This window comes from Syzygium oleosum, unplaced genomic scaffold, assembly GCF_021117445.2.
Source record: "Syzygium oleosum isolate NSW1041296 unplaced genomic scaffold, Sole_v2.1 Sole_v2.01, whole genome shotgun sequence".
In the NCBI taxonomy this organism is placed as follows: domain Eukaryota; kingdom Viridiplantae; phylum Streptophyta; class Magnoliopsida; order Myrtales; family Myrtaceae; genus Syzygium; species Syzygium oleosum.
This window is the reverse complement of record NW_026607485.1, coordinates 34430744-34487625: the sequence shown is the minus strand read 5'-3', so window position 1 is coordinate 34487625 and position 56882 is coordinate 34430744. Positions and strand designations below refer to the sequence as shown.

Below are 56882 nucleotides of genomic sequence, written 5' to 3'. Positions count from 1 at the left end.
ACAACTAGGTTGAGTGATGTGTCTGGCTAATGTTAAAGGAACGGAGAGGGAATGCAATGTCTTCCCTGTACAGACCTTTTAATCTTTGACACAATTGATGGACACTTCCCAAAAGATGAAGATCATATTAGATTGATCGAAACTCACTGTCTCAGAATTTCGAGCATGAAGAATTGGCATCATTGATTGGATAAAGAGAGGTGACAGAGGTCTATGTCATGAGTTTAACAGAGCAGCTTGGAAGACCATGGTCATTCAACAAGCATCCACTTAATTTCTGTAATCAATGCACTCCGCATCACAAATCATAAAAGAAAGGGAGGGAAAAAGAAAGCTCCTCAACGTGTGGGTGGCATGATGGTGCAACCTGTATTTCATAATGATTTTGAACTTGAATTGAAGGAGCAGACATTCGAGAACATCCGGTAGAGACAGGAAAAAAAGGGAAAAGCAAAAGGCATTGGGATCAGGATGACCCAGTTTTTATTCATTTTTTTCGTCTGTAGGATGACCCCAAGAATAGCTTCCTCCACAAGTTGCGACTTCGACAGGCATTTTTTTCGACAGAACAAGAAGTTTTTGATGCAATTTTGAACATCGATTCTTCGTAAAATTCATCATTTGTTTCGCTTGAACTTTCTTCTTCCTTGGTGTCTATCCAATTGTCTTCTTCTGAGTCTCTTTCCTCCAAAGAACGGTTTGTTTCTATCGGCTGATGGTGTTGGAGCACGGTCCTCAGATCATTCTCCTGTTGCTCGCATATTAGACGGAATCCACACTTCTTCAATCTTCCTTTTGGTTCTTTGAGGCAAACTTGGAAATGGCTCCAATCGTCTCGCAGAAGCTCCCTTTCTGGAGATATTCAATCCACACATGATCGGATTTCATTGAATGAAAGTGCCTTAACAGGTGAAACACGTTTTGGACATTAACAAGAATTTGGATGTGAAATAATCCTTTGACCGCTTTTCCTTTCTTCGGGCCAAGAACAAAACAAAGTGCTAGTCCTAAGAACTTGTCATACAAGTCCCTGGGAACCATGAAAGATATGGAACCGCCTTCACAGTGGGGAAACCACTCTGGCATCTCTCTTCCAATCAGGAGAATGCCAACATTTCTCTTCTTCGGGAGCTCCTGTCATACAAATAGTACGCATATCAAGCATTCAAAGTTAGTTTGTGCGTGTTAGTGCGAGAGAGAGTCTAACCTTGAGTGATAACAAATCAACCATCTTTGCCCCTTTGCGGAATAATTCACGACATGAAGACAAGTCAACCAAAAGGCAGTTGGAGGAGAGACTCTAACAAATCTGGGAATTCTTGTAGAGATTTGCAATTTTGTGCCCATAGGATATGCACATGTGGTGGAAGCTGAGGAATCTTTTGTAGCTGTTCGCATTTATCCACAAGCAAGTGTTCCACATCATGGTATTTACTGATACATGTCGGCAGATGAGTAAACTTGTTTAGGTGCGTCAATTTGGGAAAACTCGAAGAACTCTCAAGGAACTCTACTTCTGAGAGATTGTAGCCATTAAGTTCTAGGTAGTGCAAATTTGAGAATCCCGGATTGCCAATAGGATCAGTTGAATCCTCCAAATTCTTTGGAAACGTGACAAAATTGGAGCAGCCTCGAAGACTCAAATGCTCGAGATTTTGCAACTTATAAACACCTGATGGGAGCTTTGGGAGTTTTTTGCAATTTCTTAAATGCATTTTCTTCGCGGAGAAACGATTTTCAATTGATGTAGGGAGTTCTTTAATAGCCGTTCTTCCTAGATTAAGTTCTTCTAGATGTTCCATCTTTCCCCGTATATCAAGGAACTTCTTAAGTTTAGAGCAACCAAACAGATCAAGGGTTTGACCCACCAATCGGTGGCGCGTTGGTTGCGCTCGCCTTTCACGAGAGGTTACGGGTTCAAACTCGCCCATCGGTGATTTAAGTGGGGGTCGTGGCGGTGGGATGCTGCGCTAGCCCCCTCGAGGTTTGCGCTCGTTCCTTTCACGAGAGGTCCTAGGTTCAAACTTGCCCATCGGTGATTTAAGTGGGGGTCGTGGCGGTGGGATCTTGCGCTAGCCCCCTCGAGGACTAGTCGGGCATCACCGCTGGTTTGAGCCTTAGCTCGCCGGCCGCGCGACACCTCGGTTATAAAAAAAAAAAAAAGATCAAGGGTTTGAAGAGATTTTGTCGAGTGTGTTAGGAAAGATACTGAGGTTAGAGCAAAACTGTAATGATAAATTTTTTAACTTGTCCATACATGCGACGGATTGGGGAACCTCCACCAAGCTGTTGCACCCATCAATAATCAAGCTCTCCAGATTTGAAACCAATGAAAGGTCAGGAACACTAACCAGGGACTGGCATTGACTGAAATTGATGTACTTCAACTTTCTAAAATTTTGCAAAAAAAACAAAATACCTCATTAAGCTCTGTAAGTATTTATAGTTATAAAAAGGGAAAAAGCTAATCATTAGAAGCGCTAGCCTTAAATTCGGCTCCAAATTGTCTGATATGACTTTTCTGGACATCAAGTCCAATGAGCTTCTTTAGACCAAGGCCAAATTTTAGAGACGGTGCATTGGGCCATTTAAGTCATCTTAGGTTGTTAGGGAGACCGACAGGACCTTGCGAAGAGATATGCACTTCAGGCAAAATGAGCATTCTCAACATTTTCACGTTTCTGAAAGCATCAGGACTTATGGTTATCTCTTCTTGTGCAGGCAAGTCAAATACTATGACCTTGCTTCATTCGTTCCCTATCCATAACAGAGCAAATGCAGTCGTCACAAAAAAAAATTTCATTGAGATTTATATTAACCAAATCAGAGTAATATAAAAACTGAGATGTAGCAAGATTTACTTACACAACTTTTACCGTATCTTCACATAGAATGTCCAAAACATCTTCAAAAAGTCATAATCTACTGCGTTTCCTAGGTTCATCAGGACTTTTCTTATTAACAATATCATTACCCATCAACTGAACCAAATCATGCATTTGCAGGGTCCCATGCTCATTTCTTATCAAGGATCTCTTGATGAGAATTTTTATTTCTATAGTTGTGTCAAAGTCACAGCCGTCAAGGACTTCCTTGATGTATTCTATACTTTTTCCCTTAAAAAAACAAGCAATGTCAAGGAAAATCTCCCTCTCATTGTCCTCCAATCCTTCGAAGCTTGTCTTTAGAACTCCATTGATAATTTGGTCAGGACTTTTGGAGAGTTTGTGCAGTGCACTTTCCCATTCTGGTTTGTTTCTTCCACATAAGAATGAGCCCAACACTTCAAGGGCTAACGGAAGGGCGCTAGCATAATGCAGTGCTCTATCTATGAGATCCCTTCTTATTTCAACTTTCTTGCTATTTGGAAAGGCATGCCAAACAAAAAAGCATAGTGCCTCATCTTTGTTTAAAGTTTTAACTTCATACACGTTTGATGCCACGAGAAGAAGTAAGCAAATGTTTATCCCTTGATGTTACAAAGATTCTACTTCATTTGCCAAACCAATCGCCTCCTCCAGCTAAGGCATTCAGTTGATGCAACTGGTCAACATCATCAAGAACCAAGAGAACTAACTTTCTTGCAGCAAAGTCTTTCCTTTATCAAACTAATTCCTCCATCGACACTATAGACCGTGAGATGTATGTGAGATAAGATCTCAGATAAAAGTTTTTCTTGTAAAGCAACTAGACCATTGTTTTTGTTCGAAGTTTCTCTAACTCACGCCAAAAAACTAGATCCCTGAAACTCTCTCAATGGCATCATATATCGCTTTAGCAATCGTTGTCTTCCCTATGCCTCTAGGTCCCCATAGACCTATCATGAGAACATAATTACAATTTGACTCTTTTTGCAACAATGATAACACTTATTGAACTCGGGAATCTATTCCAATCGGATACTTAGCAACATGTAAGGCATGCCAAACAAAAAGGTCTAGTGCCTCATCTTTGTTTAAAGTTTTAATTTCATACACACATTTGATGCCACGAGAAGAAGTAAGCAAATGTTTATCCCTTAATGTTATAAAGATTCTACTTTCTTTGCCAAACCAATCGCCTCCTCCAACTAACGCATTCAGTTGATGCAACTGGTCAACATCATCAAAAACCAAGAGAACTAACTTCTTGCAGCAAAGTCTTTCCTTTATCAAACTAATTCCTCCATCGACACTATAGGCCGTGAGATGTCTATGAGATAAGATCTCATATTGCAAAGCAACTAAGATCATTGCTTTCGTTCGAAGTTTCTCTAACTCGTGCCAAAAAACTAGATCCCTGAAACTGTCTCTCAATAGCGTTATATATCGCTTTAGCAATCGTCGTCTTCCCTATGCCTCTAGGTCCCCATAGACCTATCATGAGAACATCATCACAATCTGACTCTTTTTGCAACAATGATAACACTTCTTGAACTCGGGAATCTATTCCGACCGGATACTTAGCAACATGTAAGGGTGTTCGCTCTAGATGAATTGGTAATTGTTTTACGATGCATTTTACGAGCTCCGCCTCACCTCTGATGAGCACTCAAAAGAAAGAGAAACATGTTTTAGCATTTCAAAGCTACGGCAGAATTCAACCTCTAACATCATAAGGAAAATAACATAAGAAGGTGAGCAAATAAGAAGATGAAAAGAAATAAACACATCTAGTGAACCTGCCCCAATGTCTGTCGAAGGAAAATTACGAAGAAATTTCGCCTGAAGACAATAATGACTAAGGACCTATTAACAACACTTCTATCGAAGACAAAAAGTTCTCATTATGCACACAGCAAGAATCGAATTCAAAGAATCTGCTAGGTGGAAGTTTTGGTTATTCGAATTTTGAGTCTGCTGTCTATTATATCTCCGCTTTGTATCTTCAAACAAAAGACCGGCTTGACAATATCAATCAGCTTTCAGTGGTAGTTTATTGCATACAGTTTGAAATATAACAAACAATCACCAGCTAACGATGGCAAAGCAGAGCTTCACATCAATTGCTTGCTTACCCATCATTAAAATCCCACCCAGACAAGCTACCTGCGTCGAGGAGAGCCTTCTTCCATCTCTTCACTGTCTCTGAAGCCTTCCCGAACTTGGACTCATGCTTAGCCATAGCTCTCCTATAACCCTCTCTCCCTCTTCTGACTTCTCTTGGTTTCACTTTGTAAAACACCGGCAACACAATCAACTCCTTCTGTGCCTTGCACTCCGTGATCTTCGCCAACTCTTCCGAACACCACCGCGAGGAAGCGTAGGCCTTGGAGAAAATGATGATCGCAACACACGATTCCTCGATCACCCTCATAAGCGCCGACGATATATGCTCTCCTTTCGCTCCTCGCTATCCACAAAAGTGTGTATCCCTTTCTGATCCAGAGCTGCATAGAGATGACCGAAGAAGTTGTTGCGGAAGTCCGTGCCTCTAAAACTCAAGAACACATGGTAATTCCTTTTGGAAGAGGCCATATATCAGGAACTTGGGGACAAAAACAACAGAGAGAGATTGAGAAGGTTGGCTCTGTTGCCTCGATTTGATTCAAGGATTACGAAATGTTATCAGTCTACCCCGTTGGATCTCACTCACGTTCATGAGGCCTAGACTGATCTTCCCTTATGGATCCCTTTATCTCGAGAATGTTGAAGCTAAAAGAAGTAAAGAGCACCGGATAAAGCGCGTGATGATGGCTTTTTGCCCAAAAAGACATTTGGAGAATACTTTTTTTTTTCGGTTGAAGTGAAGAATACTTTAGACGAGGTGGAGTTTGTGTTGATGGAAGTGGGATGGAAAGATAAAGCGGTGTCTCTAATTTTCCCTTTTAGTAAGGGAGTCTCTGTGCAGACTAGTATGAAAAAGATGGCTGAGAATCTCAAAAAGCTAAAGAGCAAGAGAAAATGAAAGGGAAAAGGAGTTCTGAGGGAAGAAGGCAGGAAGAAGATGACCCCGACCCCCTCATTAAAGGAGAATTTTGGGCTGAATTATTCGACTAAACTGTAGGACGAATTAAAGAAAGATGAAATAGGAGATGAAATGCTGGTGCTTCTACACACTTTGTTGGACCCGTTGAAACCATGGATGAGATCAAGGGCACACTTTGAGAGCTCATGGGCATGATAGAAACCGTGTTAGAGATCATGGGAAACTTCTAATGAGAGGCTCAAAGCTCTTGAAAAGGTAACTCTGGAGAACGTAGATGCTTCAGAATAGAGTAGAAGTTGGTGTTGGAACCTATCGGGGGCATTTCATCTATATCCTAAAGGGAAGCAGATGAATGACTGGAAGAGAGTTTTCAGCTCTGAATCTGTCCTTTCGAACCATCAGCTCAAGCAAAATAGTTCCAGCATTCAGAGACAACAGGAGGAATGCGTGAGGTAGAGAAGTTCCATTCAACCTTAAAGTGGTGATTGTACATGCCTTTGATCTATGTAAACTTATATGCCGTCTCTTGCGGCGTTTTGCGTTTAATTCATTCTTCATGTGACAAACAAGGGATAAATCGTGTAGTAAGTGGGGAGTTTGTTATAAAGTACTTGGATGAATTTTGCTGTTAAAAGCATGTGAAAGCATACATTCATCTTGATTCTATAGAATTCTGGTTCTGTCTTTCATGGGTTAGCAAGCTGGAAACCTGCACACGAAGAAGACTCACTTAATTATCTGTGAAGGGCACGCATGTATTTTGTTATCATAAGAAAGAGGGAAGATTGATGAAAAACATCCTTAAACTATCCTGATGATAACAAGATTTCTCACGTATCTAACATGATTGCGCGGTAGAAACTTATGTTTAAGCGTGTCATCAGATGAAAGGAAGTTATTCTGCAGAAACAAGTATCAGCCGTCAGTTCTACACCAGATTGGCAAAAGGCGTATAATAATAATGATGCGGAAGCGAAACCCTTTCTCCCTCCTTGCGTGATCAAGATTGGCAAAAAAGAAAATAAGAGAAATGTAGAGACGAAGACACACGAAAAAATCCCTCGAAAGAGAAAAACCACGAAGATCTTCCACTATAATAGTAGGATTTACAACAATATTTCTTCACCGAAAATTGGTGAATCACCCTCACCTATTGGTGGATTACAACCTAGTACAGGAGGATAACAATCTCTCTCACAGAGGATCTTTCTTATTGAAAGAGGTTGTCGAAACCTTCGACCTCATCGACTCTCGTCGAATTTGTCTTTGATGTGGAATGTACACCAGATCTCACGTCACAATCCAACATATCTTTTCATCTCCTATTTATAGAGGGCCATGAGACATCTCTTCCATGCTCTAGATTCTTCACCAATAAATAAGGTGGTCGTAAAGCATCTTTCCAAAAAGCATGGAGATTTGCAAAACTCTTCGTTTTCCAAGCGAGTTGGTTGCATTGGAACTACGTGGTCATCAATGCTTTAATTCTCCCTACTAATTAAGGAGAATCCCAACATATACAAGGAAAGATTCGCCAAGAACAGAAATTCGTATAGGCAACTTGTTGAAACAAGCGATGGAAGTAGTCGAACCGAGGCGCGCGGGGTCAACCTGGACTTTCCATAACTAGATTTCGTGACCATTGGAATTCCATATTTGAAGCCCCAGCTCATATACATGAAATAAGGACATCCAAGCATCTTGCAACAGCAAGTCGGCGACCAAAGCCATCTTGAAATCGACGGAAAAGATGTGATCCGAACTCGCCTCATACAGAAAAATCTGATCGACTGGCAAGGTTCGAGAGAGTTTACACATGCGATTTTCGTGGAATTTTCACGAGATTTTCTAAGGAAAGACAGATGGACACAACAAATAGCTCATTCGAACACGACATCAGAACTTTCACAGAAACTATTAACAAAAAATCTAGGTTTAGCGCGTTGCGTCGGCCCGCTGCTTGTACAGTCGGGTTTTGTAAGTTGCTTTTACAAATTTCAGTACTTAGCAAATCTTGTACGAGTGCAGAGAGCAACAGCCATTTTGCTTTTATGCTGAACTGCTTCAATCTGCTTTCTATTGACTTTCTTTGTAATAAACGTAAGCGGCTTTATGCCTGCTCTCCGCAATCATCTTGCCAAGGTAGTTAGAGACAAATGCCTTTCTCTCAAGCCGGTTCAAGACAATCCTCGGAACAGAAGGATTCAAGCCAGTTGGGGCATATCTGATTCTATATTCAGCTGACCCTCTTTTGTAGTCTTTGTTGGTGTTTTATGTTGGCTGCCGGGTAGCCTTCTCTGTATAGCGCTTCTTGTGCTTCCTTTGTTTGCCGCAACACCTTTCTACCTGTCGGGACACCTTTGTCTCTTCAGGTACGAGGTTTTTGTGTTCGGCCTCACTTGCTGTAAAATGCGCGTTGAAAAGTTATATACTACTTACTATAACCAAAAAAAAAAAAAAAGTAAGCGGCTTTATGTATTTTTTATACACGCGTGTACCTCACAGATAAATGAGCGAATGCTAAGGATTTTTGTCGTTGTAAAAAAGGGGAGAAATAGTTGGAGAACATCTCCAAACAATTCCGATGATGAGAAAACCTATTAGTATGTGTTTGAGTGTAGAAACCGTTTTGGTAGAAGTAATCGGTAATGGCAGTAGCTCCATTTGTTTCGGAGAAAATGAATAATTTGGGAAACATTTTCACGAAAATGATTGTTCATATCGCTTACCAAAATGAACGAACGAAAATTATTCTCTTCGCTCACGAAAATATTGGATAATGAATATATTTTTCATCGATTAATTATTTTAAGCAATCTTCAGGAAAATGCTTTCCAAATTATTCATATTCAACGAAACAATCGAAATGATTATCATGTATATTTTACAAAAATGAATGAACGAAAAATTCTTAATCATCAAAGAAAATATTTAAATATAAATTATTATCCATAATAAAAATATTTTTTTTTAATTAATTATTTCAAGCAATATAAATTATCATTTTCTCGGAAGAGTGGCACAAGAAAGAGGCCTGCCCGAGTAGAATGATTAGACAAGCATTCTTGAGATGTGTGAACCTGTGATGACTCCTTTGCAACATGTGGTTTGACCCACACTATTCTTTTTTTTTTTTTATCATCATTGACCCACACTATTCTACGTCTCAAGCTTGCACTGCCTTTCACCTGACATAATCATTTCACCCAACTGGAATTATTATTATTAGGGTTTTTTTATGGTCAAAAAAATAAATTGGGGTAAATGTGTCACAAGTGTACTAGTTTAGGGTTTTTCGTAGTATTAACCCTTATTATTATTAGAAGATTTTCGTTAATGTATACAAAAGCGAAAATAGTTAATTTAACTTCTCTTTTTTTTGTTTTTTTCCTTTTCTTTCGCCAATAACTAAATAGATAAGGGTACGAATGATAATCATTTTATTTCAGAAATATATTTCGGGCCAAAAATATATTTTTCTATTTCTATTCTCTAGACGAGCTTATAAACAGAAATACGCGTTTGATAATGACACAAAATTATTTTTATGGACATAAATTCGTTTGATAATAACACAAAATTTTTCCTTCTTACGCTCTATTCCATTCATCGACAAGCGGCAGGCAGCGGGAGGTAGCGGTCAGTGGGCAGGCGGCGAGAGCGGTGGTGGCTAGCGGGAGGCAGCAAGCGACAATGGCTGGTCGGCAGCAAGCAGCGGGAGGCAAGGGCGAGCAATGAGAAGAGAAGAGTTTTTATTTTTCTTTTTGTTTTAGAAATAGAAATTCTGAAAATTTTTACTTCTCATTTTTACTCCAAAACCTATTTCTGGACTAAAAATTTATTCCAGAAATAGAAAAATGAAATTGTGTTACAAAACGGATTTATATTCCAAATCCGTTCCGGAAAACAGAAAAATAGAAAAACATAATAGTTATCACGTGCGTTCCCAAATCCAAAGTTTGATTTTCTCATTTATTTTTCTATTTACCGGAATCTGTTTTCGAACTATATTCTAAACGAGTATTATGTAAAATAGTCCTTAATCTCCATCGCAAATTAAAATAAAGAAAAAAAGATGGTGTGCGGCATGACAGAGCTTTGGTCACTGGCCAGTCTGTTCCGCCACGCCGGTGATTATAATATGTTATTTATCTGAATCACTAATAAGTTGTTTAATTAAGATAAAAGAGTAAAGCAAAGCTCTTCAATTAAAGATAAAGTATGTGAATGTGTCAGGAAAATCAGCCTCTGTGCCTTTAGGTTTGATCCTGCCTCTTGACTTGTTCTGGCCTTGGAGTTGCTGCATTTTCTCTTGGACTATTACCATTTGGAAATGAAGAAAAATGACTATGATTTGAAAAACATTTTTTTTCGCTTTAATTGTTTATATCACTTAAAAATAATTAACAAAGAAAATATTGTTGTCAATAAAAAATTTAAGCATAAGTTACTAATGAACAGATTTTTAATTCACTCAATTTCCAAAAGCAATATAAAAAATCAATATTAAGAAGATATTTTGCTAAATGTCATTTTTTTACGAAACAAATGCATTGCTTAATTATACGTTTTGTTTTTCCGGCTTGCAACATCGTACATTCAAATATAGAATTTTGGAGTTTTGGCTCAATTGCATGAGGTGGAGGGTGGCAATGGCGATGAGCCAAGCCGAACCAAACCAAACACATTGTGGGTTCTTTTTCAGTATGGCAGTTAGGTGGTGTCCAAGTCAGTTTCGCATACCTTAATTGGTCAACCATCTTGGGCGATCTTAAGAACGCAGTTCCCCGTATCAGCCAGGTGCATTCGGGATTTTACTTCTCCAATAAGGCTTGAATTAATACCATGAGTAGAGGAGCAAACTCACTTACCATTTAAGCCAATACCTTATTGGACATGCATGTGTAAGTTTCGCTCCTTACATAAAGTGCAATGACAGTCCCTCTCACATGTGTGGGCATGGAAAGGAACGAGTTTTTGTATCCAATTATGTCTCGACGTCGAGTGGTAAAAATGTTAAGTCTGCTCATATTGAACGATAAGGGTAGATTTAATCAAGAAAAAAGGTGGCGTACATGGTCATTAAAAAATGGTTATGTTTTCCTCAAACTCTAGTTGAAGGAAACTAACTTTCAACCACCCTTATGATTGGTGAGTTACAAATGAATATCACTCACATTTATGTCGAGTTAATTTTGTATGTAAGTGATATTCATAATTTATAAGGAACATATGGCCGGTTAAAGAAAGGTTAATTATAATTTTAAACCTCTAAGTTGTGCAATTTGGTCCTCTTACTAGTTTTACGTAATGTAGTCCTTTTAACTATCCTAATTCGCACAATCAAATCCTTCTGTCACTAACACCATCAAATTGTTGACACAACGTCCCTTACGTGATGAAATTTAGATATGTGGCACCATCTTAGGAAAAATAGCAAGAGCACAAGGGCTAATATGCCAGGCCTGTCCAAACACCAGGAAGGGCTCAACGACCCTCGCTGGGAATAAACAGATACCTGGCAATAGGGTTCACGATCCTCATTAAGCGACCCTCGCTTGCCGCCGCTAATGGTCTAGTAGCCGAAACCTTTTTCGATGTGTCACGTGCCCTCGGAGAATAAGCTACCCCTGCCTGCCACCGACAGTATTGATCACACCACGCTCATTGATCTCCCTTTCAAATGGCTTTCACTCGAAATTTTTTTTCAGACGACACGGAATTAAATTGTATAAAAAGAATATAAGAAAGAAAGCAAAATGACAAAAAAAAAAAAAGCTACTAGTGTGGCACCCAACTCAATTTCAATAATGAATCATGAGTTCAATTGCCGTAAAAATAAAAATAAAATTTTCAACTGCCTGTGAAAGTGTAATAAAGAAACAAAAGGTGGAAATTCTCAATAGCAATCGAAATAGCAATGCACGATGTTACGCGGTCCGAGCTGTCCGAATGGATCTCCCCCATTGGCTGCGACGAAATCAAGAGTTTGAAGACGGTCCGTTCCTACCCCCCACCCCACCCCAGCGATCGGGCCCCACCCGATCATCCTGCCCCGCACGATGGCGACACCTGTCCCGTCGACCTCAACCCGAATTACCTTAATGCCCCTTCGAATGTCAGCGCCGAGATTTCCGCACGGCACATTTACGAAGAAGCAATCGAAAATCATCAATCATTAGCGACAACCATCGTAATTGCGAGAAACACATACGTAACGTTCAGACACGCAACGGCTATAAAAAAAAAAATGCAGAGATTTTAGCCCGACATCAGTTACAAATTTTGGCATTTTTTTTTGAAAATGAGAATCCCGAGACCGTCACGTTTAAAAAGCAACACGTCGTTACCGATCTTCATAGGGCACCCACAAAACGTCGTGTTCTTTCGCTACGCATTCAGCACTTGACGAGCAAAGACAACCGTGCGAAGCCGACATTCAGGAACGAAGGTGATTTGTCTCCGTCCCCAATCTTGTCCTCCTTTCTTGCACTGTGTTTTGATGAGACGAGACTTAAAGAAAAGATGAATTATGGTGCAAGCAATGGAACACTACGCTTTTGTGACCTTTATCGCTTTGGAATGATGGCGATGCTTTCTTCTCTTCTTCTTTTTCCCCGTTTTTGTCCCTTAATGATTCTTAGTTTTTTAATTGGGAGGATTAAATAGTTTGTTCCGTGCCTTTTTAAGCACGATTAGTATATTTTTTCTCGCATTTTCTTTGATTTTTTCACAATATTGTTTCACGAAAATTGAGTAGTGGTTGCTCATCATGATCTCTTATGCCGAGTCTGACCCTTATTGATAAATTGCATATTGATGCGTTCGTGATAAAATCGGTAATTTTTTCTTTGCCCTGATGAAATGAGTCATTTTGGCGAGCACTCCTAGCATTTGTTGATTGAATTTTGTTTGGAATGATTCGATTTTTAAGGCACCATCGTGCATAGCACATGGCAATAAGAATGCCTCAAAAATTGTAAATTTTCCTTAATTGTCTGCTTCACCGATTCTTTTAGGTAATTGTTAATGTTATCCTAATTTAAATTAGTGCTAGTTAGGCGCAAATTTGATTTTGCTATTTGTGATTTTTTTTTTCCAAATTTACATAGGAAGCAAGGATGCTTTTGAGGGGGAAAAAAAGAAAGGCATTATTTAAAAATAGGAACTTCCTTTTCCTTTACATAATTAGAAGAGAGATACTATATTGAGCAAGCAAAATAGGCACGCGACCTATAAGTGGCAAGAAAAATGCGAACGACCATATTAATAAAGAAAGACATTTGACCATTTGAGGAAATTAACATAGATTATTGAGAACGATGGCGATCGAATTTAAATTTCAAATTCGCTAAAAAATTTAAACGATAATATGGTTGTTACATGAACGCTCGAAACTTACCATTTTTCACTTATTAAAAATACTATCTTTGTATATATAATTTGCTTTATAATATAGTGATACGAACAATCTTAAAATTAATTTTTCCCGGAAAATCAATATTCCAAATTTTTTTTTTTTTTTCAATAATCCTACTTTTTTGGATTTTTCTTTTTGCTCACACTTAATTTTTTGGGTTTGGCAATTCCCATGCACATCGTGATCCGTGCGCGTTTTACCGTAAAAGAGCGGTCAAACATACAGACAGAGCCGCGACAAAGGCGTGGCCGGAGGGGCCTTCTCGTCATTTCACCCCCCTCGCCCTGTCATACCAAAAAAGAAAAAAGGAGAAAGAAACTCCGCAAAACGACAGTCATGGCGCATCACTCGGATTTTTCCCTTGTTCTTTTTCAGCAGCCCAGAAACGAATTTTCCCCACATTCCATTTGCGCCTTTCTTTATACCTCTCAAAACCCAATACAAAAATCACATAAAGATTGCAGCTTTAGGAGTCAGCAACGAGCACTAATGAGTAGAGCGAGCGTGAGCGCCAGTGTGCGTGTGTGAGAGAGAGAGAGGGAGGGAGGGGGAGAAAGAGATCTAACCAAGCAATGGGGTTGAGATTTTTAGACCAAGAACAGTGAAAGCAGCCATGGTTTGCTTTTGTCACGGCCCTCGAGAGTTGGAATCTTTGTGTCTTTGGTGAGCTCTGTTCCAGTTCTTGTTTGTGCAGGCTTTACTCTTTCTCTTCCTTTTTTCTTCTCTTTTTTGTTGGGTGGAATTTGGTTCTTGAACGTTGGTTTCGTGGGAAGAGAAGCTGGGGAGTCTCTTTGAGAGCTCACCTGAACGTTCTTAACTCTCTTCTCTCCGGTACAGTTACTTGTCTGATGTTGGTTGTTTCTCTGCTAGTTGATCAATTTCTCTGCACTCATCATGAAAGCTTGCATTTTCTCCTGCTTTTCTGTTTTGGGTTTCTCAACCCCTTCAGTCTTGTGTTGTGAGGACAATGTGTGCTTCTTTCTGCGTAATCATCCGAGCATTGTTTTTTTTATGGTGTGCAATTTGATTACATGATGGTGTGTGAGGAATTCATGCATCCCTAGTTAAAATGCTTACTTGTCAAATCTTTTCTTTGTCTTTGTTGGTTCTGATCCTATGGAAACCTGTCTTTGATCAGGTAGATCTTTTCATCACTTGATGAAGAAGTGCTGATTCGATTCGGATGATCCGGTACTTTACTACTTACTGCCCCTTGGTTTTTCATTTTGACAATGATTTTTGTTGGGCATTGCGCTCAAAACAAAATGAAGTATAGTTGTCTTATTTTATGTCATTTTGGTGGATCTGCATCTCGAGATAATGAGAGATCTTTTTCATGCTCTATAGCGTCATGTAGCAGTTGGTTCCAAAACTGCCGGTTTACAAGATAAGTCTGCCAAAAATTTATCATTGTTGAGTGGAGATATGGCCGCCACCGCGAATGAAGATTCTAAGGGGATGTATTCTTGGTGGTGGGGTAGTCACATTACCCCGAAGAATTCGAAATGGCTCATGGAAAATGTTACAGGTATAGTTTCGTTGCTTATGGTTTTGCTCGGCACAGCTTTTGTGACACAGAGCTAACAACTCAACATAATGTTTCCTTTGATGTTGTATGTTTGGCCTAGGAAATTTGCTTGAAAATCTAAGAGAAAAAGAGGTCCTGCAACACTAGTGTCAATGTTGCAGTTAAGCGGTAAAGTTCACATTCCAGGATAGTAAGTTTTCGAATAACCTAGGAGAGAAGGGTGCCCCCTATCTCAATCAATGTCTCGTGGACTGGTTAAATTTAGTTCTAGTATCTGGTTTGGCTAAAAACTTTAAAAATTCAATTTTAAAACCAAAATTTCTGGTTATTTCCTCTGAAAAGTTCGATAATTATACATGGAATCCATGAGGTATCGGGCAGTTTGTAGCTTGAGCTGTTGCAGTGCATATTCTACCTTCGGACCTTTTCTTACGAATCATTGCAATATCTCCCAATTTATGATCTCATCTGCATATAATGTTCGATGCACTTAATCTTCTCCTTTTGAACAGATATGGATGCCAAAGTCAAACAGATGATTAACATCATCGAAGAAGATGCTGACTCATTTGCGAGACGGGCAGAGATGTACTATAAGAGACGGCCCGAACTTCTGCAATTGGTTGAAGACTTTTACCGAGCGTATCGTGGATTAGCTGAGAGATATGATCATGCCACAGGGGTTCTGTGCCAGGCCCATAAAACTATGGCGGAAGCATTTCCCAACCAAGTCCAGCAAGTGCTTCTTGACAGTGATGAGTCTCCCAAGGATATTTTGGAACAAGCTCTGTCTTACTTCCAAGCTTGTGAGAAAACCATGAATCAAGATTACAAGGGTATGAGAAGTAGAAATGAGTTGAAACAGGTTGATGACACTTCTGATTCAGGAGGAGGAAGAGATAATGTGGTTCTCATGTGTCGTGATGCAGGAGAAAAAGAATACAGTGCACAATGTACTTGCAAGCATGATGTGATGACACGCGAACTAGAGCGAGCAGGTGAAACTGAGAAAGAAATTCAGAACTTGAACCAGGCACTTGCAGAGTTGGAGGCTGAGAGAGAAGTCTATGCGCTCCAGTTTCATCAGAGTCTGGAGAGATTATCAAAATTGGAGTTGGAACTTACTCGAAGGGCCAATGAAGCTGAGGCAGAAGCTCAATCTTTGAAGACAGCGCTAGTGGATCTGCAAGCCGAAAAGGAACGCAATCTTATTCAGCACCACATGGCTTTAGAAAAACTGAGAGATCTTGAGAACGCTGTGTCGTGTGCCCGAGAAGAGGTGGAAGAAATAAAACAGCGAGCTGATAAAGCTGAAACTAGGGCTGACACTCTAAAACAAGAACTTGTAAGTGTGGAAGCTGAAAAGCAAGCTGCACTTCTTCAGCAAAACAAGTGCCTTGAGAAAATATCAAATCTGGAAGGTAAATTAAAACATGTGGAGGAGAATACCAGAGAGATTAGGGAATCTGCTGCTGTACGTTGCAACAAATTGCTGATGACAATTTCTAATCTGGAGCAGGAAATTATGCGAAACCGGTCCCAACTGTTGGATCCTGATCGGGACAAGGATTCAACAAAGCTAAAGAAAGCTGAAGAAATGTGTCTTCTTTTGGAGAGATCTAATCAGACTCTGCAGTCTGCTTTGGAGGCTTTGACAAAGAAAATGGAAGCTCAGAGTGAAGAAACTATAGAGAAGCAGAAGGAAATGGGAAGGCTCTGGACTTGTGTGCAAGAAGAACGCATACGGTTTTCTGAGGTTCAAACTTCCTTTCAAAATCTACAGAATCTTCACTTTGAGACTCAGGAACAGCTGAGATCCCTAGCCATGAAGCTTCAGGAGAAGTCTCAACTTCTAGAAGACATGGAATTGCACAACAAGGGTTTAAAGGATGAAATCCGGAAGGCCCATGAGGAGAAGAAGAATATAAATGAGGTCAATATGGCTTCATCACTCTTAGTAAAGAACTTGGAAGATGAAATCTTGAGCATGCGAGAAATAATGCGAAAACTTGAAGCGGAGACTGCAGTTATAGTGGGTGAACGAGATTCTCTTCAAAATGAAATTTACTCTCTGAAAGAGCAACTAGATGACCAGAGAAAGAAGCATTGCTCTGTGATGGAGCAGGTGGCTTCAGTGGGTCTCGATCCCGGGTGTTTGGGGTCAGCTTTCATGGAGTTGATTGATGCAAATTCAAAACTTGAGGAGTGCTGCAATTTAGAACAAAGTGAAAAAATCGCTCTACTGAAGAAACTGGAAGTCTCCGAGAAGCTTGTGGAGAAGACTGTCTTGTTGGAGAATAGAATCTCGGATTTGAATGTGGAGTTGGAAGAGTATAAGCTTAAATTGAAGGGAATGGAAGAATCCTGCGAATCTCTCCTGGCTAATAAGTCCACTCTGATTTCTTATATAGAGAGTATGATTGGCAACTTTTACAAACTCATGGGGACGAACGATACTCCTTCTGAGAATTTGCTTAATGATGAGTATGTGGATCTTGATAGAAAACCTGGCAAAGTGAAGAATGCAAAAGATATTTGTGTGTTACATGAACAGGAAAAGTTCGGTACAGTCAGCGAGAAGGAAAAGCTGGAATATCAGTTATATGTCTTTCAGCGAAGACTGGAAGGCCTGGTGAGCAGTTACGAGGGACTAAAAGGTGATTACTCGGGTATGAAGGAGGAGAGAGAATCCTTGATCTCCAGCATCCAGAAGCTACAACTTGATTTAAAAAGAGAGATTGAGGAACATTACAATTCTGTGCAGTTGAGTAGGACCCGGTTAGCCAATGTGGAGTTCCAGATCATTCACCTGCAGCAAGAAGCTCGGAGCAAAGACTCGGAATGTGAAGAGGAACTGGAAAAAGCTTTGGACTCTCACATCCAGATCTTCATTTTGCAGAAATTCCTGGAGGATCTGCAGGAGAGGAATTTCTCACTCTCACTCAGGTATCATACTCTTGTGGACGCATGGCAATTCTCGCAGAAGCAAATTTCTTACTTGGAGAGTGAAAATCTCGAACATCTGGCTGAGCTCAAACTTTTGTCCGATGAAATTACTGTAGAACGGTTGGCATTGTATCGGATTTCAAAGACTCTTGAGATCTGTTCGTGTCAAGAGTTTGAAGACCATATTGATCTGGACCATGATCTTATACGGAATACTCTTGCAAAGATTAGAGATCTGCAAGAATCCTTTTCTAAGCTAGAAGAGGAAAATCTCCGGGTGGTTTTCGAAAAATCAGTCCTATATTCACTGCTCAAGCAACTGGAACTAGAGGCCACAAAGCTTGCAACAGAACGAAATGCCCTTCATCAAGAGCTAAGGGTCAAATCTGAGAACTTCGATGTGTTGAAGTATGGCCTGCAAAAGGTTATAGATACAAATGAAGAATTGAAGCTAAAGTTCTCAGAGGGAATTGACAACGAAAAACTGCTGAAATCCGAAATATTGAGAGCAATCGCAAATGAGAAGCTAGAGCTGCTGAAGAAGCTGGAGGATTTGAAGATGGAGTATGCTGATACCAAGATAGCACGAGAGCATCAACAGAAGCAGATTCTCAAACTGTCTGAAGATTTGAGTCATCGGACCAGAGAGACGAGATTTCTTCGGGAAGCAAAATGGAAATTGGAGGCTGAACTGATAACCTCCAGGATCAATGAAGCTTTTCTCAAGGATGAAATTCTTGAGCTCAATGAAGCATATCGAAGTACGAGTGAAGCGAGACGTGTGGAGATTGAACAGCTAAAAGAAACAATCAATGCTTTGGAAGGAGAAAATGGCGGACTGAAAACTCAGCTTGCTTCTTATGTTTCAGGAGTACTTTCTTTGGCGGAATGTATTTCTTCATTAGAAAATTGTACCGGTGTCCATAAAGATTTTTACAAATCCAAGAAAGAAGTTGTCAAGGTAATTTTCCCCCTGCCCTTAATGCACCACATGCTAGTAGATCTGCTCATTACATCTTTTTTGTTTAAATCTGTTGAAAATAATTTGGCTTGTCTGTCCGTCATCTTAGTCCACAGGAACTTTCTGCACTATTCCATTTTCAATTACTTGAAATCTTTATGAAATTGTTGCCCTTCAAACTTGATCGTCAATCCTATATTTTCTATTCAAACTTATTGTGGACATTAATTTGAAATCTTCTTGCTAACCAAGGGAACTGTTGTTTGCTTATTTTGCTAGTACATGATCATGTGACTCCAGATTCATATTCTTGTTTATATTCCCCTTGTTACCAGGAAATCAACTTGATGACACAACAGCAATCTAGGATTTCAGAATCCATCGGAAATACAAGATTGATGGTGCCAGATTGTTTTTCTGCAATGCAGGACCTGCAATTAAGAGTCAAGGTAATTGGAGAGACGCTGCTGAAAGCTGAGGAGCCGACAGTTCTGGAAAACTTGAATTCGAATGCCAAATTGGAGGAGTTGGACTCTAGCAGATCTCGGAAACATGTCCCAAGAAAAAAAGAAAAGGAAAAACGTGGTGATGCACCTGATAATGACCTGAAGATACGCAAACTGACTCTTCAGATGTCTGTGGCCGAGAATGAGCTTCTGACTAAAGACATTATGCTCGACCAGATTTCTGAACATTTTCCCTATCGGGCTCGTAGGACTGACTCAGTTGAGGCTGAAGATCGAATGCTCGAGCTGTGGGAAACCAGCGATTCAAGTGGGATTATCGATCTTAAAGTCGGGAAAGCTCACAAGAACTATGATATGCCCAACGACTATTACTTCGTCGAAGCAGATAAGGAGCAGAAGTCCTGTAACCCTTCTGGAGAGTCACCTGATGAGAAGGAGCTCAGTGTTGATAAATTAGAGATACCCGAGAGCTTAACAGAACCTCGTCGAGCAAGGATCAAGAGGAAGATCTTAGAGAGGCTTAATGCCAATGCTCAGAAGCTGACAAACCTGCAAATAACAGTGCAGGATCTGCGGAGGAAGGTGGAGAACACAGAGAAGAACAGAATGGAAAAGGGCATCGAGTACAGCAATGTGAAGGAGCAGCTGGAAGAAGCTCAATCGACCATCAACAAATTGTCTGACTCGAATAATAAGTTGATTAGAAACGCTGAGAGGCGCCTATCTTCCTGCGACAGCAAATCCACCAGAGATTCAGATGATCGTGGTTGCGCCAGGAGGCTGATTTCAGAGCAGGCTCGAAGAGGGTCGGAGAAAATCGGGAAGCTTCAGTTGGAAGTGCAGAAGATACAATTCCTTTTGCTGAAGATGGACGACGAAAAAGAGTGCAGAACAAGAACCAGAGTGGTCGACCGAAAGACAAGAGTTTTGCTGAAGGATTATCTAGTAAGTGGCAGACCAAGAAACCAACAGAGCAGAAAGAAATCATCCTTTTGCTGCGTTCAACTCCCGTCCAAAAGGCAGTGAGGAATGGCCGAAGTAGAGTTAGTTTAATGGCCATATCTAGCAGAGAAAGACGTATCATCTTTAGTGTAGGGATCATATTGTATATCTCAGGCCTTCTCCTAGGAAGAGACTAATTAGAGCTCCTTCATGTTTCAGTTTCTTGTTCTTCTCAGCTCTATGTCAACTTTCTGAGATCATTATCTTCTTTAGCGTAGGGATCATATTGTATATCTCAGGCCTTATCCTTGGAAGAGACTAATTATAGCTCCTTTATGTTTCAGCGTCTTGTTCTTTTCAGCTCTATGTCAACCTTCTGAGATCATGGGAGGACATATGAAGTAATATCTCGAAGGTCATCACTGTTACTCGTGCTTTCGATTTTCTGTTGGGACACATGTCATCGATGAATGTACTCTGCTACATGTCCATCTTAGGTAACTTTGAAAGTGGAATTAAGAATTGAAGAATTTTATTTTGCAGTAAGCTTCTGCACAACCTTCTCAAACTCTCATGCACTATTGGCTGCTCCTAGTGCTCAAAATCTCTTGATGGATTCTGGATTGCTCTCTGTTCTTTTAACTCCGAAGATTGCTTCGTGTTTGACAGTCCAGCCAGAAGCGCATGTTCTTAAATTCAATTAGCATAAAAAAATTCACAGTGATTTCTTCTCGCATGTTCTGGTTTAAGTAGCATTTATTCTAATCACGTTGACTTTTTCTTTTTTGGCTGTGGAAGCGAGAGATCTTATTCATAACTTTAAAGTCCTAAGACTATTACAAAAGTACCAACAGTTATATCAATTTCCAGCTCCTGCATTTTTCTCAACACGTTGAGGTAAAGTAAAACCACACAATCACCAGTTTTTACATCATGGATACAGTAAATCAGAATGAATTAGAAAAACGACACTGCTGTCAACATGAAATCAGATTCGTCAATCTTCAAGTTCCTGGCAGCCCATATTCGATAAATTGCAGCTCGCCAAGCAACTTTGAAAATTATAGATGAAAGAGATTTGCCTTTCACACGCCTGAGACACACTGCAACTCGGTATTCCAGCAATGAGCAGCCCTGGCACTCCACATCTGGTATAGACTCCGTGCCATATTTCCTCAGCAAGTGCATATTCCACGAACAAAATGATTCCTAGTCTTAGGAGAAGATAGTTGGTGTGCCACGTGGCAATGACATACGTGACGTGATAAGCCAATCAAAAGTGAATGATCCTCAAATTTAAGCGCCACATAAGATGAGATGCATGGCATGCAAGCAATATGATGGATCGGTTACATCACGAACCACGCTAGCTGTGTGGCCGTCACTTTAAATACTTTCCAGTCTCCGAGGCAAGCATATCATCAACACACAATGTTGGTATCGACCGAGTTGAACCATCTACCCATTCTATGTTCTGTAGAGAGCCCATTCAATATAGCCAACCAGCAAATGAAGCTGCGCTTTGGAATATTTGGAACAAACGAAATGACTATGCCGTGTAACTTCACAGGCTATGAGTTCGTAGGATAATTCATGCGCTGCCAACAGAGAATTTGCTAGTAGTACCCAACCAGACCACCCCATCCTTTAATTCCCGTACTGGTTTTCTATGGAGAGCAAGAAATCTGATCTCACCGTCGGACACATTCAAGCACCATTTTATCAGCCACTAAAGCGTATATATGTTAGGGGCAAAATACCAGATAATAGAAAGAAACATAGGACGGACAGATGAACTCCTTTTGATCGAAATGGGGTTGCTATTACACAGTGCCACTAATTGACCCCGAAGGCAATGCAGGCAAAATGGTTGTCACTATTATTCATTAATTTGCATTTGCGCATGCTGTAATAAGTTGAGTCAAGTTAGCGCCGTAAGTGTTGTTGCCTCTACTCAGTCATAGCGAGCAACTCTGACATAAAATCTAGTTCACAGTAAAATGTCATCACAGGACAGAAAAAGGGTTTTAAGTAATTTATATGATAGTTACGCTATTTGATCATTTTCAGATGATAAAACTGATTTGTGATGATGGTCTCTTGATGTACATAACACCTGCCAAAAGATGGTGAACTAAGAGTGCATACTCTTTTAGTCCAACAACTCTTAGGGCCCGTTTGGTAACGTACCAAACAGTGAAAATTTCTGTTCCCAGAAATAGTTTAGGAACAGAAATGCGTTTAGTAAACTTTTTATTCCCGGGCACATTTTTGCAAAAATTTGTGCCCAGAAACAGTTTTGGAAGAGAAACAAGAAGTAAAAAAATGTTGCTTCTTATTTCTCGGCATAATTTTGAGAATGAGTTCTTTTTCTTTTTTTTCTTTTCTTCTTTGTGTTGTTCTTCCCCTGGCTGTGGCCGGTTATCGGTGGCCGGCCGGCCGGCCGGCCGCCGGCAACCGGCCATAGCCTAGGGCCGACGAGGGCGTCACGGCCCTCGCCGACGAGGGTGAGGGCTGGACCCTCGCCGCCTGGGCGAGGCGGCTCGCCGTCGATCATGGCGAGGTCGGCCTCGCCCAGATCGGGCGAGGCCGAGCCTCGCCGTCGCGACTGACGGCGAGGTCGGCTTCGCCGTGGGTCGCGACGGCGAGGCTCGACCTCGCCCTCGCGACCCACGGTGAGGTCGGCCTCGCCGTTGCGACCCACGGCAAAGCCGACCTCGCCATCGCAACCGACGGCGAGGCCGGCGGTGAGGTAGGCGGCCGGGCTGCGACGCCCTGGCCTGTGGGCGGTCGCCGGCGCCGGTGACTGGCCATGGCCAAAGAAGGGAAGGGTAGAAAGAAAAAAAAAGAAAAAAAAAATTAAACAATTTAAAATATTATTAATAAAAAGAAATTTTGTGTAGTTATCAAACGTATTTCTGTTCTTTTCTATCCTAGGAATAGAAATTTTGGACAGTTACCAAACGCCTTCAAATGCTCATAAATTATTTCCAGACACAGAATCAAAAAGAATCATTTCTGAATAGAAATAGTTTCCGAACACAGAATGATTGTCATGCGCACCCTTAGTCTCCGCACGGAAAAACGAAACTGAATCTGCACATAAGGAAGGTCGGTTGAACTGAAAAGTTAGGCAAAAAATATTCATAATAATTGCCAGGTGTATACATGAAGAGACTCTTTACTTTGATGGAACAGTCTCTTGTCGGCACTGCAGGTTCTTAGCAAGGTTTTCCCTCAATGCACTCCCCAGTGGATCAACTTGCTTGCAACCCTGTTCTACATAGCCAAAATCATGATGACCGGGCAAAGCAACATCGGAATGCAACTTATCCCCACTGTCAAGAATGATATTGTGGAGTAAACAACAAACTAATATAATACTAGGCAGCTTCTGTTTGTCGGGCCTCCACATGACTTTGCTGAGGATTCTCCAACTTCCCTTCAACTGCGAGAATGCCTTCACGGCGAGTGATCTCGCAGATTCATGCACGGCATTAAAATCAGACATGGAATCTGAAAGTCCACTTCCGTCACTTTCGTAAGGAGTTATTAGCCATGGAAGGAGAGGGTATGAGCCGCCACCGATTATATATTCCCTAGCCTCGTATCCTTCCATCAAAGTCTTTGTATTTCCGTTTAATCGTTTTCCACATTCACATAGTTTAAAAAATCCAGAGAACTTCAGAAGTCTGGACCCTGTCATTCCTCCAGGTAAACCTGTAACAATATCAAGAAACCTCAACTCGTTGTCCACGATTCCCTGCAATAGCATGCTATAATTATTAGCCGGGTCACACCAATCATCTGAAGTTTGCACAGCCGGAAGGGTCATGATGATGTGTGTCGCATCAATGGCCCCACAACAGTTGGGCAATCCACAAAATGCCTCAAATCTGGCCTTTATTTCATCCATCCTAGAGGCGTCTGGCCACTTAAGATGGTGTCTGCCACGTTCTTCCAGTGCTTCAATGAACCTCCAGGTCACCTGAGAAACTGTCGACTGTCCGACTCCAAAGGCAGCTCCAACGGAAACTTGGGATTCCCCAGATGCTAGCCTTCTTAGGGCGATTGCTACTTGCTTTTCAACACTAAGTAACCTCCCTTCGATATTGATGAGTCCTGAAGGTGGTCTAGAAATAAGATCTTCTCTCACAAGGGAACATATATAGGCGAAAGTCTCCTTTGACACCCGGAAGTAATACTTGAATCCTTCCGCCTCATCCTCTGGTACTGCGGAACCTAAAAGTAGAGCCACATCTTTAAGATTGACTAAGTTTACAACTATTACAGAAATTCAATGCACTTCGGAATCAAAACTCATGGAAATTATTCTCCTTCTCTTTCAAGATGTGTTAGTCAAGAGAAAGTTTAACTAAAGGACAGACAGTAATCGTCCCATAAAGGTCAAGAAACACATAAATCGTCAATAAGATGAAGTACAGCTATTAAACACAGAAGTTCAGACAATTCTCAAATGTTCAATGTATGGAACAATATGTCATGGTGGACAACATACCAGCACCTACCCTCAGAGTCTCCACTGCTTCTCTTTCTCTGAATTAACCAAGAAAACTATACATGCATTTTTTAATTGGCATATTGCAACTACTAGTCCAATTGCAATGCAATGTAGTATGTCTACCAAACCACGCAGACTCCTTAAAGGATCTAGTGGTTGACAAGAAACTACTGCCGCTTTTAAAGATTATTGATGGCGAAATTTTCTTTCGCAAGGTATCTTTTGAGGGAAAACTGAAGCAATGTAGCTTAGATGGGCAAATATCTTAAAATGACTAAACACTGGGTTTCACAGAAGATTAGGAAAGAAAATACCAACAGTAAAGGATAATTAGACCCTTACTAAAAAAGGATCTAAATGCTGACACTTCGGAAATACTGCAATGAAGCTCAAAGGAATTCAAATACTGACACTTAAGAACTAGTACTCTCTGGTGCTTACAGATTGAATTGTTCAGATGAAGGACTGGTATCATCTATTAATCAAAAGAACCCTTTTCCTGTTACTACCCTTGAATTAGACTGTAGACACTAAAATTAGTGGCAATGCAAAGTCAAGGGTTCAAAATCATGTGACCTCGAAAATTAAACAAGAAAGCACCCAATTTTTGTTTGTTAAAATACTATCCTTGAACAGGATGCAAGTACCAAACTTCCTCTAGCAGATCCATATCTCCAGAAACCAAACTCATGAACAATCCCTTTGTAGACTGAAGATTCAACTATGTGATCTGACAAAAACGATCACAATTTAATTTCACGCAGTATCCACATTTAACGTTAATCTCCAATCTTCTATGAAACTCGGGTCTATGTATGTGAGGTTCATTGATTTTTTGCGAAAATCACACAACATTAAAGTGCATGCTTGACTGTGGTCCAGCCACCAGATGGTATTTGGAGTCACCATCAACATTATCTTGCACACTCAATTTTCAACTAATCCTAAGATGGGATGCAACACGTGCAGAACATGCGGGCACGTGTACATGCTTTTTCTCTTCTTACAGATGGGATGTGCAGTGGTGAACTAAGGAAAGGGTAAACTCTTCCATTGGGCCAACTTGTGGATATCGGAAATGTGCCGAAAGATGAGCCCTCTTCCCCCCACTAGTTTTATTTTAGAGCTTCTGCACAATGCAATCCTAACTTTTGCTTACTCCTAAATTTCGCACCCAGCAAATTAACCAATAGGCTCCCATCTAATCCACCCATTTGGTCCATCGTACACAGATCGAAAAATGCCTCAAAAACCGTACCAAAGTACATCTCCTCCTTGCATGGACATCCACCAGAACATCACCAGCAGATAATTAGTGAGGCATGGTACCTGATCTCCTCATTCCTACGCCCGTCCTAAAAACCTTCCACAGAGTCTCCACTTTAGCTCTTTAAAGATTTTATTGAGGGCATCCACCGGCAGGAAAGGAATAGATACAGGTTTCCACAGCAAAAGGTGGAAGGAACCTAGTTTATTAAAGCACAAGCAAATCCCCAGAATGGTGACATGTGACTTCTCCATACCTGACCTACCAATGACCCTACTATCACCCTCAGTGACTTCGTTTCAAATTTCTTTAGCAGCTTAACCAGCAATTGAAATGCCTAGCCTGATTGCCAAAAGAGTATTGTGAAATGAACAGCTAATGCAATGCGCTCGAGTCTCTTGATCAAAATCCTTGAGAGCCACTAGGCAAGATAACTTATGAGGCTATCCTCCCTAAGTACTAGCAGATCAGTCGCTTATGGGTTTTCCAGAACCAGCACAACGGAGGAAACTGTTTTGGTTCTAACATGAGTTGCCTTCCCTTCTAAGTCCTTTACGTATTTTGCCGTCAACCCAACAGTTTAAACATCTTCAGAACACCAATGTCCAAAGATTTTTATAATTTCCAATGCATTCATCCGAATCCAAGCCAACTCCGCTGAAACCGTTCAATGCACAGTTTCGTCTCCTCCATATGCAGCCAAGAGCTGGACTCTTGCTCTACCCAATTTGAAATCTAGTTCTTATTCCAAAACATCAGGACGAAAACCAATAAACCACTGACCCAGAAGAAAAAACCAAACCGACAAGCAGTCATTTTTTTTCACTTTTAATTGCACGGAGCTCACATTTTTCCACCCAACAACGCAAGACATCAAGAACACGTCTCATCAACCATCGCCATATCACAACATCAAAACCCCGTGATAATACGAGACACCCAAAACCCAAAATCCGAGCTTTTTTTAAAACCCAAGGCCGCGAAATCGCAAAAGCTCCATCCTTTCACCAAGCAAGCCGAATGGGTCGATTTCAAGACACGGGGGTGGGGGAGAGGAGAGAGAAACACCTGGGGAGGGAGAGTTCTTGCGCCAGAAGACGTCCCACCAATCGGTGTCGCTGGTGTTGGGGTCCGCGGGGGCGGCGGAGATGTTCCTCCGCTTCTTCAGCTTCTTCGATTCCTTCTTGCTCCTCCTCGATTTCTTGCCAGGCGCCATTGCGTCATCCCCAACTCTCGAACTGCTGAAGACTACTGAAGAAGACTGCGAACTGCGAAATTAGTGTTCCTCGGCATGTGTCGGGTGCTCGAAAAATAAAAATAAAATAAAAATAAAATAATAAAGAAGAGTTGGAAAAGGGAATAATTCCGTCCATATGTTAACGGTCAGAAAATATTCTCAACCGTTGTAAAAGTAAACGGCGATCTTTGGAATCAACTCAGAAATCAATATAAACGGCGATCTTCGGAATCAACGCGGAGACCAACTTGAAGTACAATATGAGAGAAAAAAAGAGACACAAGAGAAGTAGGGAGCAAATGTTAAGTCTATTTCATTCTTCATCATTATTCTCACCAAATTTACAAAAGTCTCTATTTATAGACTAGATGATACAATGAACATGAATATGTGTGTTCATGTATACAATTAATGAGGATCTAATCGTGTACATTAAAAGAGGGGACCATTCATTGAATGGGGAAAAGTGATACATCCACATCATTCAGCGCATTGTTAATGAATGCCCAATTCATGTATGCGGGGATTCCAATTCAGCGCATTCTATCACAACTTGTATCACAATTGCAATCTATCATATCTTATTCGACCCATTGGATGTATCACAATTTGAAAGGAGATTCCAATATGAAGGGAGCCCACGATTTGTTAATGAATGCCCAATTCAGCGCATCATATTCGACCCTGGGTGTCCCAAACGGTCATACCATAATTGAAAACCTTATGGGTTCATGAACTTCAGGTTCATCACAACATGTTTATTACTTACATGTATGTAAGTATAGTATAACTTGGAGGAGAATAATGGTAACTTTTCCATAATTTATTTTCTGTATCCACTCATCTGGGTTAGATACAAGTATTCTTTACTACCTTCGGTCTCGGTTTCAACGTGAAACCGATTAGAATGACTATCGTTAAATCTAAGTAGGTTCCTTTTAGACCGTGGGCAAAATAAAACAGCATTATTGAAAATTTCTATGCCCATTGGTAGTATTACATGAGCTCTTCCGGAGCCTGTAATTATCGCCTGAAATAGTGGTAATATTCCCTTCACAATTTTTCAATGTCTCAAAGAACTTCCTCTGTTGGAGGATAGTATGTGTATTACCACTGTCTACAAGACAAAGAATACCATCGTTCTCCTCGGGGTAATTGCTTAGCATCATTGATTACTTAACATGAAATTATAAAATTAAACATGAATATTATTCAAAACTAAGAGAATACATGTGAATAAACATAAACATATAATATATATCTTGCTTAATCTAAATCACCAATATCAAGATGCTTAATCTAAATCACCAAAATCATCAATATCAAGATATGTATTGTCAAGAGATGATTCTTTATTCTCTATTGAGGGCTTGGTTGCAACATTGGCTTCCGTTTTTCTCTCATCTTGTTCTCTTTGATAGAGTTCAACCAGGTGCTTTGGGGTGCGACAAGTGCGAGACCAATGGCCTACAGAACCACATCTATGACAAACATTTGCACCAACCTGGTTAGGTACTTCTAGACCTTCTTTTCTTTGTGGACCATGTTTAGGTCATTGTGAACCTCTATCACAGTTCTTATAAGGCTGATTTTTCAAGTTACGCCATTTGCCTTTCCAACGTCCGTGGCTCTTGCTATTATGACGTGCAATATGTGCTTCAGGCACAGGTGCAAATCCAGTAGGGTGAGAATTATGGTTTTGCATCAACAACTGGTTGTGCTTTTCAACTACAAGTAGTGCAGAAATTAACTCCGAATGCTTGGAGTAATTCTTTGCCCTATACTGCTGCTGGAGTACAAGGTTATTGGCATGAAAAGTGGATAATGTTTTTTCCAACATTTCAATCTCGTGATCTGCGCCACGAGTCTTAGTTGTGATACAATTCGGTGAATAGTAGAATTATATTCTGCTACGGACTTAAAATCCCGAAAGCGTAAGTTGATCCATTCAAATCGGCATGAGGAAGGACCACTTCTTGTTGATGATCAAAGCGATCCTTCAGGGATTGCCATAGAATTGCAGGGTCCTCCTCAGTCAAATCTTCATTTAAATGGTGTCGGATGAAGATAAGAGCCTTAGCCTTCGGGCTTTGGAGAACAAGTAGATTCTGGGAGAATAGATCGACTAAGATCTAATGATGTTAAGTGTATCTTGACATCAAAAGCCTATGTTAGATAATTACTTCCAGTAATATCTAACATTGCAAACTCTCTCTTGGTAATGTTTGACATACTTAAAAAGAAATTGTAGAGAGGTAAAGGTATGTTACCTCGAGTGATATCTGAGATTCTAACCGGCTCGTATTTGAGTGATATCCAAGATTCTAACCGGCTCGTGCTGATAACGTGTTGTAAAAGTAAACGGCGATCTTTGGAATCAACTCAGAAATCAACACAAACGGCGATCTTCGGAATCAACGCAGAGACCAACTTGAAGTACAATATGAGAGAAAAAAAGAGACACGAGAGAAGTAGGGAGCAAATGTTAAGTCTACTTCATTCTTCATCATTATTCTCACCAAGTTTACAAAAGTCTCTATTTATAGACTAGATGATACAATGAACATGAATATGTGTGTTCATGTATACAATTAATGAGGATCTGATCGTGTACATTAAAAGAGGGGACCATTCATTGAATGGAGAAAAGTGATACATCCACATCATTCAATGCATCATTCAATGCATTTATAACATCAACCAGTTTCCTCTAATAATTTAAATTTTAAGAGCAGTCGGACCCATTTCGATTTCGTAATTTTCGCTGTGGCAGGCGTGCTAGCCGGAAAGATCCAATAGCCAACATAATTTTCGAGGCATAAACATAGCCGATGTGATTTCTAGGACATAATCATGGCCGATATAGTTTTTGAGATTTATCTTCTAGCTAAGTATCACCGTAGGATTCTTGACTCGAGTAATTGAGTTTTAATTTATGCTAACTACTATTGGTTTATGCTGGTATATATATATATATATACTACATCGAGATATTGGATTGCTTGTTTGATGTGAATGCATATTATATTTTTCATATTTGCATTATCCGTAGCTTGATCCCATATAAGTGGCATTAGTCACTTGCTGAGTTATGGTTTTGTTCACTCCTTTTTCGACCTTTCAAATTGTGAGGTTAAAGATTCGTGAATGCTGCATCGCGAATCAGAGTATGCGGGGATCATTTGGGAAGATGATTCTCTTAGTTTTTTTCGGAATGACGTGGGGAATTTGGAAGTAATTTTTGGTTGAGAATTTCGTCTTTACGATATTGATTTATGATACTTTGGAACATACAATGAGTTTTATTATGCAATGCGAGTAATGTTTAAGAATCATTTTATACGTTAACAGTCGAATTATTTTATGGTTTTGTCCTTTACTTTGTAAAGGACATCCATATCATTGTTTCGAATCTAAGAACGGATTAGGTTGCAATGGTTGTGGTCTCACGAAAATTGTCAATGGTACTAGAGCTAGGGAATATGGAGGTTAATTTTATAAGGACATCGAAAACGATCAAAGCGAGAATACAACTTAACATAGTTAAGTCTGCAGAGGTCGGTATCATTTAATTTCCTCCATGTCCATTCTATACATAATGCATTTGATCTTATCTCAATTTACAATGCAATCAAAAGAGGCTGATAAGCACATGAGATGAGATGTTTGGTCACCCTCATCAACATTGTTTTGCCCCCTTCCTTGCTGATAAAAGATAAAAGACCTGGAGAGACAGATCACTGGCCGAGTTGAGCGGTCACATGTCCCTATTGAGAGCCTATACAAAATACTATGACTCTCCTGCAATGGTTGCCAAGGACAGTAATGTCTGCAAAAACTGCGTAGCTTGTGGCATAGTTCATCTTCAGACATTGTTCCACTTCTCATCAGATTCATCTTTCTTCGTATCTACTTTGCATTTGTGAAGCATGAAGTTGCAAGCCCCGACCGCTTGTTCGACGGTTAAGAAGAACCATTCTTGGCCTAAGTTCTCGACGAACTTGGACTTGCTTAGCTTCTTCATCACGTCGCTTCCCGGATTCGCCAACACCAGCTAACGAAGATGAAAACAAGAAACGAATGTAAGCATTGCTTGTGTCGGTTCTTGTTGACAGTAGCAGTGACCTAATAAGGAAATCTGTATGAAAAGATGAGCAGGACTGCAGGAAATTAGATAATATTACAATGCAGGTATCGAAACACATACCTTGAGATCTCTTCTTTCGACGGCTTTCTTGATCTCTTCAAGCATGCTTATACCGCTGGTATCAATTCCACCTACCGCTGTTCGAAAAAATCATACATAAACTAACTTCAATTCCCGCGTATCATAGTTTCGTAGTATGTCGCAAATGGCTTCACTTTCGTACTCACCTCCCATGTCTAGGATAACATATTGCAGATTGTCCTCTCCCGAATCTTTCAACCGGTCTTCTTCTTCGTCAATCCACCTCGAGATCCTATAAGAACGAATATTCACGAGTACATGAAGAGAAACGATAAACTCAGCGAAGGAATCTACTAGTATTGTATCGAGGGGCTTTATCTTACCTTTCTCTTAAGTAGCCTGCGTTAGCAAAGTAAATCGGAGCATCAATCTCCAATATGAGGATTCCGGGCACATTTTTGGCAATTGGGTACTGCTCGATGTTTCTGTAGGCATTGCAGTTTGGAATCCTTCCAAGAACAAATGTTTTGGGCCTTGCAACGAAGAGTAATACCCTTAGCAACGATACTGCTACCTGAAATTACACCAGCAAATATTGTTCAAGAGTATCTATTGAAAAGAAAGTGCATAAAAAAAGATCTGCAAGAAATCAGCTGTACGTACCGCTAAGACTAAGCCGATCTCGACACTGCCGAATACGACGCCGACATAGGCAGTGATACAAACTACGAAGTCGAATTTATCGACTGCCCACAAGTGGATGGCAGCCTCGTAGTCTATCAGGCCGAGCATGGCAGCGATTATGATGGACGACAGCACCACGAGGGGTGTGTAGTGGAACAGAGGCGTGAGGAACATCAATGTGAACATGACGGCAATCGCCATGACGATGTTTGACACTGCAGTCTTGCATCCCGCATTGAAGTTAACCGCTGATCGCGAAAATGGTCCTGAAATTTCGATAATTACACCGAAAGTCATCACTCCCAAAATGATAAAGATTTAGGCAAATACATTATTAATCATATTAACAGAGTATGTATGCTCTGCCTAAGAGTGTATAGGAATTACCGGTGGTGAGATAGCAAGAAGTGCAAGAGCCAGCAATGTTCATCATCCCGAATGCAATCATCTCTTTGTTCCCATCAATGTGGTAATTCTTGAACATGGCGAAGCTTCGTCCAACTGCTATTCCCTCCTGCATTATACATGCAACACAGCTGCTTCTGATACCAATTGGCAATCTGTTTGCTTATGAATGCACTTTCTTTTTCTTTTCATGTTGCCAAATTTGACATTTTCCATTGAATCCCAAGGCATCAAGTCTAATGAATGATAGTGGTGCACAGTCAGGATTGATGGGTGATATCAATTTCTATCGATAAACCAATTACTACAATTGCAATCAACCAATGATTGTGGGTGGACATATAACATTCATGTAGACACTTGACTGTGCTCAGTAAAGTAGAGAACAAATCTTTTTGCAGGGGTCACACGATGAGATTGACACTAGACGTTACAGTTCCTGTTTTGCATTTCTTGAGAAGTGTAGTTTTCTCGCGGATGTTACTTCAACATGTTGGACCCAATGGGTGAGAGGTAGGAAGTAGAGAGTACTCACAGCGAGGGCAATGACACCTGTGACAATGCCAGTTTTGATAGCTGTGGTCAGATAAGGAGACCCAAAAGCCAAATCCGTGCCGGACGGTGGGTTCAGCCCCTTCTTCAATGGACCAATCTGACACAAAGCAAAAGAATCACAAATTAACACACACACACGAAAACAACATCATCCACTTCATTTTTGGTTCATTAATATTATACTTTTTCAGTTTATAATTACAGAGGACGATTGGGTAGCTCAGTGACCCACCAATCAGATTCCCTCACTCTCCCCTTTTTTCTAACTTTTTAAAATTGTTCTTGTCTGTATTTGGGCTCTTGTTGGCTGATATGATCAGAAGTCCGTGCACATTATTGAAATGGGTCAAAAGCCTCCTCCCCCACAGGAACATGCATGAGCAATTCCGGGTCCCGCTAGAACTCTGGCTTTGTGGTATTATTGGTGAGGCAAAGCCACTAGCCACTTTGGACTGGCCCCTAGACAGGAACGTTGAAGACTGTGTGGTTTTCGATAGAACACATGCAAAGGTGGTGGTCCAACCTCTTCATCAGTGGACTCATCCGTCCTCACTTCCACTTTATCAGTGGTCCATAGTCGAACCTGGTCGGCACAGTTTTTTTCGCAACGGTTATAGGCGGCAGCAGCCGCGAGAAAAGAATGTGCCGCAGCAGTCGTAAGGTGCTTAGCAAATGCCTCACGGCGGCTGTAACACCCCCATAGCTACAGCGGCCGATGGCGGCTTTTAGGAAGTTACTTCGTCCAGTTTTGAGGTATTGTAACTTTAAAAACATGTTTTACCAAGCACGCTTCTTACCAAATACGAGTGTTACAAGTACTTAACATCCCTAGCTTGATTAGAAGAATAATCACAACCCCGGCTATACCTAGTAGCTAGACTTAGTGATGTAGCAGATTGCAAACAGGCTTTCGAATATGTAGCCCCGCATTCAATGCACAATAAAAACCCATCACGTTATTTAGCATCAAACTTTAGCAATTCTATTTTGTTATATATTACGTTGTTCTTATTATATGTGTTCCCCTCTTTCGACCTGTTTCTTTTCTCTCTTTTTCTAGGTTTTCTTTTACTCCTCTTCCAAAATCCTAAAAAGACAGCTTTGGTTCTAGAAGTACTTCAGAGTTCAGAAATGTCACTAGCTTTTAGCCATACCATAAAGATTCATCTAAGTCAACCTTAGGTAACAAGTGAGATTGCTAATCGTTGATGGGACACAATTGAGATTACTAAATACTTGTCTCCAAAATGTAATTTGTCAATTAAAACAGGCCAATCTCCAGACCTTGGCTGCACTACAAAATTAACTAATGAAAAGGCTCCATTTTCGTTTTTATTGCCAAATTATTTAGCAAGATTGTAGTTGTCCCTAACATTACCGAATGAAGGGCAAAGAAAAAAGACTGGCATCGTTAGAATAGAAGCGTTCAAAGATGATGAGCAAACAAAAGATTCTTCGTTTGTTTTAAATTGACGACTAAACCCGGTGCCATGAAATATTTCACTAATTTTATTAATCATATAAGACGTGACATAGACTTATTTGCACTTGGCCATATGCAGAATCAAATCCACAAACAGATCCGCTCATCAACCACCGACCCCATCCCATAAGGATGCGTCGTGATTATAATCTCAATAGAGCTAGAGACGTTAAATTATAGTCTATAAAAATCATTTCAAGTTCGGGTTCGGTGCTTAAATATGACCCGCTTACAAGTCAAGAGAAATGCTAGATATATACGAAACGATTCACCCAGTTAACCCAATGTGACGAACTGCAAGCAAGAATTCAAGCAAAGCAATCATATCCAGCACCCAGCAAGAGTCTGTACCTTCGGATTCTAATCTAATTTTACAAGCTAGGTGTCTTGTTACCTAGCATTACTTGTTACCTAACCACCCACATCAGATCATCTTTTTCCTACTCCTGGTCCTGGGGATGTTCTTGTATGTTTGTTGAACTTATTCTAGTTTTTATATACGGCAGGACTCGAGCACTTACCACTGGAACGCCATGCTTTTCAGCGTGGGTTAGGTAAACCAGAAGACTTCCCAGGATCACTGTCGTCAGCGGCGCCATTGCTGATATCCAGAAGAACTTGGGCCTCCTCTTGCTCTTCATCATCAAAAAGAAAAATCCAAGATTAATCATCAGAACATATGCATGCGACTGTTTGTAAAGGTTTGTATAGTCACATCATACCCCTTTTAGATTTTTTAGTAAATAAGGTTTTTGCATTCTTTAGTTGCGATTGATTATAATATTGTACGTGTTTCCTAGCTATGTCTAGTTTTCTGAGTATAGAGCGAAAAAACAATATATTTATAGTGGAGGTAGTATAAATTCTCTTAAGCAATACGTCTCTCTTTTCTCTTTCGGAAATAGAGTAACATTTTACCCCTTCAAGATATATCGGGAAAGGTTCCCGCATTTTCTATTTGAAAAATGCTACAAAAAAACCCTAAACTATAATAATCGTGACATCAATATTCCTGAACTTGTATCGGTACGACAAGTTTGGGGGGGGGGGGGGTTTGGGCTAAACAGAAAAAGTTTGGAATATCGGTGTCATGGTGAGCATTATTTACGAGTTTTGGTGGTATCAATCCTCCCTAAATGAATTGCATAAAGAGTGGAAGCAGGTCGGATTTGGAAATTAAAGAGAAGGTGATCTAGGTTTAAATATTCCAAGTGGAGTAGGAAGCTGCCAAAAAGTATGCATCGAGGACAAAACCCTAAGAATAGAGCCGTCTGACATTGACTCACCCTGCACAAATATTTTAATATCAGCCTTTTTCATGTATACAAATTTTAATTGCCCGCTTTTTCCCGTTAGGAGGGTAAAGTAAATATAAAAAAATAAAATTCAAAGTGAAAGAATTGAGAGCAGAGAGGGGTCAGATTCACTTACCAGGTATCTGGTGAGCAGGAGGAAGAAAAGGAAACAACACCCCAAGACACCACTTTCCCATCTCCACTGCCAAAAAAAACGGGCCATCATCTCAAAAAGATAAGATCAACTGACAAAAATCTACCTATATATACATATATATACTATATAATTATTTGTAATTACAAATACAGCAGCGCTCTAACATTATAACAATAGAATTAATTTTTTATAAGTAGGTTTATTCGATGACAAATAAAACTTGTGAGCCTAATCGGGTAGAAAGTCTAGAAGAAGAAGAAGATGAAATCAGATTCTTAACATGCGATACAAAAGTTTTATTAAGCTAGTTAAAGTAAAATGGTCTTATCCATATTCTCCCGTTGGGAAGCTACTTTCTCAAATAAGTTCGGATGTCCCATGCAGAATTCGTTGTTCTAGCACATTTAATCGTCCTTTAAATGATTTTCTTACCCTATGAGTGCAACTTTAATTGGGTGCAGCATGGAAGTGGATGCTTTGTTTTTCTTGAATAATTCTCGAAAGTTAAACGTAGATGTAGGGAACAAACTTTGCTGCTTTAGTACTTTAGTTCAGTATCTATCCGTCGGTGACCATAGGATAAACAAATAGAGAAAAAGGATATGTGCTTTATGGAATAATTATATCCCGTCGTCTCGTGCTAGTAGTTCGGACCGAAACGTATATTGATGGTGATGTGTCGATATGTCACATGATATGAGTATGGAGCAGTGAGAAAGACCTCGTGAGTCTGGCTGAAGACGGAGCGCAAGACGGAGATGACGTCAGTCTCGTGGGTGAAGCGGGCGAGGCCGAGAATGCCCTTGAGCTGTTGAAGGCACACCACCGTCGCCGCTCCGGCCATGAACCCCACTATCGTTGCGTGCGATAGAAAGTCCACCAGAAACCCTAGCCTGCAGATTTCATCACTCACGTCGAATGAATTTTCTCTTCTGTTTTCTTTTCTGTACAACCTAAAAAATTGACTAAAAGGCGTGTAATAATAATGTTTACTCAATCTCGTACACGAGACTCTCTGTGAAGTTTCAAACTAGTGGAGTAAATAAAGTTGACTACCTTGTCTTAGGCCCCGCATTTTCACTTGCAAGAAACTCTCGGTAACATGAAAAAGAAATATTGACGGCTTCTGTTCTACGCTGTGATTTATAGTTGGTGGTCATGAAGTGAACGAAATTGCATATGCAGTTCAAATTTTCAGTAAAAAGAAGGCAAGTTTCCTCTCAAGGGTCGGAGGAAGTTACCAGCAGGTAGAGTTGTTTTGTAGTTTCTTCATTTACGTTACAGAGAGTTCTTGTCACAAACAAGCAGACAAGAACAGAGACAAACCCACGTAATATACAGCCACAGAGAGAGAGAGAGAGAGAGAGAGAGAGAGAGAGAGAGATGTGAACTGTTTATAGTGGTTTTTAGTGATTCAAACAGAGACAAAATGGAACAGCAACAGGATATTGGAGTAGCCATAACTCATAATAATGTTTTCTTTCAGTGACTCACCTCAACAAGCCCAAGCAAGCTTGCAAGACGCCGGCGACGAAGGTGGCAGTGAAGGCGAGGTGGAGATAGAGCGTCGGGTTCTCGGACGCTTTCACTTCCTTCCCCAGCATGGAAGCCGTGAGCAGCGACGCCACCGCCACCGTCCCCACCGCCAAATCTCTTGAGCTCCCCATCATCGCGTACACCAACGGCGGCACAAAGCTCGAATCTGCGCCGGTTTTTTTTTTTGTTCTTTTTTGGGTTAGATCGCGGACAAGTAAGGACCAAAAGGAGTGGAACAAAGAGAACAAAAAGACATAGTTTTCAGCCGACAGCTAATTTGATGCTTCAATGATGAGATTAAGGTAATAAAAGGCTGATCTTGACTTGTCATAGAGTTAAGCTAGCTAAGTGTTGGATAGTGGTTTGATGAGTGTTCGGCATACGCGTTGGACCAGTTACGCACATGCCTAGAACTGTTCACGAGTCCTATAAATAACCATGCCTATTCATATGCAAGCAAAAAATAAAGAGTTCTTTTCCCCGACCCCTGACATTGCAAATAACATTCCCAGAGTGGATATGTTGGTATCAATGAAATCATTTCCATAACAAATGAACTCCTTGAAAACTGTTTTTTCTCATGCGAAGCACCGGACATACCAAATTCAGAAGTAGAAAAGCACTCACATAGGCCGAGAATGGGGGGCAGGTTGGCGAGCTTGGCGTAGCTGATGCCCTGGGGGATGGCGAGGCTGGCAATGGTGATGCCGGCCACGAGGTCGGCCCGCAGGAACTCGAGGGTGTACCGCGGCCCCCACTCCAGGATGGGCAGCACGTACTGGAGCCCCAACACGAGCCGCCTCAACCGCGGCTGCCCCTTGAACTGCCGGAGCGGGTCGTCCGGGAAGAAAGTCTCCTTGAGGGAGTTCCTCAGGGACTTGAAGAACGGCTGGGGCGGCGGGATCGCCACCCCGTGGTTGCGCCGATCCGCCACACTCTCCATTGGAGGGTACCCATCGTTGTCTGCATTACCCATGTCCTGCTTTTCTTTTTTTCTTCTTGTTTTTCAGTAGAAAGAAAGAAAGAGCAAAGAGAAAAAAAAAGAAAAAGAAAGAAATGTCAAAAGAAGAGAGGTGGGTGGTTATGGTGCAGGAGTGAGCATGGATTTATAGAGAAGGAACGCTGTGGCAGCATTAGGGATCTTCCATCTCGAGTGCCTTATCGGACCCGCAGAGATATTCCATAATACTTTTTTTTGTGGGGTGGGGGATACATTGTTATCAACTTTTTAGGGTCTTTTACCCTACAAAGATGTGGAATTGTGGGGGTTTGGGGAAGCTTACGTATGTGAGTATACTTGATTATCCCCCAATTTGGTATTTTAGGAGTACATTAGATATGTCAAACGAATGAGTTGGTCGAATTTGGATCGGGTCATAAATGATCCGACCCGAATTGACTCATTAATCCTACAGAGATGTAGAATTGTGGGAGGTTCGGAGAAGCTTATGCATGTGAGTATACTCGATTATTCCCGGGCTTGGTATTTCGAGAGTATTACATGGGTGGTATTATGAGCCTTAAATGAACGTGGATCCCATAAGGTTATAAACGAACTCCCAAAAAGACCCAATTGTCTCTACTTTTTGAGAAATTTCTTCAAAAAAGATAGATATTCAAAGAAAACTCTAGACATCGATTTCCCGCCCGGCTCCCCACCAACTCGTGCCCAACTCCGCCGCCGTAGCGACGCTCCCCACCGCGCCCCGCGTCCTCATCGTCGCCCTCTCTTGCTGCCCCATGCCACTCCGTCCTCGCTAATCCTTTTTAGAAACCGAAGATAGAAGCAGCTGTCGCGGTGGCAACCGCTGCGAAAGATAGCACGGGAAAAGTGCCAAAAAAGTCATAAACCTTTGCATTAGTGCCAATTTAGTCCTAAATCTTTTTGGTGCCAATTCAGTCCTAAACTTTTTGCATTGATGCCAATTTAGTCCTAAACCTTTTTTGGTGCCAATTTAGTCCTAAACCTTTTGTTTTTGCCAATTTTAGTCTTCCACGTTGCAGTGCGTGATATGAAGTCTCGTCGTACAGCACCACGTGACAATTTTAATAATATTTTAATGTTTTTTTAATTTTTAATTTTTCCTTTTTTTTCACCTTTTTTTTGGTCTTCCTCCTTCTTGGTGCCGATCCGTAAGACGGTGTTGCCGGGCCAGCTCGACTCGCTATATATACGAGGTGGGCCTCGCCGACATGGCTAGGCTCGAGCCCGACTTAGGCATTTAAGCGAGGCGAGGCCATGGTCGCAAGGCCGACTCGCGATGCGAGGCGGCCTCGCCCGACCAAGGCAGGCTCGCTCACGGCGAGGCCGCCTCGCATTTCCGGTCCAGCTCGCGCCGAGGAAGGAGGAAGACCAAAAAAAAAAAAAAAAAAATTCAAAAAATATTAAAATATTATTAAAGTTTCTTTCGCTACGTCACGGCAGGACGTCAAATCGGAAAAATCGAGAAATTTTTTGTGAAAAAAACAAGGTGTGGATGAAGAATGACACAAAAAAGCGACTAAATTGACACTAATACAAAAAATTTAAGACTTTTTTGGCACTTTCCTCAAGATAGCACAACCTTTGGCAACCCCAAATTCGGACCTGGCCAAATGGGTCCAACCTCGAAATTTTGTTTTGCGATGAAATTTTCTTCCACGTGCAGTGCGTGATATGAAGTCTCGTCGTACAGATAAATCTCGTTTTTAATGGGATTTTGTTCCGTGCTCGGGGTGTGTGCCACTGCATTAATTTGTGCATGTAAGACGGTGTCTGCCGGTTTTGCCACTCTTTGGCTAATATATACGAGTGCGTTCGACGCATTAGATTCACCCCCACTTAGGCATTTAGAGTTGGAGGTCCTGTACATGATACGAGGAAGACAATCTGAAAAATTCCTTTCTGGAAGTAAGATCAAGGTGAAATCTAACGTACAAGCTATTGAGAAAGACATCCGAGGCGATGGGTGTGGTGGCACTTTACTCCACCACTTATAGCAGAAGTGCCGGTCTCTAGTCATTAACACGAAATGATTAGAGTTGTTGCTGAAGTCTTCATAGAATTTTTGCAGCTTTTAAGCGATGCGATGAATGATTTGAGCACCAGCGTTACCCATTCGTCGCTTTTAAGCATCTATAAATAAATCAATCAATGTGTTACCCATATCAATACATATACTTAGATACGTTAACACATGTTTAAAGATAGTTGTACACGCCTATATAAGAAATTATATGTTAGGCGTGTCGCGTAATTTTATTGTGATTAGGTTGCTGTACAATTAAGAAAGTTATCGTGTTTGGATTAAATTTTAATGTAACACGGTCGACAAAGGTCAATGGAGGTTGGTCGCGTCAGATAGGAAAAGATGCTCATGGGTGATCAAGATTTACTTAAAATCAAGCATCAACATGCATCAACTTTGATATCCCTTGATCCAAGTGACGTTACACATTTCTCTGTTCATTTGACTATAGTCGACGAGTCAAGTCAAAATTGAAATTCAAAATTAGAATTTTACGTGCCGATTTAAGTGCTGAAAATAAAAGTATAATCTCACTCGATAATAGTTGATTTTTTTTTTTTGGGGTCAGAGATAGTAGTTGAATATTAAGTGATGGATAATATTAACTTTTTACTAACAGACAAGATTTTAATTCCTTTTTGGATGTTCATTTTTTATATAAATTATGTACCTCCAATCTTACTAAGCAAATTATGTGATTTTTTTCACTCAATCTAAATATGATTTTCAAACATGTTTTATTTTTAAAGTGCCAGATGTATTAACTTTCGGCACTTATTAGAGTTATCGAACATGACCCTAATATTAATAATTGGAAAAATTATCCAAAAAGTCCAAAACATATTTTATCATGGCCAATTTAGTTCTAAACTTTTCAATTTGGCCAATTTAGTCCTAAACCTTATAATAATTTTTTTAATGTAATCCTTCTGGCCAAGTTTGATCGGAAATCACTAACGAGCAGTCTAGTTAGCACCGGTGTCCTAGCACGCCGGTGCTGATGCGAATGAGTTTTGCAATTTTTTTTCCTTGCTCATCTTCTTCCTCCACCGATTGCCGAGCATCATGGTCTTTGTTGGCCATCTCTTGCCCAAATCTAACGAGGTCGTCAAGGTCCTCGCCAGCCACCCCTGGCCCTTGCCTGTGGCCAGTTGCTAGCCATCACCGAGATTGAGTGATTGCCCACAAGCAAAAAGGTAGAGAAAAAGTATAAAAAGAAAAGAAAAGGAAAAAAATATTAATAATTTTTTTAAAAAAATTGCAAAAATCATCAACTTTAGTGTCGGCCGTACCAGGTAGAACAATTGGCATTCTCATCAGCAATTTCTAAGCAAAATTGGCAGGATGGACTATATTAGAAATCGTTAAAAGATTTATGATTAAATTGGCCAAATTGTAAAGTTTAGGACTGAATTGATCACCGGATAATAGGTTTAAGACTTTTTAAACAATAATCCCTCATATAATTTAGGGCAGCGCTATTTTCACCCCAATAAGACAACATTTTTTTTTACTAAAAAGACAACATTGCCCTCAATCATTCAATTGCAATTTAAAGTAGTGGCCCCAATTTTTTTTTTACTTTCCTTCCTTTTTAGTTTTTCTATTTCTAGGTAGCATCAAGTTGCCATAATTAAGAATATCACATGTTTTATTTTTGCTTATTATGGGTATCCATGTATGTTAAAGGCACTATGTTTTCTTTTCTATTATTGAATTTTACTTCCATAAAAATTAACTTTGTCGAAAAGAGAAATTTTCAACAAAACCTAGTTCCTTTTTACATTTTCGACCAAATTTATGAATTAATTGTCAAGTAGAATCTAGAGACAACTTCGTTAACACAGTCACATTTTTATAAACTTTTACTTTTGTTTTGCATATCACCACCGAACCATTTCTTATAAAAACATATACATACGAACGGGAGATTGGATGAAAAAAAAAAAAAAACCTCTCTTTAAAGATCTTCCAAAACAAAATTATAATGACATTCCCCATTGTGAAACTTTAAATTTAATTGAATCAAAGCTTTGCATAAAATAAGAAATTTTGTTAAAAAATGTCAATGAGTTTTCATCATTTTGGATTGACAAAAATTAATATCATGTGTGACTAAATTCATGGAAATTCTTTTATGATGGTACAAGTAAAAGTTTTTAACATGTGACTGCATTAAAAATTTTCCTTCGTTAAAATTTTTTCCAGATTCTACGTGACAGTTAATCCATAAAGTTGCTCGATAATGTAGAAAAGAACTAGGCTTCTTGGAAACTTCTCTTTTTCAAAAATGCTAATTTTGACGAAAGCGAAATCTGAAAATAAAGAAGAGAACATAGTGACCTGTAATATAAATGGGATACCCACAACAAACAAAAGAAAAACATGCGATATTCCTCGCTATGGCAACTAGATTCTACACGGAAGTAAAGAAAACTAAAAGAAGAGGGAAAGTAAATGATACTTGGGGCCATAGGTTCAAATTGCAACTGAATGATCAATGGTAATTCTGTCTTTTTTTAGTGAGTATGGAGTGAATTAAGTCATAGACGGGGTGAAAATAGCGTGGCCCATAACTTAACACTTGTCACATATTGAATGGAGGGCCTTTGCAAAGTCCCATAGCCTTGGGTCTAAATCTTCATCACGTTCTTGATTGAATTGTTAAGTAGACAACCGAGCAATGATTAGATTGAGCAAATCATAGAGGGAAACAAATCAACATCATCGGTTCATGTTGAATTTAGAGTGTGAAACGAAGGGCGTGAACGTAAAGATTCCATTGCCATTATTGCATTCGCTATGAATTAATTTAAGGAGATTTTTGAAGGATGGTCGCACGGGAGGATGAGAAGCCTTCCCACAAGACAAATTAGGGACAACGAATCCGTGCAAGAAACTTTTCGTGACGATAGATATGTAGGCATGTTCATAATATAAAAATGGCAACATGAGCCCCTAGCGGTTTGGCATCGAGTTTAGATGGAAGTGAAACCCCATTATTATCTTTATATTAATTTTTGAGAAAATTACCAAAAAAGTTATAAATCTATTGACTGAACATTTCAATTTGACCAATTTCGTCATAAACTTTTTGACGATTTGCCAATGTAGTCTTTCCAGCTAATTTTGATCAAAAATTAATTACGTAGATGCTGGCTTTCTTACATGGCAAAGTCAGCGCTGACATGAATAATTTTTTTAAATTTTTTTTTATGATTTTTTTGGATTTTTATTATCTTTTTTTTCTTTTCTTTTATAGTTAAGGGCCGGTATGAGGCCACCGGCCACTATACGAGGACTCGCGAGCCCTCGTTGGCCATTGGCAAGGGTCATAGCCCTCACCCAGCTTTGAGTGAGGGCTGCAAGCCCTTGCCCTTAGCCGACGAGGGCTCACAGGACCTCACCCTATGGCCAGTGGCCCACGCCACCCTTAACGATAATAAAAAGAAAAGAAAAGAAAAGAAAATAAGAAAACATTAATAAAATTTTCAAAAAAAAATTCAAGTAAGTATCGGTCGTGCCACGTAGGACGATTGACGTCCATATCATCAATTTCCAGGTAAAATTGGCTAGATGGATTACATTGGCAAATTGCCAAAAAATTTAGGACTAGATTGGCCAAATTAAAATGTTTATAACTAAATTGGCATAAGCGTAATAAGTTTAGGATTTTTTTGTTAATTCTCCTTTACTTTTTTACATGATAATTTATTATTTTCCTAGCTCTTTTCTCAATTATTAGGCAAGTCATGGGTCATTATATCGTCCGCCGTAAACAGAACTCATATTCCACCATCGACGGAACAAATGTGGAAATTCCAAATAACCGATTTAATCGCCAATTTCTTATTATGGTCAATGTTCATGAATGTGCATGATATTTTTCATTAATATTGTATGACTATGTTCATAAATTGTGAGTATCTTATTATGGTCGATGTTTAATCCTCATCTATGACCTAAAACATAATCTCATGTATTCTCCATGCTCCAACCTCCTCTTGTCTCTGCTAGACCCTTTTATTGATACTCACATAAGTCACAATAGCTTGAGGTTCTGGCTATGTTAGATTATATTATATATAAAAAAAAAGGTAAAGAAAGAGATAAAGCTCTATAACATTTTATAATTGCAAATGGGAACAGAACATTGTTTTTTTTTTAATTTAAAAAAAATAATAAATCGAGCCCTATTCAAACAAGGAAGAGAACGTTGGTCGCATACGATGGCTATCGAGAAATGTCCAAAAAGTTCTTTCTTTAATCCCTCTCTGTCTAAGTCCAAACGCGACCACACGCATCCAATGTTATTCGCCTATCATTTGAAAAATCTATTTAAGTATAGTTATACAATCACTATTCTAGATGTATGTCTCAATAATTTGCTATTAAAAAATTAATTAAAAGATGACGAAATAAGGGAAGGAGGAAAAGGGATGCTTAGGTAGGACATAGAGAGCTGAAGGGTCAATTTTGGAGGAAAGTCAGTGGGCAAAATCAGAATATTTTTTTTAAAAAACTCAATTATCTCTAATCCCTTTTGAACTTTTCACCGACCACGCCAAAGCAAGGAAATTCGAGCTTTCCTTCGTTATATTAATGAAAATGTACAAAAAGATGTTCGAGTTTTTCTACTTCCATGGCCATCGTTTGAGTCCGACTGTTCAAGCCGGTTGACTTTTGAGGTCTGTAGAGAAGAAGCCCCCATGACCTCATGAGGATCGTGCTCATTGGGTGCCTATGGAATGGAGACAAGGACATCCTTAGCCACAGTTCAAACCTTGCGCGATGCTAGCAGGTGATTTTAGTAAATATCGAATGCCATGTGGCACGTGAGGAGTGTCGAGTCGCTTGGAGTCGCCGGAAGTCGAGAGAAGCAAGATAGTGCTTGATCGTGGAGAGTTCTCAACAATTCGATTTGCCAAACTCCAGATGTTCGAAGATGCAGACATTGAGAAGTAAATATGTCCGGAGTTATAGGAGCACAAAAGTGCTGAAGCGTGGTCGTCGTTCGGAAGTATCGAAGTACCTGGAATGAATGAACTCATGGGATATTTATAATAAGAGAGCCGGGTTTTTAAGAGTATGCCCTATGGTAATTTTAAGGACAGGGGTTGCCGCATGTTAGGAGGACACAGGCCAACACCGAGTCTGCTAGAAATGGTTAGGGGTAGGCAAAATTGTCCCAGTGAGCCTCGCTCCAAGCCCATAGAGTTAAAGCTTTCTAAAACATCCCAATCGAAAAAAGGATAATCCATAATCCTACCACAACTCCGAATTTACTCCTACATAGAACAATACTTTGTGAAGCGAACTTGCACAAATTCCCAAGCAAGGGCATTTGTCTATGAATACGAAATCGTGACGAAAAATGGTATGTTTTTGTTTCATATATAAATTACATAAAAGCCTAGTTTACGTGTTACAGGATTTTGAAAATTTAAATTAACAAAAGAGTCAATATGCTGTTACAGTTATAGATCAACATTTGAAACAAATTGAAAGACAATATTTTTTATTAAGTCTAGGGAGTCAACCGATGAAATCGAATTTACATGGAGCAAAAACTCAATCGAGCCCCACACTTAAGAAAGGACTAAAGTGCATGCTCCTATTCAAGATCTTGACAACGCGTGACACTAAAAACGGTCTTGAGCATTGACATCGGTATGTTCCATGACAAATTCGACTTGCTGCTTCACCTAATATATTCTTGCGTGGGTCTACCAAAATAATTCCGGAAAGTGTTCTTGCTGATTCACATATGCAATAACGATAGAGTCAACGTGTACAGGCCCAGGGGGGCAATATCTAATGAATAGGATAATGGGTTTGTACATCATGGATTTGTACATGCACATGACCGATTGCGCAAAATGGTGCTTGAATGTAATCCGATCTAATCTAAACTCATTGCCCCAACCTTATGCTTCACAAGCTTTTTGACTTGTGTTGTCCCACAGGATATCTTGAGGTGTCTTGTTTTCTCTCTTGCTATGGTATTCCATGCGAATCCCATGGATTTCGAGTCGAAGCTATCCAAGATGCCACAGATGTGAAGCCCAAATGTGGCTTGCATGCGCTTCTTAGGTGAACCTCACTCAGGTCGGGGAATGGGTCGATAGAATGACAATCATCAGCATACAAAACTTTATAATCTTAATTTGGAGATCCACGTCATCAATGCCATACGTGTGAAGATTCAAGTTAGTGCGGCAAGGATGGCTTCAGACGGCGACATTGGAGGTTCGTAACATTTTTGAGATACCACTAAATTCTCAGGGCCACATTATGTGCGCTTGTATGTGTATGTATTCACTTTAAACCGGGACCAACAAAGAGACACAATCACAGCCTAGAAATTGAATTGGAGATTTATAAATTTGTGAGAGAGACCAATGTAAGTCCTATTTGGTCTTTGGTATATGATCGGTATAGTCCATTGGACTAATTAAGTCTGTGCCATAACTTCTCCGGAGACAACCATATCGTGACGTGATTTTGACGAGGCGAGAGGCACTAATTCACATGTTCGTCTCTTATGGGTCTCGAGTTAAAGGACCAGTACTTAGAAGTCAAGCAGACATCTTCCTAGTACCAAGAAATCATTTGGCAATGTGCTTACGTGAACTGTGGATTGTGGGAAGAATATTTTCTATCGCCTCCATCATCTTGAGTGTCTCCTACTGTTCCTTGCATTGCACAGTGACCGTGGACAATGTTTCTGGTAAAAAGACAATTGACAAAGACAGATCCAAACTTTTCACTTCATTCAGTTACTACACCTTGTACTAGTATCTATGTTTTTGGACTGGGATCCTCTCTAATTACATGTTAACTTTGATTATGTCTAGTTTGACTCGATCAAATCTCTCTCTCTCTCTCTCTCAAAATAACAAATTAAGACTTCGTTTATTTACGAAAAATAAATAATTTGAAAAATATTTTTCTGAAAATAATCGCTTGTTTCGCTTGAAATAAATAGCCAATAAAAATATATTTCAATTTCGACAACAATTTATGTCTACACATTTTCGTGAATGATGAAAATATTTTTCGTTCATTCATTTTTGTAAGTGATACAAGAAATCATTTTTTGAAAAATAATTTTAAAACCATTCATTTTTCTCGAAACAAACGGATCACAATGCATCTTGTAATTGTATGTCACTTGTCTTAGATGACCTGCAACTTTTTTTGCTATTTTGAGCTTTAGATACGTTCACGATAGTCCTTCGCACTTCAAAATACATCTTCTAATTGTTCGTTTTTCTTGAACATCTCCATAGCAACAATTAAATGATGCACTTTCATCAAAAATTACTTTCAAGTTATAAGCTGTATATTTTCCAAAAAATTAGATTGTCCTAATTCGTTAAATTGTGGTTCTGGCCTTTTCTCACCCCCTTTTCCCGGATAGATCTTTAGGTACTCTAAAAGACAAGATATCCCCCGTTCATCCAAACTAATCGCATTACAAAACGTATTATTACCTTAAAAATGGTAAAAAGAAAGAGTACACGGAATTGACTTGGGAGGACAAGGACTACCCGCTTCCTTGTGAAAAAATCATAATTTCTAGGTTTGCATTATTGATGGTAACCTCACTAAAGGAAGGGAGTTTTTGCTCCTACAAGGATTTTCTAACCTGTTCGTTTGATATACAGTGACGGTGGACTCCACGGATGCGTTCCTTATATTAACGTGCCGATACCCACACACCTCGCACCCTCAATTCCTCACGTATCTGTATCTTCCTCAGGGGAAGGGGATATCCTTTAAAATTTTTACATCCCGATAATCCCAAGATCCGGATGAGGATCGAGATTGAGCCTTTTAAGGACCTGCTTCGGTCCAAAGGACTACTTCCTTCCTTGTGATCTGATCATAATTTCTCCGTCCGCATTATTGGTTGACCTCCCCGAAAGCCACATTCTCGAGCATTTGAGAGAACACCCACTTTTGAAGCTGCACTCCATCGACAGCATTGGTGGCTACAGAGAGTGCACACATCCTGCCTTGACAAATCGTCGCTAAAGGCTCTCCAGTCTTTGCACCTGAATAATAGATCCCGAAACCACTGTCGTTATTGGGTCATTCACTAACCACTCCCCTCCTTCGGCAGCTCGTTACTTGCTAGCAACGCGACATCACAGGTGAACATCGGGTCCCTGACCCCAAGTTGTCGATCCATTTCTTACTGTGGTTGAATCGAGCACTGATCATAATCCGTCGCCCTTGGTGATAATTGAGGTCGAAAGAGAACATGGATGGCTTTTTGTTCTGCTACGCATGCTATGGATGGGGATTGTGATGGTCCCCGCAAGAAGATTACTCTCGATAGGAATATGCGACCCGAAAAGGGAGTTGATGAAAGAGATGTGAAGGTGACAAAACGATCATGGAAAATCTTTAACCCAAATCCTTAATTTAGCCACCACAATAATACCCCACCACCGCCACCTACAGCCGTGGCCCCCCGAGCCACTCACGACTGCCACTATGGAAGGATCTGCAGGCACCTTTAAAGGAATGATCAACGACCGCTAAGGAAGGATTCACATGCCCGTAACACCTTGACATGAGGTCGTCTATGGAGTCGTGACCTCGAGGTCATGGATACCATGGATGGCCTCGTCGAAGTCGACATGGGCACCAGCGATCTTGAGATCGAGTCGTCAATGCCATTGCGCCCTTAATATTTGCTACATGTGACATTAACCAATTTTCTTTTCTTATGACAAGTAAATGTATCATCTTCGGTCATCTCTCGTTTCTCCTACATAATTCAACCCATACCACCGGACCAAACGTGCTTGCAAACGTTGTTGAAAGATGAGAAATCGAGGGGGTACCGCAAGACCCTTCATGCCATTTTAGCTGGCATTATGGCTGTTGCATCTTCGAAGCCAACCTACGTTGACTCTTCATGTCTTTGTACATTGTCTCTTTTGTATTTATGAAAGATGGGAAAAAAGTATGATGGGTGTAGATATTCTAGATACCCAGATGGTCCCAATTGCTCTTCTGATGTAACTTCAAATTCTAAGTGCGGTGACCCTAGAAGGGATATCACGCCCTTTAAAGACCGCTAGAAAACAAAGCACGTTGTATGATGGAGAAAATTCATCTTTTCCTCTATCTCTCTCTCTCTCTCTCTTCTAGGAGATGATCCTTCCTTTTCTGGTTCGCTTTTCTCTAACTTTGATTTGTTAGTATCTAGAGAAAAACAAGAAAAGAAAGTAGCAAGAAAATCGGGGTTCGATTGAAACGTGCGAGTATGGCTCTAGAAAGAGGTGATTTGGACCTGGATAATTTGGAAGAGGCGATGGGGGATGGATAATTGTTGTTCGCATTACTAAAATCAGGGAAAAGTGTCAAAAAAGTCCTAAACCTTTGGCATTGGTGTCAATTTAGTCCTAAACCTTTTTTTAATGCCAATTCAGTCTTAAACCTTTTGCATTTGTGCCAATTTAGTCATAAACCTTTTTTTTGTGTCAATTCAATCTTAAACCTTTTGCATTTGTGCCAATTCAGTCTTAAATCTTTTGTCTTTATGCCAATTCAATTCTTCTGGCCAATTTTGGTCGGATTTTGCTGACGTGGACGCTGGTCGGCAGGCAGCCGATCACCGGCGCTGACGTGGATAACTTTTAATAATAGTTTAATATTTTTTGAATTTTTCTTTATTTTTTTCTTTTTTTCTTTTCTTTTTTTCTTTTCGCTCCCCTCCCTCCTTCCTCCAGCCGATCGCCGGACCGGCTAGAGGCCAGAGGCCGGCGAGGCTCGAGCCCTCGCCGGAGGCCGCGGCCTTCGACCTTGTGGCCTCCAGCAAGGGCTCGAGCTTGGCCTGCGGCTGGGCAAGGCTCGACCTCGCCTTCGGCAAAGGCTCAAGCCTTGCCTGCCCAGCGCGAGGCTGCCCTTGCGGCCATCCGGCGAGGTTACCTCACCAGTCGCCGATCCGGCGATCGGCTGGAGGAAGGAGGGAGGGGAGGAAAAAACAGAAAAAGAAAGAAAGAAATAAATATTAAAAGTTATCCACATCAGCGCCGGTGTCGGTCAGCGTCCACGTCAGTAAAATCCGGTCAAAATTGGTTGGAAGGACTGAATTGACACAAATACAAAAAGTTTAGGACTGAATTGGCATAAAAAAAAGGTTTAAGACTAAATTGGCGTAAATGTAAAAGGTTTAAGACTTTTTTGACACTTTTCCCCTAAAATCACGATGTAGTTGTCATTGGGGTTTTATTAATGAGCATTCTCGAGGGACTCATTAACTACGCTCAATAAAGTAATAACTTCATTTTTAATACATTGATTGTGCATAACAAAATCAAGGAACCCGTATTTGCTAAAATTAGGATGTAGTGTTTGGTAGGGTTTTATTAATTAGCACTCTCGAGGCATTTGTTAACTACCCTCAATAAAGTAGTGTCTTCATTTTTAATACATTGATTGTGTGTAACACGACAATTTGAGAGAGGTGATGGAGGATGTATAATTGTTCTTTTAGGCCCGTTCGTTTGGCGGAAAATATTCTCCTTTTGGAAAATATTTTCCTAAGTCATTTTCCTGGAAAATGTTTTTCCGGAACATAATTTTCCGGTGTTCGCGACCAATATGAAAAAGTTTCGGAAAATATTTTTCGCCGGGCGGCCAACGTTCGAGAGAGGTGATGGAGGATGTATAATTGTTCTTTTAGTCGAGTCATATCACGATCACCTTATTTATTCCTATTTTGTAGGGTGTGATTTTCTTATTTCTAATTTTATCGAGGAACCGGTATATGCTAAAACCAGGATGTAGTTGTCGGTAGGGCTTTATTAACGAGCACTCTTGAGGCACTTGTTAGCTACACTCCATAAAATAATATCTTCATTTTTAATATATCGGTTGTGCATAACATGAGAATCGAAGTGCCTTTGGAAATAACAAAATTTCTTCGTTTCGATGTTTACCAAGCGCCCTCAAAGTATTCGTTAACAAAATCTATAAATGTATGTGTATCTATTCATGTTTTGATAGAGTTTCTTCCTAGGATATTCCGCAAAAGATCAATGTTTTTTAAGAGAACAATGCAAGATATATATCACACGCCTATCTTTAACTCCAACATATGATAGAGAATCGAAGAAGCCCGAGAAAACTGAGGATAAGAAAATGAAAATGCCAGTTGATCCCACATGATTTGTAGAGCTCAAAGCTATGTGAGGATGCAATTGTTCATATATAAGCCAATCCACCTAAATTACAAGATTTCCTCGCGACAACGATGCTGGGAAGCCTCGGTGAAAGCTGCGATATCTTCTGATCTCAATACGCGACAGAGGCGAACTCGGCATCAGCTGAAAGCTCTTCACGAAGTACGTCCAGCTTTGTCCTTTCCTTGCTTCCGGACGTACTTCGTTGAGAGCAAAGGAGTTGGTCGAAGTTTATTGCCTTGGGGTGTCTTTTCCACCACTTTGATCATCCATAATCTTCTTTCCTCGATATCTAGACTAATCAATTCTTGCATTCACGGAAAGCTTGGAGTCTGCGCTTTGCAATTTTCAGTCATAAGGTGGTTCTAGGCATGTTTGGTCGGGTTTGAAACTCCCCTTTTTGGACACGAATGTTGGCAAACGTGGTTAGCAAATCTCAGGTGAAAGATTCTTGTCAGCAACTCATATGTTTCTCTTCAAGTTATCTTGATCGAAACGCGCATTTTAGTGTGGCCGGACTAACGTGGCACGATCATACTCATGCGACAAACGCGTGACCGGGGTTCCCGACCAAAGATTGCCGGTAGTCAATGCTACTGGAGAGATGGCAATCGGGAGGGGACACTGCAAAGTCGAAATCTAGAGCTGCAAGTCGCAACCATGGGAGATCCGTGGGTCGAGGTCGAGGTCGAGATCTAGTTCTAGTTCATCCTAAAGTGGTTCGCCTTGTCATAAACATGAACAGAGCTTCTCTTTTGCCCTCTCAGTTTCCTCTGTTTGGGGGCAGGCAAAAGCGTGGCTTTTGGAAGTATCTTTGCCTAGAGTGCCTGCTCTTTTAAGTCCCCTAGAGTTGGGCACTCAGCATCATGGCCCAGAACCTGTGCAAAGCAAGCATGGCCATCGCTTGAGGAGAATCTCATCCTCTACGTAGAAGACAAAGGACAAAAGGCAGGATGGCCCGTCCATGCCCCCAACATAAAGGTATCATCTAGAACTCCACTTTCTTTTATGCTCCTCATTTGTTTTTGGATCCTTTTTAGTTTCTCATCATGCAGAACCAGAATCCAGGATTGTATGTAACTAACTTGACATATATCAGAGGATCGAAACAGAGATTGCCGATCGCCTACAGCTTAAGAAACGCAAATGCTGTCTCATGTTGAAGATTCCGAATAGCTATTTGTCGACGATCTTAGTTACATCCTCGTTTTCTCCCTTTCTTTGCCAATAGGTCCCCCTTTTGCATTACATGAGGTTCACAAAGGTTCTGGCCTTTGTGCTTGTGGGCGCCCTGCGTGGACACTTCTCTTTGTCAAGAATCCCACAGCAACTCATATCCGATATTCCTCGTCTCTGTCATGTTCGATTTTTGCCTGAACACCAAAGTTATGCGATCAAGTAAGGTTGACGATACAGCAAATGAAGTTCAGCAAACTCACGCGATTTGGGGTGAAACACCCGAACTGCGATGACAATGAATGGCCAGTGCATTAATCAATTGTCCAGCATGTTAAACACAAAGATATGATCTTTGAACGCCAAATGCGAAGATGGTAAACATGATTGAAACATGCCAAATGACCTGCATCTCTGAAAAAAAGCAAATATTCAAACCAAACCACGTGCGGCAACACAATGCCTGCAACGAGCAATGAAAGGTCTAAAAAGACGAAGCCCATAACTCATGAGGGCGTTGGCAAGTCTGTCTGGAACAAATCCAGATCCCGGTTGACTAAACTTGGTCTCGCCTAAGAGCAGCTTGCTTCTCCAACAAACGAAAGGCTCTGTGAAAATAGTCCTTTTAGAGTTAGATTATAAAAAACAAGGACAAGGACCGAAGCAAAGATCATGTTTTGGGCTCGAATCTTTTTAGTTCCAACAGACTAATGCACGCCATCTTCGACAAGAGAAATAAGACATTTAGTGTTTAGTACAAAGGATTTTCCATGTAGCTCCAGTAAAAGATCACAGATGATGTTCTCCAAATACAGATTTAGTCACTAAGGAAACAAAAGTACAACAATAGAAGAAACATGTACATCATCATCAAACCGATCAACTGGTTGACATAGTCTCTGTGGATTGTTTTTGACAAACAATATGGGCCATCGTACATTCGATGTTTTCTGGGTCAAAAAGAGAGGAATGAAAGCAATAAGCAGAAGACCCATCAGCTCTCCACAGCTCGGAAGATCGTGAGCAAGGACAGGAAGAGGTTGATTATATCCAAATACAGCGACACCGAGGCCCATATGTATTCATCGTAGGAGTAGCGTTTGATCAGGTTGTCCGTGTCATATATGATGTACCCGCAGAATATGATTGACGCCAAACATCCATACACCATGACCGAGATCCTACCGAGAGGGAACAGTAACTGCATCCAATTTGGCAAAGCATCGATGCCATCAATGACAGTGAGATGTATAAAACAAAGATGCATGTAAAGTAGCACATATATGATACATAGAGGATACAGAGTGCAAAATGTTTGCAAAAAACTTTAAATTGCATCTGGTAAGAACACTTGTTATAGCGCCTCTGGATAAAACGAAAAATAAGCCAATCAAACCGAGATGCCGACATGAGACAAAAATATTGTGATTTTTTAATCATCATTCCATGCCTCTCAGCTCACTCTCTTCATGTTTGAAAAACCGATTACAAGGTGATCAAAAACAACGAAATGCACCATTTTATGTATAGTCATAGCTTTATAAAAAGCAAGAGTCGTACCTGTATAAAAGCAAAGACCATAAGCACGAGAATAGCACCAAACAAGAAGGGCTCCAGGAAGCTGAAGTCGTGGCCTCTCCTCGCCGCCCAAAAAGTGTAAAGGGTGAGACTGACAACCACCACGGTTGTCAAGATAACAGATTCAAGGATGATCTTCCCTGCTCCCACATTTGGTAAAAAAAAAAAAACTTCCATTGGTGATTTCTGTGTGCATTATAGAATTAAAAGACCCTCGATCCAGTACGCTTGAAACATCAACCGAGCCAGAGCCGAACACCAAGAAGACATAAAATAATTATCTAAATTGCATTTCAACTGTAATATGTGCATCATGAGTCAGTGCTACTAAATGTTACACAGATTTGTTCTTTTAAACGAGTGAAGTTAAGGTGCACCTAGATCATTCGATGCTGCTTCAGTCATCCTGAACTCAAGCATATTCATGTAACAGCAACTGGGTAACCCCTGAAGCTAATTAAAAATTTTGGATCTCATGCCTGAATTTAAAAAATAGGAGAAACATAAATAAGCAGTTAATCGCCACTAAACTGACAGTAGTGGAAGCAAGCCAAAAATTCCTGATTGATGGCTCATTTTCTGAAACTTATCCGAAGGAGGGTCAGTTTGCTCACCAAAGTGACAACTTTTACATGCCCAATCCACATAATAATGTCGAACCATTTTCAGTCCCCACGACACAAGTACGCAAATGTCACATTGCAGAACACATCTAAGACTGCAGGGCCCCAACCTAGTCCCTTGCTATGGAAAGAAAATGGCAGTTAGTGATTGTGTTCAGGCACAGTTAATAATCCTCAGTTTGTTTGCAGGATCTGTGCTAATGAAGTGCCGCGCGTCAAATTTGTTCCAGAAACAACATCTGAAATGCATACATGACTAGATGACAGAGTGTTGGCAGTGCTCACGATAATCAAATTTTAGTTAGCAATCGAAGACAGTAGACACTAAATTTACCATATTCAACTGGAGTTACTTCCTATGACCATTGAAATCATATTTTCATTCCAGAACAAGAAGTTTTACTCTTATACGCAATGGAACATGTAAAGCCAAGTAGAACCTACCAAAGTTTCAAAGAAATAAGCTCGACCTGGCGCTTCTCGACTTCCCAAATCTCTACCAAAACCAAAATATAAAAGGCTTATGTCTTTTACTAGAATTCCATTGACACATTTTCCTCATTCATCTTCCAGTACATATCTACCATCTCTCGAGTAGCACTCAAAGCATCAGGATCACACCAGAAAGCTAAAGAAGCAAACATCAACAAACCACTTCAAGATTCGCACTCACCACTCGTGAAGGCACAAGTCAGTCCAACTGCAAACGCGAGCGAGAGGGTGAATATCCCGAGCAGAAGGTAGTTCACTGGATGCCGCTGATGGTAGTAGTACAGTGGACAGAGCGCTGCATCAAATCTCAAAACCATCATTCTCATGCTCTTAATGCGAAAACGATGTACGATGATCACATCAACATCAATTCTAGTACTGTCACATCATTCACAACAAAGTCTATCTCCACATGTTAAGGAGTTTTGAATTAAAAAAGAAAAACCCACATGCGTGAACTGTAATATATGAATGAAGTGAAAGGCAAGGGGTACCATCAATCCAAACAAGTGCTAAAAAGAACCATTGAAGAACCGGAACACGCTTGAAGAGCACGGAGCCGGACGTACCGATGAACGGCAGGATGATGATGACGATGTAGAGGGCCAGGCCGGCCGGGGTGGCGGCGAAGAAGTGGGCGATAGGGCGGACGTAAACCACGACGGCAGCGACCGCGACCGTAGCGAGCAACTGGAAGGTCACGATGGAGTAAACCTTGCGGATGAAGGCCCACCGAAGCTGCGGGCTCTCCAGCATCGCCGGGTACAGGGGCCTCGCCCCCGGCCCCTCCTCCACGTCCCTCTTCCTGTAAGGCTGCGTCCACATTCTCTGCCTCGCTCCTCCTCCTTCTTCTTCTTTTGTGCTGTTCGTTTCTGGGTGGTGTTCGGGGTCGAAGGAAAGCGTGGGAGAGAAGGTGGGAAAGCTTTTGTGGAGGGCTTGCTGCTGCTTGGCTTCTTTGCTTGGCAAGGAATGGAGTGTGAAGGTTGCCGGGAGGGGTAATAACGGAGCGGTGATGGCTCGAGAGACGAGCGAAAGAGCGAAGGTTCTTGATGGGTCGAGCAACTGTACAGAGAAATAACGGCTGCGGAGGTTCTTGAAGTACAGGTGTCGGGTCGGAGCGTTCGACACGTGGCGGTGTCCCGATCGGTTCTTTTCTCGAGACGTCTCTAGTTGGTTAAAAAAGTATCGGTATCGTTTACGTATAAGGTAGACCAAGCCTATCTTTCCCGTTAATCGGGAATGCCCGTAATGAAATTCATGTAATTAACAATTGACGTGATATTACATTTTTTTTCTTATAGATTATGCAATAATTTTTATT

General features: G+C 40.5%; 4 protein-coding genes and 1 pseudogene across 7 annotated transcripts; 1 reads left to right on the top strand and 4 right to left on the bottom strand.

Annotated features, from left to right (window-relative positions):
* Window positions 1–296: 296 nt before the first annotated feature.
* LOC115680643 (putative disease resistance protein At4g11170) lies at window positions 297–5698 on the bottom strand (annotated as a pseudogene).
* An 8013-nt stretch (window positions 5699–13711) lies between these two features.
* LOC115683138 (protein NETWORKED 1D-like) lies at window positions 13712–20599 on the top strand. 3 transcript variants are annotated; one of them, XM_056313766.1, is made up of 5 exons: window positions 13712–13990; window positions 14466–14518; window positions 14675–14855; window positions 15368–18762; window positions 19191–20599. In XM_056313766.1, the coding sequence occupies exons 3-5, from the start codon at window positions 14753–14755 to the stop codon at window positions 20253–20255; spliced, it is 4563 nt and encodes a 1520-aa protein (XP_056169741.1). In that variant the 5' UTR covers window positions 13712–13990; window positions 14466–14518; window positions 14675–14752; the 3' UTR covers window positions 20256–20599. The 3 variants fall into 3 exon arrangements, with proteins under 3 accessions (XP_056169741.1, XP_030463431.2, XP_030463439.2); XM_030607571.2 differs by having other exon boundaries at window positions 19098–20599; XM_030607579.2 differs by lacking the exon at window positions 13712–13990 and adding an exon at window positions 14004–14158 and having other exon boundaries at window positions 19098–20599.
* Window positions 20600–23287: 2688 nt separating this feature from the next.
* On the bottom strand, window positions 23288–27276 carry LOC115683161 (protein ANTAGONIST OF LIKE HETEROCHROMATIN PROTEIN 1). Its single transcript, XM_030607603.2, has 2 exons — window positions 27029–27276; window positions 23288–24413 (listed from the first exon to the last, which is right to left on the bottom strand). Exons 1-2 carry the CDS (start codon window positions 27174–27176, stop codon window positions 23353–23355), a joined length of 1209 nt encoding a protein of 402 aa, XP_030463463.1. The 5' UTR covers window positions 27177–27276; the 3' UTR covers window positions 23288–23352.
* A 3464-nt stretch (window positions 27277–30740) lies between these two features.
* Window positions 30741–38566, bottom strand: LOC115683151 (sulfate transporter 3.1-like). 2 transcript variants are annotated; one of them, XM_030607591.2, is made up of 12 exons: window positions 38108–38565; window positions 37439–37646; window positions 36666–36837; window positions 35924–35989; window positions 35014–35127; window positions 32990–33106; window positions 32437–32563; window positions 32029–32315; window positions 31749–31939; window positions 31572–31657; window positions 31405–31481; window positions 30741–31251 (listed from the first exon to the last, which is right to left on the bottom strand). In XM_030607591.2, exons 1-12 carry the CDS (start codon window positions 38454–38456, stop codon window positions 31063–31065), a joined length of 1983 nt encoding a protein of 660 aa, XP_030463451.1. In that variant the 5' UTR covers window positions 38457–38565; the 3' UTR covers window positions 30741–31062. The 2 variants fall into 2 exon arrangements, with proteins under 2 accessions (XP_030463451.1, XP_056165644.1); XM_056309669.1 differs by lacking the exon at window positions 35924–35989 and having other exon boundaries at window positions 38108–38566.
* A 15052-nt stretch (window positions 38567–53618) lies between these two features.
* On the bottom strand, window positions 53619–56603 carry LOC115678636 (protein LIFEGUARD 4-like). Its single transcript, XM_030602030.2, has 4 exons — window positions 56131–56603; window positions 55743–55856; window positions 54429–54586; window positions 53619–54069 (listed from the first exon to the last, which is right to left on the bottom strand). Exons 1-4 carry the CDS (start codon window positions 56384–56386, stop codon window positions 53863–53865), a joined length of 735 nt encoding a protein of 244 aa, XP_030457890.1. The 5' UTR covers window positions 56387–56603; the 3' UTR covers window positions 53619–53862.
* Between the last annotated feature and the right edge of the window lie 279 nt (window positions 56604–56882).

Bases quoted from the DNA above. Each gene is read 5' to 3' on its own strand.
- LOC115683138 (XM_030607571.2), top strand. From the start codon at position 14,753: ATGGCCGCCACCGCGAATGAAGATTCTAAGGGGATGTATTCTTGGTGG. The intron at 14,856-15,367 runs GTATAGTTTCGT...CCTTTTGAACAG, and splicing joins GCTCATGGAAAATGTTACAG to ATATGGATGCCAAAGTCAAA. The intron at 18,763-19,097 runs GTAATTTTCCCC...CCTTGTTACCAG, and splicing joins CCAAGAAAGAAGTTGTCAAG to GAAATCAACTTGATGACACA.
- LOC115683161 (XM_030607603.2), bottom strand. From the start codon at position 27,176: ATGGCGCCTGGCAAGAAATCGAGGAGGAGCAAGAAGGAATCGAAGAAG. The intron at 24,414-27,028 runs GTGTTTCTCTCT...CTCTACTTTTAG, and splicing joins CAAGAACTCTCCCTCCCCAG to GTTCCGCAGTACCAGAGGAT.
- LOC115683151 (XM_030607591.2), bottom strand. From the start codon at position 38,456: ATGGGTAATGCAGACAACGATGGGTACCCTCCAATGGAGAGTGTGGCG. The intron at 33,107-35,013 runs GTAAGTGCTCGA...GCTTTGTGTCAG, and splicing joins AAAAGCATGGCGTTCCAGTG to ATTGGTCCATTGAAGAAGGG. The intron at 32,564-32,989 runs GTGAGTACTCTC...TGTATAATGCAG, and splicing joins CAGGTGTCATTGCCCTCGCT to GAGGGAATAGCAGTTGGACG.
- LOC115678636 (XM_030602030.2), bottom strand. From the start codon at position 56,386: ATGTGGACGCAGCCTTACAGGAAGAGGGACGTGGAGGAGGGGCCGGGG. The intron at 55,857-56,130 runs GTACGTCCGGCT...GATTTGATGCAG, and splicing joins CATCATCCTGCCGTTCATCG to CGCTCTGTCCACTGTACTAC. The intron at 54,070-54,428 runs GTACGACTCTTG...AATTGGATGCAG, and splicing joins TGGTCTTTGCTTTTATACAG to TTACTGTTCCCTCTCGGTAG.